At 35.5% G+C, this 72,089-nt stretch overlaps 5 protein-coding genes and 2 pseudogenes across 11 annotated transcripts; 1 reads left to right on the forward strand and 6 right to left on the reverse strand.

Annotated features, from left to right (window-relative positions):
- Positions 1–3,801: 3,801 nt before the first annotated feature.
- Positions 3,802–9,123, reverse strand: LOC104715289 (E3 ubiquitin-protein ligase RSL1-like). 7 transcript variants are annotated; one of them, XM_087467467.1, is made up of 14 exons: positions 8,811–9,123; positions 8,034–8,719; positions 7,800–7,898; positions 7,230–7,389; positions 6,947–7,039; positions 6,509–6,860; positions 6,307–6,385; positions 6,044–6,154; positions 5,791–5,923; positions 5,493–5,653; positions 5,190–5,340; positions 4,914–5,038; positions 4,752–4,819; positions 3,802–4,078 (listed from the first exon to the last, which is right to left on the reverse strand). In XM_087467467.1, exons 1-3 carry the CDS (start codon positions 8,898–8,900, stop codon positions 7,820–7,822), a joined length of 855 nt encoding a protein of 284 aa, XP_087323593.1. In that variant the 5' UTR covers positions 8,901–9,123; the 3' UTR covers positions 3,802–4,078; positions 4,752–4,819; positions 4,914–5,038; positions 5,190–5,340; positions 5,493–5,653; positions 5,791–5,923; positions 6,044–6,154; positions 6,307–6,385; positions 6,509–6,860; positions 6,947–7,039; positions 7,230–7,389; positions 7,800–7,819. The 7 variants fall into 7 exon arrangements, with proteins under 7 accessions (XP_087323593.1, XP_087323596.1, XP_087323598.1 ...); XM_087467470.1 differs by having other exon boundaries at positions 6,473–6,703; positions 8,811–9,100; XM_087467472.1 differs by having other exon boundaries at positions 4,914–5,014; positions 6,473–6,860; positions 8,811–9,100.
- Positions 9,124–18,351: 9,228 nt separating this feature from the next.
- LOC104711006 (E3 ubiquitin-protein ligase RSL1-like) lies at positions 18,352–19,903 on the reverse strand. Its single transcript, XM_010427674.2, has 3 exons — positions 19,476–19,903; positions 18,734–19,386; positions 18,352–18,615 (listed from the first exon to the last, which is right to left on the reverse strand). Exons 1-3 carry the CDS (start codon positions 19,833–19,835, stop codon positions 18,489–18,491), a joined length of 1,140 nt encoding a protein of 379 aa, XP_010425976.2. The 5' UTR covers positions 19,836–19,903; the 3' UTR covers positions 18,352–18,488.
- Positions 19,904–52,478: 32,575 nt separating this feature from the next.
- Positions 52,479–54,743, reverse strand: LOC104715291 (E3 ubiquitin-protein ligase RSL1 pseudogene; annotated as a pseudogene).
- Positions 54,744–55,555: 812 nt separating this feature from the next.
- LOC109126426 (E3 ubiquitin-protein ligase RSL1 pseudogene) lies at positions 55,556–57,043 on the reverse strand (annotated as a pseudogene).
- A 2,141-nt stretch (positions 57,044–59,184) lies between these two features.
- LOC104715292 (E3 ubiquitin-protein ligase RSL1-like) lies at positions 59,185–60,750 on the reverse strand. Its single transcript, XM_087467474.1, has 3 exons — positions 60,400–60,750; positions 59,516–60,285; positions 59,185–59,432 (listed from the first exon to the last, which is right to left on the reverse strand). The coding sequence occupies exons 1-3, from the start codon at positions 60,718–60,720 to the stop codon at positions 59,225–59,227; spliced, it is 1,299 nt and encodes a 432-aa protein (XP_087323600.1). The 5' UTR covers positions 60,721–60,750; the 3' UTR covers positions 59,185–59,224.
- Positions 60,751–64,742: 3,992 nt separating this feature from the next.
- Positions 64,743–65,682, reverse strand: LOC104711007 (E3 ubiquitin-protein ligase RSL1-like). Its single transcript, XM_010427675.2, has 2 exons — positions 65,056–65,682; positions 64,743–64,980 (listed from the first exon to the last, which is right to left on the reverse strand). Exons 1-2 carry the CDS (start codon positions 65,646–65,648, stop codon positions 64,827–64,829), a joined length of 747 nt encoding a protein of 248 aa, XP_010425977.2. The 5' UTR covers positions 65,649–65,682; the 3' UTR covers positions 64,743–64,826.
- Positions 65,683–71,312: 5,630 nt separating this feature from the next.
- LOC147938332 (uncharacterized) lies at positions 71,313–71,795 on the forward strand. Its single transcript, XM_087465592.1, has one exon. The coding sequence runs from the start codon at positions 71,313–71,315 to the stop codon at positions 71,793–71,795; it is 483 nt and encodes a 160-aa protein (XP_087321718.1).
- Positions 71,796–72,089: the final 294 nt, after the last annotated feature.

A 72,089-nucleotide genomic window follows, 5' to 3' on the forward strand; every position in this document is an offset into this window, starting at 1 on the left:
TCATGAGCTTAAACAATTGTGGTATGAAGGTGTTCAGACATTTGATTCCTCAAGAAAACAAAATTTCAATATGCGGGCAGTGCTAATGTGGACGATTAGTGACTTCCCCGCATACGGAATGTTATCTGGGTGGACCACACATGGAAGATTATCATGTCCTTATTGTATGGATGGTACAGAGGCATTTCAGTTAAAGTATGGGCGAAAACCTTGTTGGTTTGATTGTCATCGTCGATTTCTTCCCTTGCATCATCTGTATCGGAGGAACAAGAAGTTGTTTAGAAAGAATAAAGTTGCGTGTGTTCCCCCACCAACTTACGTCTCTGGCAATGATTTGTTTGAACATATCGATTACTATGGTGCTCAAGAAACATGTAAACGTGGGGGTAACTATCACACACCAGCAAACATGCCGGATGGATATGGGCGAGCTCAAACCACGCCGCATCCAAAACCCTAAAGTCTCTCTTCTTCTTCCTTCTTCTCCGTTTAACCTCTCGCCATTTTCCGGTTAAATCTTCTTCTTTCCTTAAGTTCTTCCTCCAATCTTCTTCTTCTTTGATTCGACTCTGCTTCTCCAAAGGTAAATCAGATAGTCATCTTTCATTAGTTTCATTCTCAATCGATTTACGGTTTTTCATTCGATTTAAGTGTTGTTTTATTCGATTCACGGTTTTTTCAATCGATCTGTCGTCCTATTTTCCTATTTAGAACCCTAATTTATTCGAATTTGATCTCATACTTTTTTTTTCTTGTAGATGTTTTCTGGGAACGACTACACACGATTCCTCTCGCTGACTAATGCTCCAAGTCCATGCAGTGGTGGTTCTCGAGGGTCGTCATCGGGGGTTCATGGTTCTCGACATGCAACCTCACAGCATAGGCCTCCGGCACCTGCTTCATCTCCACCCATTCAAACGCCTCCAACCGCTGCTGCATCTCAATCGATTGGTCACGTTGCAGCCACACCTACATCTCCAGCCACTCCTACATCTTTGCCGCAACTTTTAAACGGTATGATGTTGGAGGAGTTACTCGAGAGTCCTGGCCGTCAACATCTAACACGATTAGATCCAAACCGTCCCCCTGGAGCTCTCTGGTAAGAGAATGATTTAACTGATTTCAATTTTAAATTTGCATTTTTAATTTTAGGATCAATTTTACACTTATTACATCAAAACAATTATGTTATCCCTAGGTTTTGTGATGATGGGACGGTTGCAGCCACTGTCCGCAACATCTTTGAAAGAGATTTCAAAGAGCCTCATGCTAATTGGTCACAGACGCCATAGCAGGTCGTAGATCGTTGGTATGAAACTTTTGCGGTAAGTAATAGTTTAGTTTAGTTTTGAGGAATCGTGCATATGTAGTTTAGTTTAATCGATGGTATCAAACTTATGTAGCTTGGATCAATACTAATATATTTTGTTTTCTTTTTTACAAGCAAACATATAACTGGGACTGTTCTATAAACGGTAGAGTTAGACATGAGTTTGAGAAGAAGTTGAAGGAGCGGATGTGTGATCAAGTGAGCCGGTGGAAGGGAAAGTGGAGGGAGAATGGTGATTATACAAGGCCGCGATGGATTGATCCTCAAGTATGGGATGGACTAGTTAAGTATTGGCGTGATCCCAAATCAGAAGTAAAGAGTATCAACGGTCGTAATGCTCGATATCATGATCCTGATGGCACTTGCATATATAAACACCGCTCAGGACAAACCTCTTTTAAAGCTCGTGCCAGAAAACTTGTAAGTTTCTAAATTCTTACAAGTTACAAATTACTTCTTGTCTGTTAATTCTTACAAGTTACAAGTTACAAGTTTCTAAATTCTCTATTACTTCTTGTCTTTTTCTTACTAATAACCTTTGTCTTTTGTTTTACCTTGTGTTAGTCTGAGGTGACTGGTGAAAGCACTCCGGATTATCTACGTGTCCTAGAAGACACTCACAAAAAACTCGATGGGAGTTTTGTCGATGGAAAGTCAGAGTCCATCTTCAATGAAGTGTCATCAAAGATACAAGAGGTTCAATCTCAGCTCTGTTCAGGGGATAACACGGAGAGTTCTGCTTCTGGTGGGTTGTTTGTTCATACCAAGAACAAAATTTATGCCGAGGTAAACTTCTATTTTATGTTGTTGCCTTATTGTTTGGACTTGTTGGTTCTTTCAAATGAATATGAAAGTAAATGTTTGATTGTATTGATCGTAGGTTGCTCCGAGGAAGGAAAATAGACTTTATGGAGTTGGTTCTTTGCAACATGAAGCATCTTCAGCCCATTTTGGACCATCGCTTCCGCCTACTGAGGATCCGATTGTTCTTGCTCAGAAGCTTGCTGTCGCTGAAGCTACTCTCGCAACCCAAGCCACTACTCTCGCAACCCAAGCCACTCAACTTCAAGACAGTGCACAAAAGATGCATAGCTATGATGCATATTTTGACTACTTTGCCGGGAAGGATCCTGAGTTTGCTGCTAAGTTTGGAAGCAGACTTGTTGAACATGGCTCCAATCCTCCAGCAACACTAGAGATAGGGGACGACACTGGCACAGGCACAGGCACAACCACTGGCACAGATACAGGAAACCGGAATCGGGGTTCCCTCTCTATCACCATCTTTTTAAGACAATTTGATATTAAGTTCTAATGTTGAATTTGTTTTTTGGACATGGTTGTTGTTAAGACAATTTTTTGTTTCTTAATTTTTTGTTTAGAAACAAAAAATTGTCTCAGGTTAATATATATGTTTGAATTTTATTTTATATTTTGATTATAATTTCTATTTCTTATAAAATATTGTGAAAATATAAATATATAAATTTGAAAATCAAAAATATAAATATCAAAATGAAAAAAATTCTAAATTCCGTAGCAAATTTATGCTACGGATTTGAGATGATTACAAAATTACTACGGATTTTGCGACGAAACACATATCTGGGTTTATAATATTATTAATATTTTGCGACGGAAACAACGTCGCAAAAATCTAGCAAATCTGCGAGGGATTTACGTCGACATATTTTGCAAAAGAAATGCAAGGAATGTTGTTCATCGCAATTTGCGAATGTTTTGCGACGGACATATATTCGTTGCAAAATTTGCGAGGGAAGTGCTACGTGTATTAATTTGCGAGACACGATTAGCAAGGAATTGACGATCCTCGCAAATCCATCACTAATACCATTTTGCGAGGGATGAACGACAAATCTTGCCATCGCAAATCGCGTGTTTTCTTGTAGTGTATTATTAATTTCTTTTTTAATTGATTTATTTTTAAATTTTTTTTAGTATTTTCCTACAAATTGTGTAGTCTCTAATTGGTAGCACTTTGAAACACTTAGTGACAATGGAAAAATTTGCTACAACCAAATAGTTATTAACTTTTTTGGTCGCAAATTTGTAACTAATCTTTTCTTGCTACAAAAATCATGAGATAATTACAGAATTATTAGTAACTATATGACAAGTTTTTACTAGTGTTCCAAATTTTTGAATTTTACATAAAGATAAAAGGAAATAATATCTTTAAAAATTAGAACACAAAATTAATTGACCTTTTGATAAATTTTATATATATGATATTATTAAGTAAAAGGTTACTTATGTCTAACTCATGAGTGTTAATTAGTGGATTATAATGGGAAAAAATACATACTTTTTCAGGCTTTCAAAATATGCATATTTTAGTAGAGATAGTTAAATAATTGATCGTGGACTTATCAAATATCACTCATAACGTAGCATAAGGTTAAAAAATAAAGTCTTAAATTAAACAAAAAAAAAGTGATGGAAGCCACGGGGAAAATAAAAACTATTAATTTAGGTGTGAATCCAGACATAGACTAAAAAAAGCATACCAATCTCATGTAAATAGTCTATGTAGAAGCCACGGGGAAAATAAAAGAAACCAAAACCACAATCGTAGCACCTAGCTAGCTAGGTCCCAGGATCTTACTTAGCCATGAGCGTTAATACTAACCCAAATATAAAAATATAAAAAAGGACTATAGCAACCAGCACATCCGTCAGCAATTGGCTACGATGAGAGTGTTGGAGATTGAATCTTCTGATTAAATCCTACAACAAAAAAAGCTTCAAGTAAGGAGAAGAAGAAGAACAGAGTAAAGCAAAGAAAGAGAAGAACAAGAAGAAGTTGTCGTGCGAAGACCAAAGGAGGAAGAAGAGTCAACGACACAAAGAGAAAAAGAAACAAGTCAACAAGAGAGAAGTTGGGCTTGTGTTTTGTAATAAAGCTATTGGGCTGTAAGTGTATTAGGCCTACAAATGTTAGTGGGTTTGGTTGGTTAGCTATAGTAATTAGGTTAAGAATGAAACCTAAGTATAAAGGTGATGTAATGTTGTAAGATAACCTTATCCAAGATATTATCAATGTAGAAGGTTAAGCATAAACGCTTCTTGGATCCCTTTATTATTGATTCATTTGGGTGGTTATGGCCCAACTCTTCTTCTCTTTTCTCCTCCCACAAACCCCATTACTGTGAGACCCAAAACCAAATAAGCTAGTTGGTAACTAAAATTACAAAATTGACTCGGTCCCGGTTTAAACAAACCGAGATTTAAATTTACACGGAAGAGAAGGTCAACGTCGACAGCGCAGGATCCTTCCCTCGCAATGACGTGGGAAGAGATCTTGGATATACGTCCCATTCTACTAATTAACATACCTTTTCTCTCTACACCAACGAAAGTGAAACAAAGAGAGTGAAAGAGAGAAAGTGAGAGATCAAACCTTTGTGAGTAAAACAGAGGTCAAAGTAAGAATTCCAACATGGTATCAGAGCTGAAGATCCCTGGAGCCTGCAAGAAGAAGAAGGGGTTGAGGCTGAGAGGGAGAAAAGGCAGTCTAAGAAGAGACTGAAGAAGAAGGGAAAGTGAGGGGATGTGTTCGGACCTGAAGCTTGGTTAGAGAAGCCCAACGGATCCGAGAGTAAGGAGGAAGTGAGATGCGGCTAGAGAAGCTGCTCAATGGAATACTTGCAGCCAAGTGAGAGGCTGTGAGGGAGAAGAAGAAAATTGCTGTAAGAGGAAACGGCAAAAGAAAGAAGAGAAATATGGAGTCAGCCATCATGAAAGAAGACGGCAAAAATCAGGCCGTGAAAAAAAAAAAAAAAAAAAAAGGGAGAGACGCAGCTCAAAGGCTGTGAAGAGGAAAGAGAAAGAAAACAACCTGCTGTGAGACATCCATGGACCATCTTGGCTGCATCTTGCTGTGAGACAGGGGAAGTCTTGATGGAACAACCAAGCCATGTTCTGGTTGTTGGTGATGCGGGTTCAAAAAAAAAAAAAAAGCCACATGAAGTGGTGAAGAAGGAAGAGGCCTGCACAACAAGATGAGTGTAAGGCTGAGGAAGAAAAGAAAAAAAAAAGGAAGAGAGAAGAGCAAAGCTAAAACTATGTCGGAGAAGGAGAGAAGGAAAAGGATGTGGTGACAAGAGCACCATCAGCTACCACAAACACTTTCACACCGTACCTTCAAGAGCATCCAAGAAGGCGAGGAGGTCTCTGGAAGAAGCTGTGGAGATAGTGCGGATGTGAACACAGAGTTGTGGGGTGATTTCTTTTCTTGTTATGACATGGCGAAGTGAAGCTTGAAGATGCTTTGTGAAGTTGAGGATCCATGTGGTTCTCCAACTGAAACAAGAAGAGAAAAGAAGCCAAGGTTAGAGAAAAACCAAAGTGGAGGTGTAAGGAATCAAACAAAAAAAAAAAAGGTCGGACAAAGCCGAGATTGATGATTCAAGAATTCAAAGCTAAGGTTAGAGAAAAACCTAGGTGAAGAGAGGGAGCCTGCACAGAAAAGAGTGTAAGGCTGGAATAGAAGAGGTGTAATCCTCTTGGAGGATGTGTCAAAGAAGAGTGGGGCTGAAGCAGAGAAGAAGCTCAGTCACCAATGAAAGGAAGCTGCAGCCATGATAAGAAATTCTCATGAGGTTAGTGTGCATAAAACCATGGTTCAAAGATCAACAATACTCAAATTCAAAAGAGATGGATTGGGAAAGAAGGTTGAGGCTGAGAACAAACTCATGAAGCATCAAACCAAGAGGGAGAATCTGTGGCTGAGGTTGAAGATCAGAGAGGTATGCTCTAGTTTTGGACATATCGTATTTGATTAGTAAGGTTGTGTTGGAGATTCTGAAAAAACCAAATAGACCGAGGTTAGAGAATAGCTTTAGGTGATGGTGAAAAGAACCAAACAGACTAAAGTCAACCAAAGTGATGGTTTAGAGAATGGAAATGCACAACTTGGTGATCAAAGAAGACTCAAAGTAAAGAAAGGGAGATACCTAAGGTTAAGAGAAGGGCACAAGCTGTTGGAGAAGCAGAGATCAAAGCTAAAACAAAAACCAGAAACAAGATGCTCACCTAAGAGTGAAAGGGAGCAATAAACTGGTTAGGAAGGCAAAGAAAGATCAAGCTGAATCCAAACAGTGAATGAAGAAAGAAGCTCACCACAGAGGGAACTGAATAAGGATAAGAGAAGCTCACCGCAGAGGGAGCTTGAGCCGGTTGCACAAAGCGCCGCGCCGAAGAAGACGTGAACAAGAGTCACGCACATGTTGGTGATCGAAGAGGACACCAAACTGAACAAGAAAGCAGCTAACCGAAGAGGGAGCTGAAACTAGTAAAGAGCTTGAAGGAGCCTTGCAGGGACAGAGATTAAGCACAAGGCTGAAGTGTTACCTGCAAGGAAACAAATTGGTCAAGAAATTGATCAAAGAGAAACATGGAGAGAAAGCGAAGGAAAACTGTCAAAAGGTGACAAAGAAATTCGCAAAAGAAAAGCTGGATCAATGGAGATTCAGGTCAAGAGGGAGAAGAACTAGCTTGGTAATGAGCTCTGTCGACAATGTGAAAGAGAAACTATTAAAGATGGTGATGTCAGACAATAAACTGCAGCTAGAGAAGGAAGAGGTACAAAAGTACCTTGAGTCGTGGATTGAGTTGGTTGCAAAAGGCCTTAAGACTCGAACCAGAAGAGACACGGCAAGACTGGGGAGAGATTCCACTCCCAAGCACCTGCAAGCGAAAGCAGAAGAAGCTTGATTAAAGAAGAATCAAAGCAAGAGGGAGATGATGAAGAACTTCACAAAATCATATATATATATATATATATATATAAAAAAAAAAAAAAAAAAAAAAAAAGGAAAAAAGGGGGAGTGATGTGTGAAGGTTCAGAGCAAGAGGGAGAAAGAGAAAGCAAGCTTACAGTGAGCTATGCTTATGACGTGAATGAGATTCTGATAGAGGAGAGTCGAATTCAGCGAAGAAGAATAAGGAGCATGGGATTCAAAATCCCTAATTTGATTTTGGGATTTAATTGAAAGATTCAAGAGGGAGTGTTGGAGATTGAATCTTCTGATTAAATCCTACAACAAAGAAAGCTTCAAGTGAGGAGAAGAAGAAGAACAGAGTAAAGCAAAGAAAGAGAAGAACAAGAAGAAGTTGTCGTGCGAAGACCAAAGGAGGAAGAAGAGTCAACGACACAAAGAGAAAAAAAAACAAGTCAACAAGAGAGAAGTTGGGCTTGTGTTTTGTAATAAAGCTATTGGGCTGTAAGTGTATTACGCCTACAAATGTTAGTGGGTTTGGTTGGTTAGCTATAGTAATTAGGTTAAGAATGAAACCTAAGTATAAAAGTGATGTAATGTTGTAAGATAACCTTATCCAAGATATTATCGATGTAGAAGGTTAAGCATAAACGCTTCTTGGATCCTTTCTCTCTACACCAACGAAAGTGAAACAAAGAGAGTGAAAGAGAGAAAGTGAGAGATCAAACCTTTGTGAGTAAAACAGAGGTCAAAGTAAGAATTCCAACAGAGAGCAACCTCCAGACTTCCATTCAGATCCACATTTGTAGCAAAACCTATAGCCACACCTAAACACATCAACCATGAACATAAGTACATAACATTACATGACAGAAGCCGAAAACATAATCAAATGGTCGGAAGAGGATTTGACACATAATAATAAGTAATAATTAAAAATAGAATGTGATTAGAGATGATACCTGCAAGTTACAACGGTGCGTTCTTGCGATAGTTTGATCATATGTTGGCAACTTCTACATTGACGCGACACTGTTGTACTAGGCTTTCGACCCAACGACCTTTTTTTGTACTCATCGCACGACAACTTACTATGCCACAGAACTTTGCAGTTAATGCAAAAGGGTTCACGGCATTCATAGCAGCATCTCCTAACTCCATCTTCACTAGATTCAGTGAGCTCGGTCTTGGACATCACAGCCCAGCAGCTTGTATTTGGGCAATGGAATCTGTCACATACAGGAATTGATTCTTCTTTAAACCTTTGTTCCCACAGCACTCTTAGTTTAGGTGTCAAAAGATGAGCACAACTTTTGGGATCCAGGCTTGATGTGCAGCCAACATGAGGACATCTTGGTACACCTCCCTGGTTTAGCCTCAGTTCTATATGTTGTTTCATGTACTCCACACAGAACTTATGAAGGCACGAATCAACGCAAAACATCTTCTCAGCTCCAGGAGCAAGGGGCGTAGTAGGTACTACGCTCACGTCAGAAACTATTGCTTCCTTTGCGAGATCAAAGACAAATTTAGTTTGACTATCAGTCACAAGAAGAGGGATGCTCGTTAGAAATCCTTGTCTGATACGTTGCACATCCTCCATCAACGAGGCGATTTTCTCATTCTTAGGCGCGGATCTCCCCATAACCTAATCATATTAAAAGGGCAATCATCAATTAGGATATTGAAACAAACAAATACACATCATGATGAGAATCTTAACAGCCAAGAAAACTTACAAATTCGAAAATCTCAGGATCATCAAAGCAGATTGAGATATGATTGATCCCCAAATTTAGGGCTTTGGTTAGTCCTAGCTTCAATGCCATAATGTCAGCCTCCCAAATTGAAAGGACGGTCTCATCAAGTGGCCCTTCATCTGAAACAAGAGATTATCACGATCGTCTTCTCTGCAAATTGCAACCCCAAATCCGGCCCGAAACCCCGTTGATCTCTGCCCCTTTCTCAAACCCTTGAAGTAAAGGGTGTACGAGTCACAACTTAAATCCCCCGGTGAGGGTTTTGGGCCATCTTCTCGTTCTTTCTTCATGTATTTCTTCTGCATATTCTTTCAGTTTTTTTTTTTTTCCTTGAGGCCTTCCTAAACGCGGCACAATAGAATAAAGCCCAATTCTATTTGTTTGAGTTATTTAGATTTGTACAATTCTATTTTTGTTAAGTTCGCGTATTTAAAAAAAAAAACATTTTTATGTAAGTTAGCTGCTATAGATTCTATTCTGATAAGAGTTGGTTGGGTACTAAAAATTGGTCTTCTAAGAAATGGTTAAGTCGATTGTCTAAACCCCGTTTAAGTTGTTAGTCGCTTTAGACAAACCCCGTTTAATAATAACTAGGAAAACATCCAGGCTACGCTCTGTGCCTCTGTTTATGTGATTACTAAGTGTTAAAAAAAATTAACTTTTATTATTAGGTCATCATGGTAGTGGATGTGATTGTAAGTATAACATATTAAAATACTATTTCAGATATTTTGAGGTATTTATTTATATTTAAATTTTGTATAAATCATATATTAATATGCAGTAATCTTCTACCATATTTAAACTTTTAATATGTTTTTCTTAAAATTTAAACTTGTAGCACTATATTTTATATAGAGAAATACCTTAAAATAGCACTAAAACTAGTTTTATGGACAATTATAGCACACACTCAATAAATTTCCAAAAATAGCACTATTTAACACATTACAATATTTAAAACTAATTTTTAGATTTTTTTTTAGGTTTGGATTCTTAATTTGACATTTAGGGTAGTTTTGGAGAAGGGGGGGGGGGGGAGGGTGTAGGATTTAGTATTTTGAGTTTAGAATTTAATTTTGAAAGATTAATTTTGAAATATAGTGCTATTTTTGAAATTTTAGAGATTTTGTGCTAAATTTAGAAAAAAAATTACTTATTTTAGTGCTATTTTTGAGAATCTCCCATTTATATATTACACCCTTAATTTTACTTTCAAAATCTTATTAAAAATATATTAAATAAATTTTATTAACAATTATTTCTCCAATCCGCATTTAAGAATTATTTTAAAAAGAAGAAGAAGCACTTAAATAGTTATAAGTTTATCTGTAACGGTAAAAGAAGAAGAAACTGAAGATGCATTTTAAGTCAAACCGTAAAACTTGTATTTCAAAAAAAAATGAAATCTGTGTATTATATACGTTACTACTTACTAAATCACTCACCAATAAGTTACCAAACATCATGAGTGCTAAGGAGTGATTTATAACGAAAAAATAAAATTAAAACATACTTTATTTATGTTTTTGGCTTCCAAAATCACTACAAGAAAATTACTAGAAGACGTCGGTTTCTTAACATCGGTTCTCAAACCGACGTAAAAACCAAATAAAGGAAGGAATTTAACGTCGTTTAATAAACTGACGTAAGTTTTAAGTTTAACTAATCAATAATAATATTAATAAAATTACGATAGAGTGTTTATCTTCTTCTTCCTTACAAAATCAAAATCGGAGATCTCTTTTCATAATCTGAAAATCGGAGAACGTTTAATTTTTTCTTAGCTTGCTCTTCGATTGCGATGAAATTGATCATCATCCCTATCACGAGGTTTAAGATCCAACATCGAAGGAACAAATCTCACTCGAATTCGAGGTTTTCGTTCTCTATCTCCGACGGCTTTTTTTTATAGCTTGTGATCGATGATTTGTATTCTTTTGGTACATTTTTTTTTGAATTTTGTTTTGTTTCTGAATAAGTAGTTCAATTCTAACAGTGCTTTTAGGTTTCGTTTCAGGATTTGATGGATTCGTGAAACATTTGGGGCTAGGGTTCTTCAGCGGTGAATCCCAAATTTTTGAATTCATAACATGAGTAAGTCTTTTGATTTGAAACAGAGCATTCGATTCAACATTTACTGATTTATATTTCCAATTTCAATGTAGAAAGATGAATAATGCATAGTTGTTTTCGATTTGATTCCTATATGTTGTCGTGTTTTACTCAAACTGTTGACATAGCTATGAATAATGGATATTATGGCTTTTTGCAAGTACAAGTTACTAAATACTTGGTATTGATTGTCAAAGTTCTTTGCAATTTTTTAATATGTGTTTCTAAGTGAGTGTGGAAAATCATATATAACAACACAACTCTGTTAGAATGAGGAGAGTCAGAGACATAGAACAAGTTTGTTGATCTGTCTATTGCATTACGAGGGAGATCTAATGGAAGCTAGTCTCCAATAAAGCAAGAATTTGTAAGGTTAGTCGTCTGTTCCTTTTATATGTTGTATTATGAGTTTGAGGTTTAGTTTTAAAGTTTCGGATGTGTTCATTGTTTTGCAAACCTTAGTAAAGGTTTTCCACTTACATTATGTGTTTCTTTAACACTCTATACTTTATTCCTTTTATTTTTTTCCAGATTTCTCTCAGTCCAAAGAAAAGTTTGAAACTTGAAAGTGTTGTTCCAAGTAAGGCTCATTTTCTTATCGAGTATGATGTAAGAACGGGAGCTGAATTACCGGCTGTAGCAGTAGCTGAAGTACTACATGACAGACTTCTTGATGTACAACCTGAAGAACTTCCCGATAAACTGCCTGAAGTACTTTTTGGAGAGAACCAGCTTGTACCAGTTGAGGAGAACTATGATATCCTTCCGATATGTGCAAGAATCAGAAACAAACATACTTTGGAGCTGACCACTGGAACTAGAAGTGATGCGGACCTTCAACGGGCTGAAAGATCATATCTTTGGAATGGGACCGTTGCACTCTTTTTCCCTTATCTAGGGTTTGTCCCAATGGGTTTACCTAGAAAGGTTTTTAATGAGGCAACATCCTTCCACATACCTTCCTACATATATTCTATGGAAGATGATCAAAGAAAGCCACCCTTGTTTCGAGCTAGTTCAAGACATGGTTCAGAGAGCCTTTCTGCAAGTCAATCATCACTCAAAATGGATCTTTCCATAAATGGCTCAAACCAACGCATCCCTTGGCGTCCTGAAGAGCTTCTATATCATTTGGAGACTTCACCACACATCTTAGGATGCACCCCACCTCACTTGACAAAGCCAAAGTGCAACTTTCCTTATTTGGATCTGTTTGTCTTTATGACACAGCGGCCTTTTCCTTATTCAGTGTTGCGCCTTTGTGAGACTTTCAAGACCATCCAGAAGCTTCCTAGAATGTATCTAGACTTCCCAAGAAGCCACAACTTCGGCCCCAATTTATCAAGACTCAAGGTGCATCACAACTTTCCAGATTTGGCCGATATTCTCATTCAATTTTCAACGACCATAATTATCATTAATTGTGGAGATTTCTTTCTTTATTTCAGCATATAGATGTTGTAATTGAGCCTCTATATAAGCTCTATCACGTTTTACCTTTGAAGACACGTTTTTGCATAATAAGAAATTTCAGTTTGCTTCAACACTTTGTGTCTTGAATCAAATCCTTGTTCCTGCGAGTTCTAGGTAGTTTGTGGAATCAAACAACTTAGGTTTCTTGTAGAGTCTCTGATCCTCGCGAGGAATAGCCCTTGGATCATATTCTCTAGCCCTTGGTGTTGTGGAATCAGCATCAACCCGGTTACTCTCCATCATATCGCTTCCGCCCAAGCTTCTAAGTCTTTGAGTCCGTGAGTCTTGTCTTGGTGGATTCCGAGACTGGTATCATTGGTATCAGAGCTTAAACGCTCCTATCTTACCAGGTTATTTTGTTCCTTGTTTTGTTTTTTGTTTTTATTCAGTTTTAAAATTTCATACAAAAAACCATAAAAAGTCTATATTCGTTTGTTATTTTGCTTGAATTTTATAAAATTTTTAAAATAAAAAAAAAAGAAACTCGTAAAAATTATTTTCTTTCTGTTTTAGCTTATTTAAAGTCTTAAAAACCCATAAAAATTTTTGTTGTTAATTTTAAAATTCGTTTGCTATTTCTGATTTGAATTCTGTTCCGATCTGTCTCAGTTTTTTGTTGTTTGGCTTAGTTCAGATATCTATTGATCTCTCTTGTTTATCTTTGAATTTTGCAAGGAACTATGGGTGACGAAAATCCTATCACACTAGAGACCATCATGACTACACTCACTACCATGAACGTCAACATGACAACCATGTCAACACGGCTCACCCAACTGGAGCAAATGAATCAGAATGCACCACCACTCGTCCAAGGAAGGAACCTGCAGCTTGAAGCTCAAGGAGGCAACTATGATCCTCATCAAGAAGAGGAACCACCAGACTTACAACCTCAACAGCAGCACGTGGCCTTTGATCAACCCAATCGAAGAGCTCAAGGAGACCGAAACCGTGTTCGTGAAGATGAGAGAAACCTACCACCTGAAGTGAAGCTCACTGCACCTACCTTTGCGGGAAAAATTGATCCTTCAGCTTACTTGGAATGGGAAAAGAGGATGGAGCACCTCTTTGAGTATTATCACTACACAGAGCCAAAGAAGATAGCCCTAGCTGTTGCAAGTCTCACGGATCATGCACTAGCTTGGTGGGACAGAGAAGTAGCTGAGAAGAGGAGGCTTAGATACCAACAAATCACACGCTGGCGTGACATGAAGTTTGAGCTTCGCAAAAGGTATGTACCACCTCATTATTACCGTGATTTACTAAAACAATTTCGTGCTTTGTTTCAGGGATCTAGGAGTGTAGAAGAGTATTATGAGGAATTTGAACTCATAAGAAGCCGTCTCGAGCTTGAGGAGACCGAGGAGTCTCTCATGTCCCAGTTTGTAGATGGCCTCCAAGATCGTATACAACGCAAAGTGGAGACGCAGCCCTACCACTCCCTACAAGAAGTTCTACACCTCGCCATGCAACGTGAGCAACAAATAAAAAAAAAGACAAATCCCCGGACTAAAGCCAAAGACACCTCGTGGAGCCAGCCACAACCCACAACGGTTCAAGCACCACCACCGCAAACTATAGACAAAGGAAAATCCATTGTTGTTGATTCTCGTTTCAAATCAAATGTTCACCGTGCCGAGCAAGGTAAGTCCTCTAACCCTCAAAGATCACATGAAATAACTTGTTATAAATGCCAAGGCAGGGGACATGTGGCGAAAGAGTGCCCCAACAAGCGAGTCATGGTGATCACCACCGACGGTTATGACTCACAAGATGAAGTCGATCCAGTGCAAGCCGATGCAACCACCATCTATGCCGATGAAGGCGAGCTGCTAGTCATACAAAGAGTACTCTCAGCCCAACAAACAACGAATGAGCCTGAACAAAGAGAAAACTTGTTTCATTCTCGTTGCACCATCAAGGATAAGGTATGTCACTTAATTGTGGATAGTGGTTCCTGCACTAATATTGCTAGTGTTACTCTTATTGAGAAGCTAGGACTCAACACCACTAATCACCCGAGGCCGTATAAGCTCAAATGGCTTAATGACAAAGAGGAGATAAAGGTGTCAAAACAAGTGGAAGTGCCATTCTCTATCGGAAAATACCAAGATCAAGTCTTGTGTGATGTTGCACCCATGCAAGCTGGGCATGTTCTACTTGGTAGACCTTGGCAATATGATCGTGATGTCCAACATAACGGGCGTACCAATCACTATTCGTTTAGCCTCAACAACAGCAAGTTTACTCTTGCTCCATTAGACCAAAAAGAAGTTCGTGCAATGCAAGCAAAATCAAAGGTATGTGCTAATACACGGTTTAGTTGCTATGTTGATAAGTCCTATTTTCCTCCAATCACGGATATGACGCACTTGTCTTTGCCAAAAGACCCACTTTCAGATTTTGGAGCTAAAAAGGAGCAACTTATAACACCCCATGGTGTATCTATCACGGTGAACCACACGCCTACACTAGAGTTGAATGCCGCAAAAGGAGTCTACCACTCAATGCTGCTCCAAGATGAACCACCTGATGCACCAATCCGCCATCAAGCAAAGCAATACCAAGGTAAGACTTTAGAGTCCCAAAACCGCATGAAAGCTAACTTGCTTTCTCTTGATGCAGATAAAATAGTTTCGAGGTCGAAACTCATTCAAGGGGGAGGGGATGATGTAAGAACGGGAGCTGAATTACCGGCTGTAGCAGTAGCTGAAGTACTACATGACAGACTTCTTGATGTACAACCTGAAGAACTTCCCGATAAACTGCCTGAAGTACTTTTTGGAGAGAACCAGCTTGTACCAGTTGAGGAGAACTATGATATCCTTCCGATATGTGCAAGAATCAGAAACAAACATACTTTGGAGCTGACCACTGGAACTAGAAGTGATGCGGACCTTCAACGGGCTGAAAGAGCATATCTTTGGAATGGGACCGTTGCACTCTTTTTCCCTTATCTAGGGTTTGTCCCAATGGGTTTACCTAGAAAGGTTTTTAATGAGGCAACATCCTTCCACATACCTTCCTACATATATTCTATGGAAGATGATCAAAGAAAGCCACCCTTGTTTCGAGCTAGTTCAAGACATGGTTCAGAGAGCCTTTCTGCAAGTCAATCATCACTCAAAATGGATCTTTCCATAAATGGCTCAAACCAACGCATCCCTTGGCGTCCTGAAGAGCTTCTATATCATTTGGAGACTTCACCACACATCTTAGGATGCACCCCACCTCACTTGACAAAGCCAAAGTGCAACTTTCCTTATTTGGATCTGTTTGTCTTTATGACACAGCGGCCTTTTCCTTATTCAGTGTTGCGCCTTTGTGAGACTTTCAAGACCATCCAGAAGCTTCCTAGAATGTATCTAGACGTCCCAAGAAGCCACAACTTCGGCCCCAAGTTATCAAGACTCAAGGTGCATCACAACTTTCCAGATTTGGCCGATATTCTCATTCAATTTTCAACGACCATAATTATCATTAATTGTGGAGATTTCTTTCTTTATTTCAGCATATAGATGTTGTAATTGAGCCTCTATATAAGCTCTATCACGTTTTACCTTTGAAGACACGTTTTTGCATAATAAGAAATTTCAGTTTGCTTCAACACTTTGTGTCTTGAATCAAATCCTTGTTCCTGCGAGTTCTAGGTAGTTTGTGGAATCAAACAACTTAGGTTTCGTGTAGAGTCTCTGATCCTCGCGAGGAATAGCCCTTGGATCATATTCTCTAGCCCTTGGTGTTGTGGAATCAGCATCAACCCGGTTACTCTCCATCATATCGCTTCCGCCCAAGCTTCTAAGTCTTTGAGTCCGTGAGTCTTGTCTTGGTGGATTCCGAGACTGGTATCAGAGTATCTCCAGTGCTTATTCTAGAAATATGTAAACAACTCTCTCCATTCTCAAACTTTAAAAATGATTCTTCTGATGGTCTATTTTTCAGCCTCCTTGTGACAATCCTAATGGATACGAGCTTGCCTCAGAACGTTCGACCCCTATCCATAGTTCCATAAGGTAAAGTGTTTCATTCATTCATTCATTAATTTCTCCCATTTAGCTCGAGTACACTGGTAATTTGTTAGCACTGTTAAGTAATCTTTGTGTTTGTCTTTCTTGGGATTGCTATAGAACTTAGACCCTGCATTCTGTCGCCAGTTTTGCAAGTATTCTTGCATTTATGATTTCGTTGTCTAGAGCCTTTTCATCCATCGTGTTTGAACTTTCTTTTATTAAATCATGAGAGAGAAAACTGAGAAAGAAAGAGGTTGATGATGTTGGATATACAGGATGCAGGTAGAAAGCATTATGTTGAATTTCTAATGTGATCAGCTGATGTGGAGTTTCTAATCCGATTACAGTCGTATCATATCAATGTCCTCGGGTCCCAATGACAAGTGAAGGCACCAGAGAATGTGGAAAGCTGCAAAGAAATGGGGAGAAACAATAGAGAAAACATTGATAACATATTAATATGCATATTTTAGTAGAGATAGTTAAATAATTGATGATGGGCTTATTCAGATACAGGAGATTCTCAAAAATAGCAGTAAAATAAGTTTTTCTTCAAAACTTAGCATAATATCTCTAAAATTCCAAAAATAGCACAATGTTTCAAAATTAATCTTTCAAAATAAAATTCTAAATCCAAAATACTAATCCCTACGCTCCAAACTATACCCTAAATGTGAAATTGAAAACCTAAACCTAATAAAAAAAATTTTAAAAATTAATTTTAGATATTTTAATGTGTTAATAAATGCTATTTTTTAAAATTTATGGAGTATATGCTATTGTTATCTATAAAACTTTTTTAGTGCTATTTTAAGATATTTCTGTATCAAATATCACTGATAATGTAACATACTATCAAACCCAGAATTTTAGCTAAACTGTAAGAAAAAGAACGGCGATGTGAATGTCGCTTCTTCTTCCAATCATCGATGTCGTTTCTTCTTCGAATAACAATTAATTCGTTGGGTTGGTTTCTTCTTCACAAGTGATGCTACATGTTCTTCTTCCTAGAAACTATGCTTCTTCTTACTTATTTACTTGGCTTTACCAGTTCTAACTATTTTTGTTTGAGTTTGGAATTAGTTTGAGAACTTTACCAGTACCAGAATCAATGCTACAACAAACCCAGATACTGTCCCTAGTTTTTGATTGATTCGTTTCCCATTTATACTAAATTTATTTATCGATTTTCATCTTTCTTTTGTTTTCTTGTTTTTTTTTTTTGTGGAAAAACTAGGAGAAAACCTCCCAGCTGTTTATTAATTAAAGAATAAAAATTACAAAACAACATTATGAGGACACGCAGGTCCCGTTAACCTCCCACTAGGTATCTTTCTTTTGTTTTACAGAGAGATATTTAGATATCTAACCAATGGAGCCTAAAAATTAAGTGAGTTTCTCAAATTAATTTGAAACTATACATAGTATTATTTTATCATCAGATACCTAGTGGATATGAGACTATTGGAGGTGCTTTTAGAGGAGCTACATCAGATAAAGACTTATTGAGTTTCTAAAATATTATATTTTATTAAAATTTTAAATTAAAAAATTATAGAAGGGAAAAATATAATATGCTAAAAGTGAGAAGAGAAACGCATCTTAATCTCTCTCATGCATTTTTATTATATTTGATTTTTTTTGTTTTTTTTTGTGAGAACTTGAGATGCTCTTAGGGCACATCCATCAGACATCTTTTAGAATTTCTTTAGATTTAAAGCAGAATTTAGAAAAAAAATAAACATAAAAGTTCATTGTGTTAACAGGAAAGAACTCGTGTCTCAAATATCTCTGCCGACTGTCACAATTTTGTTTTTTGATTTTTTGATTGTTTCCTTCCTTCTCTTTGCAAACGCTCATAGAAGACACTCATGCGAAGGATGACTAATGGAGAGAAAACTAATAAAAAGCCAATGAAAATGTTTACATTAAGCTAATATTAATTTTAATATTAATTAAAGTTTAAAACATTTATTACAGTATTACCGATAAGAATGGTCTTAGGCCCTAGCTACGTGCCAAGATTATGATCACCTACTTGGCGTGTGCTTAAAAATTGCTAAACATAAAAAAGAATAAAAAAGAAGACTAAAGCAAACACCACCATCATCAGAAATTGGCGATGATGAAAGCAACCTCCAAACTTCCATTGAGATCCACATTTGTAACAAAACCTATAGCCACACCTACACATATCAACCATGAAACATTACATTAGTTGAAAACATAATCAAATCTCCAAAGAGAATTTGAATCACAATAATAACTAAATAATGTGATTATAAATGATATATATATATATACCTGCAAGTTACAGTGATGCGTCCGTCAAATAATTTGTTCATGTGTTGGCAACTTCTACATTGACGCCACAATGTTGTACTAGGCTTTCCACCAGACCTCTTGTACTCCGCGCACGACAAGTTACTATGCCACATAACTTTGCAGTTAATGCAAAAGGGTTTGCGGCATTTATAGCAGCTTCTCCTAACTCCATCTTCACTAGATTCAAGGAGCTCGGTCTTGGACATCAAACCCCAGCAACTTGGATTAGGGCAATGGAATCTGTCACATACAGGGATTGAGTCCTCATTGACCCTTTGTTCCCACATCTCTTTTAGTTTAGGTGTCAAAAGATGGGCACAACTTCGAAGAGTCAGGTTTGATTTGCAGCCAGGATGAGGACACCTAGGTAGATCTCCCTGGTTTAGCGCCAGTTCTATTTGTTCTTTCATGTACTCCACACTGAACCGATGAGAGCAAGCAACGGAAAACATATTACCAGCTCTACCAAAAAGAGGCTTTGGTAGTGTTTCCATTGCGAGATCAAAGACAAACTTAGTCCGAGTTCTAGTCACAAGAACAGGGATGCTCGTTGTAAATTTTTGTCTGATGCTTTGCACATCATCCATTAATAAGGCGATTTTCTCACTCGTAGGAGCCAATCTCCCCATGACCTAATTCATTAAAGGGAAAAAAAACATCAATTAAGATATTGAGAAACAAAATACACATTACGTGAACCCTAAAAGCAAACAAAACTTACCGATTCGAAAATATCATGGTGATCGCAGTAAAATGAGATATGATTGATCCCCAAACTTAGGGCTTTGTTTAGTCCTAGCTTCAATGCCATAAACTCAACCTCCCAAATTGAAACGTCTGAGTCATCAAGTAGGCCGCTCATCTGAAACAAGATATTATCATCGTCTTCTCTGCTAATTGCAACCCCAAATCCAGCCAATGTTAAACCCGTTGGTATCTGCCACTGCCAGTTTCTCAAACCCTTGAAGTAAAGGATGTACGAGTCAGAACTTAGATCTCCCGGTGAGGGTTTTCCAATGGTGGGTTTTGGGGCATCTTCTCGTACAAGATCGCCTTCTTTCTTCATGTTTTTCTTGTGCATACTTTCAGATTTTATTTCTTTTTTTTTTTTACGTTTGAGGGTTAAGGTTTCAGATTTATATATAGAGCAGAGCCGGCTTCAACTAAACGCAGAAGAAAATTAGCTTTTAAGAATAGGTCATATATAAAACCTAATCTTATTTTTTTCTTTAAACGAGGAAAAAAAAACTAATCATTCACGAAATTCAAAGGAAGGAAAAATTCTTCACCAATATTTTTTAAAATTAATATAAGCTAATTTAGGGATATTGTTGAAAACAGAAAAGCAAACATGTCGGGCAACTGGGCAAGTAATGCTTCACATTTCTCAAGCTGCATCCAAGATTTTCCTGTTTAAGTTAATTTGTTTGGGTTAGTTCGATGAACCTTTGTTAAGTTGGCGAATGTTTTGTTAAATTTTTTATAAATTTTGTTTTGGTGAATTCTTCTAATTTCCAACTCTATATATATTTAAATTTTATTAGTTTTACCTTAGTATACATGATTGTAAACATTACATTATCTCTTCGCGCAATTTTTAACCTGAATATTCATCGGAATAATGGTGGTAATGAATCCAACATTGATTCTTTGCATGGTAGTCGAAGATGAAGAAGTTTGGTTAACTTTTGGTCTTGTTTTTAAGGCATCTACAAGCCATTCCAATGTGTTTCCACCATCTCATATAAGGAATTCACTACTAGAAACATATTGTATTCTGATCAGAGTACTAATTGGAGGTGGCATATTGGTCTCTTCGACACAGTGCCGTGCTTACAGGCAAGAGGAAAGGGCAATTGCCCTAAGCCACCAAAAATTAAAAATTTGTTAGGCCACATTTTTTTTCTATCTAGGCTTATGTATTTAAATTGATAAGATAAATGTGTATGTAAAGTGGGTTTTTTGGTTTGAGCAGCCCTTGACAATTTTAATAAATCTAATATATAAGGAAATTTCTACATATGTTTTATACTCTAAATCTAATAACAATAATACTAATGGAAGATAATCTAATTATATAAAGCTTAGTTTTTTAAGTTAGTAATTCATATAATCACGACATGTGTCAAGTATATCAAGAATATTCTGACACATGTGAATATTTTAAATTTATAGAAAAATTAAAAAATCCTAAAAATAAAAAGATTATAATTAATATTTTTGTAAAGTATATAAAACCAAAAGTAATCTAATATATGATTAAATCTAATAGGAAATTTCTCTATTAAATTACTAATTTTAATAGAAAAATATGCAATTAATAAGAAAAATATGTGCAATTAATAAGAAAAATATATGTAGTTTAATTGCAATTATTATTTGTTATAAACATATCGTAAAAAGAAATTTATACAGAAAAGTGATTAAAATATACAAATTTGATGTGTTAAAATTAGTAATTAACATAATATAAGAAAATTATGAGAATCAAAATAAAAAATTAATGTAATTTTCTTAATTTTTTTAATCGATGAATAATTTGATAGCATATTTAATATAATTTTGTATAATTACATGGATGATTTAACTTAATTTTTAAATTTTAATATTGAGAATTTGTCGTATACGTGGGATTTAATCTTGTTAAGAATAAAGGAAACTACTTGTGGGTTTAAGAATAGTGATTAGTGAACAATTGATAACCTATTTTTCTCACGATTATTCATCGTGTCTGTGTCGTTTACTCGACTCATAAACTTTTTTTGCTTCACCTTTCTTTGGCTATCATATCTATAGAAAGAGAATTAGTTTTAGAGCTTGATTATGTGTGTTTGGTGAATGATTTTTTAGAAGAAAATGATAGAAAAATTGTGGTTTAGAATATTTTTTTCTTTCACTGTTATTATCTTTAAAATAATTTTTTTTTTTGATATTTCTAATAATAAAAGCCACATTTTACTTACCAGCCCTAAGCCACAATTTGCCTTAGCACGGCACTGCTTCGACATGGTGGAGCCAAATTTGGGTGAAGTTTGGCCACTATAGTACATTAGTACTCCAATTTCGTACTTTCGGTCCAACACATTGTTTTTTTGAAATACATAGCGAGTTGAAATTCTAGCAACGTTTATCGCATACCTTGACAGTAGTTTTGTTAAAAATAACCACTACACTGATTGACTCAGATCCACTAACACTTACAAAAAATCAAGGTTAGGGAGTCCATCAGGCCAAAGAGATCAAGATAGACGGTAAACGATGTCTCAGGAAGATAAAGGGGCAAATGGCATGAGGAGATGATAAGACAGCCCGATATGAATTACAAATAATATTCCATTTGTCCCTCATAGTTTTGATGTTTAAGAGTTTTTACACATTTTAAGAAAATAATGATAACTGATTTTATTTATATTCTTTTTTCTTACTAAAAATATATTATTTAATTTTAGACCAATAATAAATCAAAATTTTAAATGTTTTCAATGATTACTTCTCAAGAACATTCTCCTCTTCATTGCTTTGATTCCACGATTAAAATTTTCCTTTACTTGCACTACAAACAACAATTGAGATGCATGAGTATTATCACAAATACTCAGTGAGACAATACTCCCATCTACTGGGCTATACACACAAACAATTGAGATCTCCAAACAACACACAACATATAACATAATCAAACCAGGCAACAAACAAAGATCAGCCACTAATGAAGGTTGGTGTCGATCAACACTGGCAACCTGGTGTCGACCGACACCTTTTTGAGGTTTGTGGTTTTCGAGGTTAATGATACTATATTATTATATGATCGTCATTACGTGTTTTAACTTTTAAGTCACTACTTGTTCATTATAGCTTTTTATTATAGATAAAAAGAAAAATATTAGGAGGATAAACTTGTTTTGTTATGTTAGGGAGTATAATATGGCTACTAGATTAAGATCCGTGCTAGACCACAGGTTGAAATTTATTTTATTTATATTGTAATTTTTATATAAAATATAATTTATGTGATTGTTTTTAAAAGTTTATTTGGGATAAAACATTATGTAATAAAATCATATGCTAAAGTATGATAGCTTGAAAAAGATACATATTTTGTAAGTTTTCTATTGTTAATGATTCTAGATAAGTACATCTGCTATAACAATGGTTAAATTTTATTTTATACAAAATTTTGTATATTTATATTTTAAAATAAAATTTTAATCTGTTGTATTAGTTTATTTATGTGAAGTTATTTCAACAATGTATATTCTACATCATGACTTGAATGTCATTATAAGACATAATTTTGTAAATTTGATTTTTAAAAAGCGAGTTATTATATTATGAGTAATTTAATGTATTGTTATACTTTTTGTTTAATATACTTGGTTTCTTGAAATTCTTTCATATTATAGTGACATATTATTGACATTGCTATAACAAATCAATTTAGAGAGTTTATAGTTTCTAACTTTTATATCAAGTTTCAATATTTTAAAAATATTTCAAAATAAATTATTTAAAGTTTTTTATATTATACAAAATTATAAAATTCAACAAAAAATATGAAGTTGAATTTAATCATTCAAATTTTGACCCGTTACTCAGTAAAAAATTCTAATTTAATATATATTATTTTTAAAGAATAATATTACCAAAGCTTGAATATTTTATAGATTAAAAAATTTATATTTGTTTTTAAAAAATTCAACTTATGGTATATCCGTAAATAAAACTATTTTTAATTATAATAAATAATATGATAATTTATTTGTTTCACAAAATAGACTCATATATAAAAATGAGAGGTGAAGTATAATGATAATTAACAAATTAATATGTTAAGTTAGATATCAAAAGATTTTATTCGATGAATAATTTAGTATAGGAAATGTATATTAGAAGATAGAGAAAAACACATAGATTTTTTTACCTACATACTTCATCCCAAATACTAAACTATTAGAGCAAAAAAAACCAAAAAAACTCAAACATTTATACTATTAAAAGGGAAGCATTTTTAATAAGTAGACATAGATTAAGAGATTATTACATGAAATGCCATTTAAAACAGAATAAGGATATATATAACTCAGAGCCAAACATATACAATTAATAGAAGAACTGTATAAGGTAAACATGTATCCAAACAGACCTATAATTAGTAGCACAAAAAAGGAAACAAGTAAACAACATTTACGACATACAAAAATAATTAGCATTCAAACAAGTAAACAACAATAATTAGCATTCAAACAAGTAAACAACAATAATTAGCATTCATAATTTCCATAATCCGAATCTTAACAGTTACGAATTTAAATATCAACCATATTTGAATTGTTTAGGATATGAGTCATTAGGATCAAATTCAAAATCTTTAGAAATATATATCTACTTACCAAATGTGCACACAATATTAATTAGTATCACCTAAATTATAGACATTTTCAATTTAAAAAATCGTAAATACAGGAACAAAAAAACAATTTTGTTATGAAAATATATGGTATCAATTGCATTTATCCTATTAATAGAATCGCTGACCTCCACTATAAATATAACAATCGTTAGATAAAGAGCTTTGTACCCGATCCTACTTGAAATATCTAATTTTGTATATCAAAATGGCTACCAACGATGGCAGATCCAAATCATGATGTCAAGCTTTTTCAAACCAGTGGGGATATGTCGTTTTATCAGATAAAATAATAAAAAAATTATCAATTATAAACAATGGTTTGAAGGTTGACAAAAAAAAAAAACAATGGTTTGAATTTATAAAGTATTTAGTATGCATACTTCTTTTCAAAGTCTTTTTTTAATATGAAACTAATTTATGTTGAATTCTATTTTTTTACAGAGTTCAAAATTCATGTTTAACTCAAAAAAATATGTGCGGCGTTTTTGTTCTATTTTAAACTACTCTTTTAAGGTTTTTATGCTTTTAGTATTCTAATATTTTTCATCCTTGAAAAGGGTTATCATTTACATCATTGTTGACAAAATCCTAACCATTTAACAACAAAATGTGTTGTTTATCTTTATGAAATTATATCTTATGACTATCATAACTATGAAAAATAGTAATATCTTTAATTAAGATTTGAAAATTTAAATTGATATTTTCATTTTATATATTATTTATGATACATGAAGATACCAATATAGATACTTGGAGGTACTTCCTACAAAAAAAAAATACGTGAAAATGCCAATATATAAATGATTTTAATATTTTTTTGTCACGCATGGTTTTAATATTTTTTTTGTCAGACATGATTTTAATATTTATATGTATATATATGTTTGCATGCGGTAAAAAGAACAAATGTTGTTACTACATATGGTGTCAAGGAGAAAAAAACATGTAAGGTGAAACGTGAAGGAGTATTGACAAAGGACTTTAATTATCAATAATATAATTCTGAAGTGATTGATTCTATTTAATATAATTGTATAGTAGATTTGTGCAACCATCCACACATATAGCATAGGTATATATGTGTATATATGTGTGGTATAAAAAATCAAAATGTTTATTAATATATTTTACAAAATTATATTTAAATTGTAAATTCATTTTTGTTTATTTTTCATTTAATTTGTGTTATTTAAATTGTGGCAATCAAACAAAACATATTTTAGAGTATTGGTTAGAATTGCATATCCAAACTTATACGAAACCAATAACCTACAATAAAATTTTGGAAATATAATTATCAATTTTAAATAACATATAGAAATCAATTTTAATTCGATTGCATAAATATAGAACTAAACATACCAAGTTTTTTTTGGGGAAAAAAGAAGCTATCTTACCAACTAAAACGAAAGAACCTATCATACCAACATAATTACCGTAACTGTGTTAGTGCATAAGGATAAGTTTTGTTAATAAATACTAATGAATAAATATCAAATTTAAAGAGGAATAGTTTCACTTCTTTTCAAACATGAATATATAAAATTTTGGGTAACAGGCTAAATTTTTTTTTTTAATAGCTATATTTTATTCTCAAAATCTAACTTGAGTACGAGCAATTTGGAATGGAATAAATTTGAGTATTTTTGAATATCTTACTGAGTTTTAGTCTATCAAAACATAAAATAATCTCTTATCCAATCTCTTAAGACATATTTTATAGATAATTTTTCTTTATTGAAATACATGTTACCCACGGGTTTTGCAAATTCAACACGGCGAATACAAACATTGCTCATGTGGTTTTTGGGTGGCAAGAAAAAAATAGCAAAACTATTACAAAGTAAGTCTATCAATGTGGGTTTGTCACGCTATACAATTTAGGTCATCAAGTTTAGGAATTTTAATCATTATGGCAGATTTTATCCAATTTGATAGATAATGAGAAATATAAAGAAAAATTGTATGATGTCCACTAATTTGTAAAAATTAAATATCCAAACAAAAAGTACATGAAGTATGAATATCCCATCCAAATCTTCTACCTATTTCTTTATATGTTAGACTAAAATATACAATCTCAAATGGATAAAGTATTTTTAAAATCACAGTTATGAAATAGAATAAACATGACATATATGGGACGTGACGGTTTTTCTGTCAAGATATAAACATTCTATATTCGTCTTACTTTTTTTAATTGTAGTTGTTTATACTTTTTGTCTAAAAAACAAAACATATATGATCATTCTTTTCGTCTAAAAAAACAATAACATATCAAATGCTATACTGATAAGAGTTTAGATTATAAATGTTACTAATATTCGTTAAAAATATGTTTATAAACATTATCCCGCACATACGTAAATATTGCAAACCTTATAATAATCTTAATTTTTGAAATCAACCCCGCACGTACGTGCGGGTCCGAATCTAGTAATGTATAAAATTGTGTTTTAAATCTTAAAAATAGTAAATTTACAATATTTATTTATCACCACTCAATATATTTTTCTGTATTTTGTTTTTTTCCCAAAGAAATACATAAACTTTAGTAGACCGTAAAGCTGGAAAACTGAAGTACATAAACTTTTAGCCAAAAAAACCTAACAAAAAATATACAAAGTCACGAACTCTAGATGTACACAAACCCTATATGTACTGTCTTAATATATTGTCCATCCAAAATTTTTAGATTATAGGGTGACATGGATCAATTGAGAGGTTGACACTTGTCGAACGACTTAAATTAGGTAAAAGCATAACTATACACCAAATTTCATTAGATTTAAGTATATCATTATATTAAAATTTATTTTAAAATTTATCTAATTTTAATCATTCTAACTATACAATTAATACACCATAAATTGGTTTCCTACATCTATTGGGCCTTTTAATATTTCTACTATTTTTCTTACATTTAAACACAACTATAAGAATTCAAAACACAATTAAGTTAAACTATTTTGGTAATGTTTTCTCCACCATGTTAATGGTTGACCAATCAATTAATACACTTAAATGTGAATTACCTACATAAATAACATATATGCAATTTGTTGTGAACAATTTGTTTTAGTTTTGTAACTCATATTCAATTGTGCATGACCTGCACATTTGTTATCAACAACTAGGTCTACCCGTTGCTATAACACGAGCATAATATTTTTCTTTTTTCTTTAGTCTCTGGTACACAATCAACCGACACCGCCGATAAAGTGATACTCATAAAAATCGTGAATTGAATGATCACTCATCTAGATGAGCATGAGCCCGACGAAGTTTTACCGTTGATGGATCTGTCGCTAGACAGACTTCGTCTGCGACAATTGCGCAACCTCCCCAGCTTGTATCTGTGGACGACCTCCGCCATGTGTTTGGAACAATCTCCCAGGGTCTCTTCCAAGCGATATCCGACACCAATCGATGGATGGATGCGATAGAGCGCAGCGCGCCCCCTCCACTCCAACAAAGCACAGTACCGCCACCAGCGACACAGAGGAACGGACCCCTAAGCCGACAGCTGTTTAGCGATCTGCCGACATCGGCCTTCCGATCTCAAAACCAGTATGCACCGTCGGTGCTGGTTTCGGAAGGGTAACTCCACGTCGGACAGCCCTCTTAGAGGGACCCGACCTCCGCTCCTTATCCCGAGCTTGAGGAAATCCACCTCAAGATCCAGGATATGGGATCCCTCCTCCACCGGGCTGTGAGCACAGCTTCGGAGATCGACCGGATGTTCGAGGCCACGCAGTGAACCCCGTTCACCAGACGACTTCTGGAGACATATGTCCCAGCCGTCAAATTAAGGCTGCCGACCTACGAAGGAACGAAAGATCTGATGCAGCACATGACCTCGTTCATGGCTATCGTATCCAAAGCCAGATTTACTAACGAACAGAAGGACGCTGGTTGATGTCATCTATTCGTTGAGAGCCTAATTGGGAACGCGTTGACCTGGTTCTCTCGACTTCCGGTGAGCTCGATTGACAACTTCACCGAGCTGTCAACAGCTTTCTTGCGGAATTACCGGGTCTTCATAGAACACGGTAACTCTAGCGCAGAGTTGTGGGAGATAGTCCAGGAGCCTGGCGAACCTCTACGACGATATCTCACCAGATTCAAGGTAATATATGCCAGCATCTCGGTCACCGAAGACATTGCGATCGCCGCGTTTAAGAAAGGACTCATCCCCGGGTCGCCCTTACAAGTAGACCTCAATATCCGGGTAGCCAAGGGCTTCGATGATGCGCTTCATCGTGGATCTTGCTTTGCATACGTCGAAGAGGACGAGGCAAAGCGAATCGCGAAGGCCCCTTCAGTACGGACGGTCTCGGTGAAAGAGAAAGGCCAAGACAGTTACAAGAGCCCCTGAAGCATCACGACCCTAGGGATCCCAAGCGTGGGGTGGTCAGCGCGATCTCCGAAGATGGAGGGCAGGACAACACGCTCCCAGATACGCAAGAAGAGCTGTACTGCGATTTCAACCAGTTCGGAGGCCATTCCACAGCCGAGTGCAAACACCTGTCCAATTACTTATTTGAAAAGTATTTGTCCAGCGAGATCAAAGCTGTCTATCAACATAAACCTTCTCGCGGCGGTCGCCGAGGTCGAGGTCGCAGAGGTAGATTCGGCCGGTCTAATCCTGGGCGAGGTTAGAAGGGTGGCAACAACCCAAACAACGCGCAAAACGACACACAACAGCCACCTCCTATCGAGCAGCAGAACCCGGTGCCACTAGAGGGACTCCCGGCACCACCCAAGTGACAGAAAGGGCAGCAGCCTGAACAGACCCAATCTCGTGGTCGTATTTATATGATTATCGGTCAGACTGATGAATATAAGGATTCCGTCCGGGCTTTAAAGAAGCGAGCACGCCAGATTTACAGCGTTCAGGCGACCTCCACGGAGGAAACGCTTAGTACAGAGCGAGGGTCACCTGATCGACCCTCATACAGAGCAATTAACCTTTCTGAAGTTTGGATGAGAGATGCTCAGCAAACCTCCTTTTCATTTATTTATAGGGGAAAAGGGGGAGATAAATGTGCGTCCCACAAATCTCGCACCAATCAGATCGTGGGAAGATACGCGCTGCGTCCCGAGATCCTTCCACCAATTAAATTGCATCGTGAAACCGCGTCCGTATTGAATGACGCGGTTATAACTCGAGAATGAGCAAAAAAAAAGGCTATTACGTCTACCTAGTTCGGAACTGAACTGCTCGACATCTCGGCCAGATGATCGACCTACTCTCTAGCGCGAGATAAATCGAACCCAGAGAATTCTTTTTGAATTGTTTCGATAGCAAGTCTCCAATACGAGACACATCGAGCCCAGATAATTCTTATAGAATTGTCTCGATAACTCCTTGACGAGAGATAAACCAAACTCAGAGAATTCTTTTTGAATTGTTTTGTAAGTTCCAGTTCGGACCGATGTAAGCCGAACCCAGAGTTGTAAATTTTGCTTTTCGCTTTCCGAACTGGGGCAAAGGGGGTAAGCCGAAGTTCCGTACTTCGCCCTTCGCTAAAAGCGCATTAACACTTGGGCTAATCCCGCTGCGATCTTCCGAGTATCTGCTTTTAGGCGCTTCAGCATGGGCCATAGGAGCTGAAGTCCTGCTTTCTCCCAATCAGCAGGATGCGACGGCCAATGGTTCTCCTTCTCTTCACCCTTAAGGTGGTGATCTCGGTGTCCAATACCGCTAGAAAATCGTCGATTTCATTCTTCTTCATGCGGTGATAGTAAAGCTTGTGGCATTGTTCCCGGTGCACGGATTCAATCTGCACACAAGGTCGTCGATTAAAAAAAAAATAAAAAAAAACATAGCAAACTCGCACAGACGAAGTTAGAAGAGGTTACCCGGCGAACAAAGGCATGAGCGGCAGCAGCTTCTTCGTTGTTGGCACGCCTGTTCATATAGAACGGCTTCACTTCGGAAGACATGAATTCGCCGCTTAGGGAAAAACTTGGCTCGCTTGGAATCAAATTCGCTGAATGATAGCATTCGTTACAATAGTCGATCAAACACTGCGGCATATCCGCCACTCTATCCAGACCGTTTTCAATTCAAAACCTTGGATGGGATTCGAGCAGTTTAAGTTTGAACAGCAGTTCACTTTGCTACTGCTCTATTGCTGCTAATCGGTTACGATACTCGGAATGACGTTCTTCGATGCGAGAGAGGAAGGTCTCTAATTCCAACCTTTTTCCGGATTAACGCGGAACATCAACATCCAGGGAGCTCGAGTATTCGGATAATAGGGCATCCCTCGTTCAATGGCTTCTGAGTTTGAGAACGTCGATACCTCATTCCCAATTTTGGGTGCGGGATCAACGCTGCCTACGGAGCTCGGCATCTCAGATTTACTTTGTTTGGTGAAAGTTGCAATCAATTCAAGTGTAGGGCTAGCATATTTATACTAGGCCCTAGACGACGATGAGCGTATCGGGTAAGCAGACTAGGAAGAGGAAACCCCAATCGGCATTTGGAAAAAAAACCCTCGTATAGACAGATATACCCAAGTGGCGGGTTCCATGGACGCTGGTGCTCTCCGAGAATAATGATGTGGACACCGCAATCCCATAAACCGCACGAGTTCAGCATTGTGCGCACCGTATCGGCATCACTAGTCGTCTTCTCGCCCCCAATCTTACCTCGGTGATCTCGCCGAGGAAGGATGTCTTCGATCATGACCCCGTCTGGTGCGAGTCGAGCTGTTCCTTCGTTCGGATTGTCTGACGGGAAATCCGAGGTCGAAGGAGCGTTGCCATGAGTCCCACGGATCTCTTCGTCGACTAGAGAAGGAACTGTCAAGGTCGGGACTTCATTTGACCTGTGTCTCGAAGAGCATTCGGCTCTTTCTTCGGATCTGTTCGGCACATCGCCCAGGTCCGATCTGATAATCTGGGAAAGCTTCTTGCTGGAATTTTTATGGATCAGTGGATCGCTTTCTGTGGAGGACGAGGAATTCATGGCCGAGGTGAAAGATAACGCAGATCGCCGAAGAGTGTGGAAGAAGGCTTGCAGAAGTAACAACAAATCAAAAAGGAAAGAAGAGAGACATAGCAGAGCAAATACCTTTGATGAATCGGCGTAAAGTGAAAATAAAGAGTGGGGGTCGAATATTTATAGCAAAGAATGAGCGACAGCCCTACGCGGAGTAATAATTACCTACACAACCTACGCGACGTTTCAGCTTCCGAGCTGACAGAAGCGACGCGTCGGACACGTGTCATTCAACCAATGGGTGGCGAAGCAGTGCGACGATCCAGGTAATTAGATTCGGATTTCTTTACGGATTAAATCGGATATTCTCTCTTAGAGTCCAGATATTCGAATTAACTTCTGAATGTACCGAACTGAGGGGGGACTAATTGTTGGTGCGGGAATTAGCACCCCAACATACCGATCTAAACCCGACTAAAGGAACCAGTTATCTAAACTAAGAGCTCGACCGCAACTTGGACTTCATCTCTGAAGGCCCAATAAGGCCGAACTGCCCAGTACGGAGGTGACAGACCGACATCTCAATTCGCCTTGCGGCCGACCCAGCAATAAAGGAAGGACTTTCCTAATCAGTTCGACCACAATTAGGAAAGTGAACATATTCTTTAGATCTTAGAAACCTATAAATAGAGGGCAATCCTTTCGTTGTAAGATCATCCAGCAATTAGTACAAAAACCCTAATTCCTCTTTGTTCTTGAGAAAAACCCTAATTTGTTTTCCAAGAGATTTCAACTCTTCTTTGCTTGTTTACTTTGATCCGATTTCTTAGAGAGATAAAGCTATTGAATTTGTTTTCCCCCTCAAACAAATTCATTGTGTGAATTCTAGATTCAACACCCACTAATATAATGAACGGATGATGACTAATGAAGATTCCTATTTGACTAATGAACGGATGATGACTAAAGAGAGACAGCTCGATATTTGTTGACCCACTAACACCAACGAGACCCTCTCAATTATTACATAAAACTAGGTTAGATCCGCGCGATGCTGCAAGATATTTTTAAATACATTTAATGTTAAATATATGATTTTTAATTTTCTGAAATTATATTAATCATAAAATTGTGATTTACACAATGATAAAATATAGAAATGTACTAAAAAAGAAAAAAACACCTATAATAGTTTATAACTTCGTAGTATATGTTATGCGTTTATATTTTAAGTCAGGATAAATTTTAATTGTATAATTGGCTTAACAAAAATTCAAACACTACAATCTTCACCGGAAAAGAAATCACATCTATATTCGTAGTAAATGCATGCAATAAGATAGACATATGATAATTTTTGTTTGATAATACGTAAAGTTTATTATGTTGCTCCAAGAATCCAATAACTGATGTTTATCTTCCACACAGGCTTGAGAGATTAACGTAGCTCACTCTTAGAATGAAGTGTAGATTAAGCAATTGTATGGGTTTTTTTTCTTTTTGGTCGAGAAGCAATTGTATGGTTTGTTCTCAAATTTAGAATACCAAAGCGTTGCCAAAAATAAACAAAAGAATTGAATAACATAACTAATCATAACTTGCTAATATCACAAATCAATACTATTGAGTCAATAGTATTGACTAATGATAAAAGTGATGTGGAAGATAGAAGGATTTTTACTGGACATGAAATGCTTAACTGTATTATTTAATTTAATTGGTTATCTATTTTAAGATTTTACATGTTATAAATGAAATGATAAATGTTAACTGGTATTTTAAGAATACTCCAATCGAAACAGAGGTTTTGATGTCAATTAAAACGGTTAGTGGACCAAAGGATAAGAGAGTCCAATTGAAGAATATTGAAAATGATACATAGCCCATTATGAACACCAATCTTGTGTTACTATTAAGCCTGCAACAAAAAGACAAACTTAATTAAAGCTGTGCACAAAACAAGAATGAATGTTATTCATGTAGGCAAACAAAAAACTGATGTGTATTAATGTTATAATTTTGTTGGTTACATATTTTAACTGATGTGTCAACTCCTCCTTCAACTAAAAAGCTGAGGTGTCAACAATGGAGAGAAACACATCCTATATTTATTGTATTGATTTTAACAGAGGAACAAAGAAAAAAAAAACTAATTTAATCTAAGAGATTTTACTAATAAAACAAGATCGTTTGAAATAAAAGCAAATCATTGACCAAGAACTATAACCCAGAAGAAGAAGAAGAGGCTTTCTTACCAGTGGAGACATAGAAGTATAACCCAGAAGAAGAAGCTTTCTTACGGTGGCTGAGAGAGACTTACGGTGGCTGAGAGAGAGAAACGATTTTGGGATTTTAGTTTTAGGGTTAACTTTTGATTGAAAGAAGAGAAACATCATTTTGGTCTATGTGATTTTTTTTAAAAAGTCTTGTGGGTACCCATAACCCAATAAGATAAACCCGAGCGAGACTCTCCAATTCGGGTACCCGAACCACTTTAAGCCCGTGAAACTTTTACATAAAAACTAGATCTTTGGATTTCTTATTTTTTATGGGTCAAGGATACCCATCGGGTTAAAGCCCACTATTAAGCATTCCTACAAACGAGGCTTGTATACCCGTTTCCTAGCATCAACATGTAAGTCAACATGTAAATATATTATATTGGAGACAATTTTAATCACCAACTGAATCTAGATTTAAAAGAAGTTGACTTAATTTATTTAAAAAATGGAGCTAAAAATTTAGTTTGCAAAGGATCTATTTGTGTGCAGAAATTGAATACAATTATTTTATATAGAAAAAAGTTATTAAGCATTGCAACATTATAAATTTTAATTATATTATCAAATCAATTTTGATGGTATATCATTTCTTAGATAAGATTTAGTGATAACTGATAACAACAATGTTTTCTTGTCATAAGGTGTATCGTCCCATTCAAAACAAATAAGGATCTGATCCATCACGATTAATACGATACATTGGCTTTCTATCGGGTTTTCCCACCTTCCAAATGTATTCTTTACAGCTAGGATTTTTTCCAGATGCATTATCGTTTTTCGATACTTTGAAGATATATATAATATTGTGAGAACTGGATGATTCTGTTAGAGGAGATTACAATGGTCTTTATACAAAGAGCGTATGGCTATACAAGGTAAGAAAATATGTCTATATTAACAACATGATTTGATAGGGATACTTATACTCAATCGTATCTGTTTCCTTTATGTGTGATGATCTGTAATACACCCCTTCAACATGGAGGGACTAAGGTGACTCCAATCTTACTACGCAGGTGTTGAAACGGTACTCGGGATAAGGGCTTTGTAAGAGCGTCAGCAAGTTGATCTTTTGTTGAAACATGTGACACCCGAAGCTTGCCTGTTTGAACTTTTCACGTATAAAATGATAGTCAATGGCTATATGCTTCATTCTTGAGTGAAAAACTGGGTTAGCACAAAGATATGTTGCTCCTACATTGTCGTAATAGATTGTTGGAGCAGAGGTTTGCTTGAGACCAAGTTCAGATAAGAGTGAGTTTACCCAAAGAAGTTCAGACGATGTATTTGCTACTGCACGATATTCCGCTTCGGTGGAAGATCTGGCGACTCCCTTCTGTTTCTTGGATGTCCACGAGATTGGCTGGCCACCAAGGTAGATGATATAACCATTTGTAGAGACACAAGTAGTGACATACCCTGCCCAATCAGCATTAGAGAAGCCATGGAGAGTAAGAGGGTTCCCTTTGCGAAAGTATAAGCCGTATGAACTTGTTCCAGCAAGATACCGCAACACTCGTTTAGCGGCCTGCCAATGATCATTAGTGGGAGAGTGCATAAACTGTGATAAACGATTAACAACATAGGCAATATACGGACGTGTGAAAGCTAAGTACTGAAGACTCCCGATCAATGTTCTGTACTTCTTAGGATCAGAATACAAGTCACCAACCAATGTGAGCTTCGGAGTTGTGACCATGGGCGTAGGGACTAGCTTGGCATCCTGCATATTCATTTTGGTGAGAAGATCCAAGACATACTTACGCTGGTTCAAGTGAAGACCAGCCTTTGTTCTGATGGCTTCAATGCCTAAAAAATATGAGAGTTCACCCATATCTTTTACTGAGAACCGAGTGCCCAGATTCTTAAGAATAGCCTCAACAACCACAACATTATTCCCAGTGATAAGGATGTTGTCAACGTAGATGAGCGCATAGACCAACAGATTGGGACGTTTAAGGACAAACAGCAATGTATCAGATAAAGAATTGGAAAAACCAACACTTACGAGATAGTTCTTTAGTTCCAAATACCAGGCTATTGGTGCCTGTTTGAGACCGTAAAGAGCTTTCTTCAAGTGACATACATGTGTTGGTCGATCAGGATCAACAAATACTTGTGGTTGAGTGACATAGACATCCTCCGTAAGTGTACCTTGCAAAAACGCATTATTGACATCGATTTGTCGTATTGGCCAGGAGAGTGAGACCGCAACATCAAGAACCGCACGAATGGTGGACACTACCATCGGGAAGGAACTTGGTCCGGAAAATCCATTTGGTGTCGATGACATTGTATGACGGATCTGGGGGAACAAGATCCCACGTGTTGTGTCGAACTTGGGAGTTGACTTCAGCGGACATGGAATTACGCCAGCACGGATCCTTTAAGGCTTGGGCTACGGTTTGGGGCTCAGTGGTCGAAGCAAGGAGGGAGGTGAGACCAAATTTGGGATTTAGTTTCGTGATATTATTTTTGGAGCGGGTTTGCATCGGATGATTACGGAGGGGTTGCTGTAAAAACGAAGATGCAGCCAATATTGAAAAGAACTTCTTTTCTTATTAAGAATCACTTAAACAATCTTACAAGATATGTTTAATCAGATTTACACACAGTCAACACGACTTGTCACTGACCAATTCTTAATCTAACCAAAATGCCTAAGAACCCTAAAAGCTTATTCGCTTAGTTCTCTAAAAAACTTCTTGAACGGCCAAACAACATGTTTGGCCTAATAACACAATATATAGGAACCCTCCTATGACCTACTTTCCTAAACAAGGATAAGTCCAAATCTTCAAGTTAATATGATAATATCTTGTCCTCTAATTAACAAGCCTTCAAAAGTATTGCCACGTCATCCAATATCCGTGACTCCTCCAAGACGCGTAAACATCTTTCAGAGTTCTACAACACAGCCTTGTAGCACCAGAACGTCTTCATGCTTTCATTCTCCCCTTTTTTATCTGAATGTGACAACTCAAGCTCCAGATGTGAATAGTACTAGAATATTTTCAAAACCATAAGCCTCAGCTACATCCAGCTACGACATCACCATCATCACCAATATCACCATCTCATCATACTCCCCCAGCGTGAGTGCACATTCATATAAAAACAAGGATGAAGACATATATGCAGAGAGACACAACAAGCTTCCTATCATGCCTTGTACCAAAAATAATCTTCAAGAGCTTTTATAATGTTCTTAGGTTCAACCTGTGAAACAAAACAATGTTGCAGCACTCTTTGAGAATTCAGCTGAACATGACGAACAGTTTGCTCAACAAATGGAACTGCCGCAGACTGATTCTTATGACCTTGAAACTGTTTAGATGTAGCTAAGACTCCTGATGATTCATCATTCCAATCAGCACTATTGGATCTGGTTAATTCAGTTGTGACTTTTTCTTGTACAGGTGGTTCTACAACATGCTTCTGTAGAACCTGAGATTCAACTCCAACATCTTCTTCAGCGATTATATTCGAGAGATTGCAACATAGCTTGATTTCTTCAGACTCTCTGCAAACTTGATCATACTTTTTCTCATCATTCTTGAAATTTTTATTGTACAGATCCTTTTTAGCCACCCAGACTCTACCAAAATGATAAGGATCAATAAAACACTTTCTTGCCATCCAAAGCTCCTTGATCTTGTTCTTAAACTTGTAACAGAATCTACGAACATGACCTACATTACCGCAGTGAAAGCACACAAAATTACCTCTTCTTTGTTTGGAATCTGTCCAGTTTTGTCGAGGATTTTCGGACCTGGCTCGAGGTTCTCTGGTTTTTGCAGGTGCTACAAGCCTCTCCTGTTGAACAGTCTTGTTCAAAATGTTTGACTCCACTTCGTGAGTTACGTTGCTTTTCACAAAACTTACAGACTTATCCTGAGACAGCAACTCAACAGCCTGCTCCTTGTGATAACCCAAACCTCTATGCTGAGATCCTACAATTCCCATTGACAAGATCTCATCTAACTTCTTCCCACCATTGTTTCAACATCCTGATTTTTTTATGATTCTCGTTCAGCTCCCTTTCAAGGCTTGTTGATCTTTCCTTCTCCAAACCATAGAGTTCTTGAAGATTTCTCAGTTTTCTCTCAAGCAACTCCTTTTCAGCAGGGAGTAGTTCCTTGCAAGTTGAGACTTCAGACTTGCATTCTTCTTCTAGCATACTGACCTTGGCTTCTAACTGCAATTTTTCTTTGACAAGTAGCAATTTTTCATTACACAGCTGAACCCAATTGTCATAGAGTACACAGTAGCTCTCTTTTGAAATTGACTCTTCATCATCATCATCTGAGCTTTCATCAGCTATATCATCACCTTTAGCACTGTATGCAAAAAGATTCAACATTCTTCCTTCTTCTTCATCCCCATCACTCTCTGATTCTGAATCACTAAAGCTAACATATGCCTTATTATTTCCTTTCACCATGTTTGGGCATTCAGATTTTAAGTGTCCAATCCCTTTACATTCAAAGCACTTCATCTCCTTGCGCTTAACCATTGGACACTCAGGCTTGTAATGACCAAAACCACCACATTCAAAACACTGAATCTCTTTTCTCGGATTAGCTTTTTCTTTTTCAGATATATTTGGCCTAGAACAAGACCTCTCTGTAGCACTTCGATTCCAACAATCTAATTCTCGTCCCTGTCCTTTTTCAACACGTTTGAGAGCTTTTCCAAAGTTTCTTGCCATCAAGGACATGTTATCTTTTATCTCTTGCAACTGATCACTCCTGTCATCTGCCTTGAATGCAATTCCTTTACCATGAATTCTCAGTTCTTCAGCAACTTCCATCTCCTCTGATTTTAGCATACCAATGAGATCCTCAAACTTCAAGGTGTTTGTGTTGCCAGATACTCTCATGACTGCTTTATGAGCTGCATACTTAGAAGGTAGACATCTAAGCAACTTCTTAACCAGCTTGGTATCCTTATAGATCTTACCAAGATTCTTTGCCTCATTAGCAATAGCACTCAATTTTGCACTGAACTGAGAAATTGTCTCTTCTGGATCCATCCTTAAGACTTCAAATTGTGATGCAAGTTGGTCTAATCTCGTTCTTTTGACACTTGAGTTTCCTTCATGGGTCTTCTGCAGAATGTCCCAAGCATCTTTAGCTGATTCACAACCTTGAACAAGCTTAAAGTCATCATCATCAATAGCACCAAATATTGCATTAAGTGCCCTAGCATTATATTTTGACAAATTCTTTTCTTCTACCGTCCAGCGTGCCTTAGGTTTAGTGATCTTGTCACCAGCTTCGGTTTTCTCATAGGGAGGTTCCCATCCTTCTTCCACTGCTGTCCAAGCATCCTCACCAAGATTTCGGCTCAGCTGAACCATGCGCACCTTCCAGCGACCATAGCCTTGTTCATCCAAGATCACACCCCTTTGAAGCATCCACAACTCATTATCTGACTGCATCATTATCTCAAGATCTCAACCTGTGGCGAGTATAGAGCTCTCGTCGGTTGACCGCTCTGATACCAATTGTAAAAACGAAGATGCAGCCAATATTGAAAAGAACTTCTTTTCTTATTAAGAATCACTTAAACAATCTTACAAGATATGTTTAATCAGATTTACACACAGCCAACACGACTTGTCACTGACCAATTCTTAATCTAACCAAAATGCCTAAGAACCCTAAAAGCTTATTCGCTTAGTTCTCTAAAAAACTTCTTGAACGGCCAAACAACATGTTTGGCCTAATAACACAATATATAGGAACCCTCCTATGACCTACTTTCCTAAACAAGGATAAGTCCAAATCTTCAAGTTAATATGATAATATCTTGTCCTCTAATTAACAAGCCTTCAAAAGTATTGCCACGTCATCCAATATCCGTGACTCCTCCAAGACGCGTAAACATCTTTCAGAGTTCTACAACACAGCCTTGTAGCACCAGAACGTCTTCATGCTTTCAGTTGCGGCTGAGCCTGAGCCGGTGCAGTAGACACCGATGGCAGAGACGGTGAGTCGTTGTTGTGTTGAGACGAAGTGACATCAGTGGAGGACGAGTGTGGAGAATTCGTTGCCGATGAATTATGGGCCTCTGAAGTTAAGATAGGTGGGCTTTCTTGTTGGGCCGAACTTGAAGAGGAGCGTAATTGGGCCTGTTGAGATGGAGATGGTGATGGTGTTCGATGTTGTTGCGAGTTGTGGGATGTCGGGGCCGTGACTGAGTTTGCCGGTGTGTTGGATGGTGAAACCGAGGCCGATGGTGTTGAATCCGGTGATGTCGCCGGCTGTTCTGACGGTGGTGAAGAAGGTGATCGCAGAGGGACCGTGAGGGACTCCAATGACGTTGATGAAGGATCTATGAGTGACGAGGAGTTTGACGGGACCACCGTGAATAGTGGGAAAGACGATGTAGGCGATTGGGAAACAGAAACCGGACTAGAGGAAGGTAAGGATAATGATTTGAGAGGGAATTGCTGTTCATCAAAAACAACATGTCTTGAGACATAGATACGATGCGTTTGTGGTTCAAGAAAAAGATAGGCACTTTGTGTTAAGGAGTAAATGCATGGGAGAGATTTTGGTTGTAGTTTATGAGAGTTGTAGGGTTTGAGCCAGGGAAAACAAAGAGAACCAAAGACTTTCAGTTTGTTGTTGTTTGGAATTTGATTGAAGAGCTTTTGAAAAGGAGATGAGAAGGATAGAGTAGGGGTTGGCATGCGATTTATGAGGAAGACAGCAGTGGAGAAGCATAAGACCAGTATGTTGTTGGAAGAGCGGAGTGAGTGAGCAGAGCCAAGCCAGTTTCGACAATATGCCAGATGCTTTCTTTCGGCCAGACCATTATGCTCAGGAGTGTGGGGAGGTGAGGTGAGATGACTAATGCCATGAGTAGAGAGAAAGGGACGAAGAGCGATAAATTCGCCTCCGTTATCAGAGAAAAGAGTGCCAATGCGAGAAGAGAAGCGATTTTCAACAAAAGAGGTAAATTTGATAAATGTTTCACGTACTTGTGATTTTTGGTGGAGTGGATACATCCAAGTATATCTAGTGTAGTGATCTACAATCACTAGATAGTACTTGAATTTGTCAATGGAAATAACGGGAGAGGTCCATACATCGGTGAATAAATATTCAAGGGGTCGAGTCGAGTGTATGGAAGATTGAGAAAAAGATAATTTGTGACTTTTATTGATTAAGCAATCACTGCAAGACAATGTCTTTTGAGATGAAGCAGAAACAGGTAAATGAAAACGAGAAAGCATTTGTTGTAAAATAGGAATTGAGGGGTGACCAAGACGAGAATGCCAGGTCGAGAAATCAGTTTTAAGATTGATAGTAGAGGTAGAAAAAGCAGCAGTTTGAGAAAAGGAAAGAGGCCACTCATAGAGCTCATCTTTAGTTCGTCCTTGGAGTAACAGGGTCCCCGTGCTCAGATCCTTCACCTGAAAGAAAGCCAGGAAAAATGCAACAGAAATACGGTTAGCATTGCACAGACGGTAGAAAGATATGAGATTCTTTTTAATATCTGGAACACAAAGAACATCTTTGATAGATAAAGGACCAAACGGAGAGGGCAGATGAGTTGAACCAGTGTGAGTGATGGGGAGACCTTTGCCATCACCAACGTTCACTTCCTCGCCACCAATGTATGGCTGGTGGAGACTTAGATTTGCAAGGTCTGAGGAAATGTGATGTGTAGCAGCGGAATCCAACAGCCAAGGATTGTTTGTGGCATAATTTGCGGCAGTGAAGTGAGCCTGTGGCTGCCAAGGAGCCAGAGCGGAGGATGCTTGAGCATTGGGAGAATATTGCAGCATTAACAGCTGAGAGCAACGTTTGGCACTGTGTCCCATAACACCACAGATATGACAGCGGCCAAGATACGGTCGAGGAGATCTGGAGTCATTGAATGGACGAGGAGAAGACTGCCAGTTGGTGTTGTGGCGCTGGTTGGACCGGTGCTGCGAGCGATAGTTGGTGTTGGGACGCTGAGGCAGAGCAACGTTGGCACTCATGGGAGTAGGCAGGAGAGGTTGTGTGGATAGCAGCTTGGACTCATGGTTGATGAGCTTCTCATGTAGTTCAGTAAGAGTGGGTGGTGTGTCACGGCTTTCCACTTGGTCAATGATGGACTTGTACTCCTCAGGAAGACCTTCAAGGATGAGCTCCACTTTCATGGTCGAGAGATTTGCCAAGAAGAGCGAGTTCATCAAAGCGGGGGATGAGGTCTTAAACATATGCATCGATTGTTTTTGTGTCGTTCTTCCAGATTTTGAGTTGAATCTTGAGTTGACGGATGTGACCACGACTTGGCTTGGCATAAGTAGAGGAAAGTGTAGTCCAGATCTCAGCAGTGGTGTGAGCACGCGAAAGGATTGGCTGAATGGAGACAGAGATAGCGCCAAGGAGTGCACTATAGAGAAGTTTGCCTTGACGTGCACAGGTGACGTAAGCTGGATTTGGGGAGCTTACACCATCGACAGTGACTGTGTCAGCAGGGAAGATCTTGGATCCATCAAGGTAAGAAGCAAGACCATACCCATCAATAAGAGCATGAACTTGTCTGCTCCACATGATATAGTTGGTGGGCGTAAGCCTTGTAACATTTGTCATATTGACATTGAGGAGGGATTCAGAGTTTGGTGTGACTGTTTCAGAGGTAGCAGTCACAGTAGTGGGATTAGGAGGAGAGGTTGATTGAGACATGAGGAGGGAGATCAAGAGAACGAAAAAGAAAGAGCAGGAAAGAGAGAGGCAACAGCCAAAAGAAAAAGAACAGAGAAGATATTTAGGTCTAGGTATCTCAAAGCTCTGATACCATATAATATTGTGAGAACTGGATGATTCTATTACAGGAGATTACAGTGGTCTTTATACAAAGAGCGTATGGCTATACAAGGTAAGAAAATATGTCTATATTAACAACATGATTTGATAGGGATACGTATACTCAATCGTATCTGTTTCCTTTATGTGTGATGATCTGTAATAATATATATATCAAAATAGTAAGATCCACCTCCATCACGAAAAATGGCAACGAAATTTTGTAGATTTTCAAATATTTACATGAAATCTGACATCCCAAGTACGATCCCAAGGAATACAGATCATCTCAATATCATATGTATTAGATTTTTTTTTTTTTTTTTTGTTAAAGTCATATGTATGTATTAGATTTGCAGGTCTACATTCAATATTTCTCCATTTTCTACAGTATTGTGGATTACAACATAATTTCCTGGCATTCCTGCTAAAGGTAAGAAACCATCGTCTTCCGAAGTAGGTACCTTCGCTGCAGAATCTGATAAATCTAATGCTGATGCAAAAAGAATAAAAGTAGAAAAAATTGTAAAAACCAAAATAAAATGAGGTTTATGAATATAAGCCATTGCTATTTAAATTATGTGTGCTTAAGATGGAACATATAAGCTCGCTATTTATAGATGTATCGAAGTGTAAATATCTTTGAGAGAATGCATGTATTATGTAACGTTGAATGCATATATTAAGTCTATATCTATCTTAACATTTTTGGAGTATATTTTTATGTCATCCTCTCTTATCTTTATATCCAAACAAGTTCCAACTAAATTCTCTACAATCCTTACAACCAAACATAATCATTTTCTTATTTGATAATATTAATTTCCTAAAATCAATCTCTAATTTAAATCAATATGTTACATTAAAATATAATTCTCCTTTCACTTTTATTTAATCTTATATTTAATTATTTTAATTACTATTTAATACATAAAGTTAATAAAATTTTAGATTCTTTCAGCATATGATGTGATTTGAATTATTATAAACGGATATATATTTTAAAAATTGTCTTAGGATATTTGTAACCAAACAAGTATATCCACATATAGAGCTCGGAATACATTTTTGGAGTACAATAAAGTGCCATCACTTTTTGCCAACTTCGGGTCGGGTTTTTAATTAAAATTATAACCAATTCAATTATCCGGATCCTCTTTAAGATTGCCGAATATTTGGGCCGGTTTTTAATCTACAGTGCACTTATTTACATCCAATTAATGCCAATTAATGTCCATAGTCCTGATTGGTAATGGCTGTAAAGACTTTGACTTTAAAATTTTAGCTGCAGAGAATTTGGCTGTAGATGCTTTGACTGTAGAAACTTTAACTGTTAAAATCTGATTGTTTACTAACAACTTTTAAAGCTGTAACTGTTATTTTTATTATTATTATAAGTATTAATAATAAATATATATTATGTCAAAAATTAATTTATATAACATTTTAATGACAAAATAAATTTTATTGATTGATAATATTCTGACAAAATAAATATATATTATGTCAGAAATTTTTTTTATATAATATTCTGATTTTTCTTTTGTTTTTGGTGATTGATTCTTCTAGCAAATATTAATAGTGTCTTTTAATTGTTTTGAATGTTTTTTTTTCTATTGAGTAGTTATATAAGGAGTCAAAAATCCATTAATCACTAATCAATGCATTGTTTGAATGTTATTCTCTTATTAATGATGAATTTCATAAACTCTTTTATAGTATTACTAAGCGGTGTCCCGTGCGTTGCACGGGTTTGTTTTCTTGCGTTTGAAATTGAGGTTTTTTATGTAATATGTGAGTTTTTGATGTATCTTTTGTTTGTTTATTTTTTTTATTACTTTGAGAATGAATCCATTTTAGTTTTTTGTTCTTTCTATATATTAGTACTATATTTTGTATTGTGTTTTGTGAAATTTATAAAGTGTTTAATTTTTCTTAACTTGTATTTAAAATATCAGTGAAGTTTTTTACAAATTGTTGAAGAATTAAAAACATGTCCAATAAGTTAATGAAACAAATTTTATTTATCATATTTTATTGAATTTATAAACAGTGCCGTGCCAACAATTCGAGAGGCCTAGGGCTAAACTATTTTAAATTATTTTTAAAAAACTTAATTAATGATATATTATCTAAAATATGGGTGAAAATAAAACTTAATAGAGTTTATGAATCAAGTATTAAGAATTATAAAAGATGACAACAAAAAGATAAATGAAAATGATGATAAAAATCAAATTTTTACTTTAAAACATTTAAATATTAACATAAACTGAATAAATTTAGAAAATTTTACTTTAAAACATTTAAATATTAACATAAACTGAATGAATTTAGAAATTTTTTACATTAAAACATTTAAATATTAACTTAAACTGAATAAATTTAGAAATATAGTTATCAAATGTGGCCTAAAAATATATGATTAAGAATGTGGCCTAGGGCTATTGCCCCTTTTTGTATCAAGTAAGCACGGCAATGTTTATAAATGTAGTAAAGCTTATAGTACTAATTTTGTTTTACAATTATGTTATGTGATGTAACCATTATAGTAAGGTCTCAAAATATCTAGGTCCGGCTACAGCAGTCAACATCGTTGAAGCTTCGGTAGTAAGCGCTGAATGGAGTGGTGGTCCAATCGGTCTTGACTCGTCGGCCTTGTGTGGCCCAGTCATCAGTATATCTTCATCGGCTGACTCTTTGGGTAAGCCACACCATTAGCCTCGTTGTTCTTGAACACTCAAATTGGAATTCCATCCACAAGAAAACTTTTGAGATCCCAAGGAAAACAATTAAAAAAAAAACAAATTCAAGAACAGTGATTTTGGCAACTGAAAACAGTTTAAAAAATAGAACTAATCAAGAAAATTAAGATACAGTAAAACCTCTATAAATTAATAATGTTGGGACTGCTGAAATTTATTAATTTATAGAGGTTTTATTTTATTGATAAATTAATAATTATTAATTTATAGAGAAATTGTCCATATTTGGTAATTTTTTTTAAAAAAGTCATTAAAACTAAGATTTAATTGTTATAATTAATATATTTATATAATTAATTACAAGAAAAATAATAATTTTTATGTTTTGAATAGAAAAAAAATGTTTTTGATATAGTAGAAATATTAGAAATAAGGTCTAACAAAAATAAATGTTCATATATATACATATATTTTGATACTTTTATATAATTATTAATTTATACTATTATTGGGACCATATATTTACAAAGGATTTTTCAAAAAAATATTATTTTATTATATTATCGAATTATGTTCAAAATTACACTGGTCCCAACTTGGGACCGGAGAAATTTATTAATTTACAGAGAGTATTAATTTATAGAGGTTTGACTGTATGTTGATTAGTCTAAATATAATTCTAAAAACTTATGTTAACAATCAAACAGCATCGTGACAGTTCTGAACGTCTCTGAATGTCTCGTTAACGCTTAATAAGATTTAGAACATTGAGTTGAAGCTGTTGATATTGCTTACATGATGTTCAAAGGGTTCCAAAGGACAGTGTAGGTGTGGAGATCCGCAGTGGGATCGAACCACAGATAGAACTGCATTTCGCAGTTACCTTTGCCTCCTGTGAACACATTCGTATGAAGAACTTAAGGCTGTCTGATAACATTACTACCCAAGAACTTGAAATCGATCTCATCCCATGTCTCGCCTTTTGAAGAAAGCTATAAAAGACATTCTAAATGTTAGATCAAAAATTAAACAAACGATACCACAAAGTTTAAAAGGAACGAAGACATATGAAGTTTTACATATGTAGTAAGCAGTGACGGTTCCGGCTGAGCATCCTGCGATAAGTTTCATCTTCATGTCGATCTTTCCGAACAAGTACTCCTTCTTTGATTGAAAACCTGAATCGGAGGTCTTGTCTAGAGTACAGTAAGGAGTTTTCATTTTTACAAAAGTGACAAGAAAAGTAAAAGAAATTGAGACCTTACAAATGAAAGATGATAGTTAGTGGAAAGTGTACGTACCTTACTAATTTACAGGAAATCAGAAATTAATTTTGTTCTTACTATGTAATGAAAGTAGATTTATAATATTCACAGTTAATTATGTCTTAATGTCATTTAAAAATAAATTTAATTGTATTAATATCATACGAATGACAGTTATATTTTTAAGAATTCATTGTTATTAGTCTTATTACTCTAAAGATATGTAGTTTAGTGTGGGATTTTAGTAGCCTTACGTTACAAAATTGTGATTTTTTCGGGCTCATTTTTGCTTTTAATACACTTTACTTTCATATACAGTTTTCTTTCTAATTTACATTGCTCTAGATTGAGGCTAAGTTACAACACATTAAAAGATAAGAGCTGAGTACAATTGGTTTTTGTAACGTTTAGATTAAAGCCAAAATTAGTTGCATGCATTTATTTAACCATACGTGTAGTTTAAATAGTCGAATATACAAATAAAATCGTGTAGTCAAATTTGCTCTATATACAAATAGAACCGTGTAATCTAAATAGTCGACTATGACGCTGTACGGTATGTCTAACATATATGTACTGTATTTTAGAACATTGCTTAGGATACCTAAAATACATAATGTATATGTCGTCAACTCATTACGTTTATAGATACAGCCCCAATAGTTGTGATCACAATTCACATATGTACACTTAACTACGAAATGAATTCCAAAAGTGGAAATTAACGTTACAAACTTAACCATTAGTTGGAACTTAAATACCATTTAGTTAGTAAAAATCAACAGACTCATGTAATACACCAATTAAGTTAAAATAACGAAAACTCATCAGTTTATTATACTCAAAATTATTGAAATACATTAAAATAAATAATTAAAATATACGAAAACTAAACAAAAAACCCCGCCCAACGTGTTACGCTGTAACTTTTTTTTTCTGGTTAAATCCATGACGTCAAAATTCTTTGGTCCATTAACCATTTACGGTTCATTCTCCATTTTCAGCCTATTTTCCAATATGATGTTTGTTTAGTCGACGATGTAGTTTTGTCGGCAACTTCAAATTGGCGGTGAGCAACTTTCGGTGTTCCGGCAGTTTTCTCATCTGCAACATGAACCTAGGACTGTCATCTTAAAACGTGTCTGTTAACGTGTCTTTTTATATATAATTGGGTTCATATTTGTTCTTCAATAAGGCTTTGTATTACATTTTTATAATTTACCATTTTGGGTTTTCTTATATAAAAAACAAATTAGCCTTTTATTATTAAAAAAATATAGGCTTCAATAAGGCTTTGTGTCACATCTTTGTAATATATTTTTTTAGTTTTGTTATAGAAAAAATGAATGGGCCTTTAGAAAAAATACCTAAAAAAATAATTAGAGGATTCAGAAATGACACGTGGCAGATAGATAGAGCTTCTAAGAGGGTGTAACCTTACTTCTAAGAGGGTGTAACCTTACTTTATTATATTAGATTAGTGAAGATGATGAAAAAATAAAATTTATTATTGAAATGGGTCTTAAAAGAAAGAAAAAAGAAAGAGAATAATTAATTTATAAAAATAGAATATGTAAAAAATTTATATATACTTTTGAAGAATTTTTAAATATAAAAGGGTGAAAAAAAAGAATGTTTTAAAAATTGTTTTGTTTTAAAGCATGAATTTGACGCTTTAAAAAAAAGGAAAACAAGGAAGAAAAAAAAAAGTGACTTTCAAAACTTTAAAAAAATTAAAAGCCAAAAAAGCATGATTGGCAAAAAAATGGCTGTCATTGCTTTAAAAATTTTAAAAGTCTTAAAAGTAGGCTACCAATCATGGCCTATATCGTAGAGATTACATATGTTTATATAGTAAGATAATTTCCTAAAGTAAGATATAATTAAATCTTTACATATCTGTATAATAAATATTAAAATATCGTCATATTAATTACATGATCTTCTATATCCTTCTATATACCCCCTCAAGCTTAAGGGGTGATGAAGAGAAGCGGAAATACGACTTGAGATTGACAAGTGGAAGTGTTGAAATAAAGGAAGAGAAAAAAAAAGACAAAAATATGGTTTTTTTTTGTAAGAAAATTAAATAGAAAGAAACTCTATGGCTTGAGAAAGTGATTATATTTGTAATGCATCGACTTAAAAACTGAAAAATAAATAAATAGGATACGAAAAACATCAAAGAAATACTGAAAAGAAGTGTTTAGCTTGATAGATAAAATCATGAACATGTTCTTTTTTTAAGAATAGTAAAAAGAAGTACTATGGCTTGATTGAGAGGTCTACGAAGATAGACTTGAATAAAAAGATTCAGATGTCTTGATGATAGACTTGAATAAAAAGAAGTTCGATGGCCTAGATTCAGAGGTTCATGATGAACTTGATTGTGGAAGCACTTTGCTTAATAACATAAAATAAAATAAAAAACGAGTTTGATCGTTAGATCTAAACTTGGAAGCAAACCTGCTCTGATACCATGATTTTCTATATCCTTCTATACTTTTGTGGTGAGAATCCAGAATTAATTAGGGGAAATATCTTTGCATAGATTTCTTATTATCAATCTTATTATTAAAATCTTATTATATAAAGCTTGATGTCAAAATTACTCATTAACAAGATCGTGACACGTGTCAATTATATCATTCAGATGTTGACATGTGTCAATTCTAAATTTATTAAAAATTTAAAAAATAAAAATGTAAAAATTCAAAACCTACCATAAAAAGATTTTATATAAAAGTAAAATAGAGAAAAGAAAACCTAAATTTATTTAAAATCTTTTAAAGAAAAAAAACCTTTGTAAGAAAATTATAAAATTTAAACAGCTTTAAAATTTAGACAAAATCATATAAGGAAATTATATATATATATATCATAAAATTCAAAATTATAGTATTGTTTACTTATTTTAATTTTAAGTTACTAATTTTACAAGAAAAATGATTACTTTTTTTATAAGATAAGATAAATAAATGATTGTGAAAATTATACAAATAATTACTGTTTTTTTTAAATGTAAATACTCACCTTTACAAAACGAAAAAGATTGTTGAAGTAGAAAAAATAATAACAAATTGTCTCATATTTTTTTCACCAATCAAATAATTTATTCAAAAAGACTGTTATTGCAATTTATATAAGATATGAGTATGTAAGATTAACATATGTGTTTTTGTAACTATAAAAATATTAAAGTGAAGAGATATATAATATGTTATTTAATGTGTTCATAAATAAAATTTGTTAGTTGTAGTAAAGACTAAAGAGTATATTTTACAAGTAAAATATTTTTGTGTGTACAAATACATTTTTAGTGGTAATGTAGATAATATATTTGTAAATGGATATACATTAGTGTATTATAGCAAAAAAAAACAATTATTTTCTATAACTAAAAGTTTATCTCTTTACTTTTGTACATTGTTTTTAATTACGAAAAAAATAAATATATATTTTTGTTAAATTTCATTTTATTTTAATAACTTTGAACTCATCTACAACTATTTTCTTTAACTAAAAGTATATCTATTTACTTTTTTTTTTCAACCAAACAATTAATTAAAAGGAAATTCTTCGGTTAGTTGCCCAAACCGGAGGGAATGGGTTTTAAAAAGAAACTTCAGAGATAAGACAACGTGAAACACATGCAAGATACTCCGCCTTCGTATTTGCCACACGCGGGATCCAGGAGATGGAGAATAGTGGGAAGGATTCCAACGAGTTAAACTCATCGAGCAGGTTGGAGAAAGACGGGCAATCTTGGACTGCACAATAGTGAGTAACTCAACACAATCAGTCTTAAAATATTGACAAGTGATTCCTGCAGCACGTATCCGGTCTATGGCCCACAACAACTCTTCTAACTCCAAATGCAGGGGGAGAGGCTCCGTCTTAGACAAGAGGTGAAAAACATGGACATGCGAAGACGGAGATGGAGCTGGCATGACCGCCATTAAAGAGAGCATTTTTTCCCAGGATAACTTATCGCCCAAAGTCTTAGCAATTATATCATTTTCCTCAATCTCTAAACCTTGAAAACCTTTTTTGTTTATGGCTTTCCAGATTGCCCATAAAATTCATGGTAATTGAAGAAGTTGATCAGGATCACCCTTTTGAGAGACACCCTTCGAGAAAACAAAATCCAAATTTGATTACACCGAGTCATATGTAAAACCTTATGACGAGACCAGAGTCGGAGATAAATCCTCAATCACAGAGTGACACATTTTACACCAAATATCACATTGGATATTTCGGTGTATCTATTTATTTTATAGATAGATTAGTAAAATATGTACTTTATATTTTTTTAAATTTAATTTAATTTTTAAAAATCTAAACCCGCATATCGGGCGGATCCTAATCTAGTTAATAATAAAAGTAAACTAGTTTATATTATCCCGATAATGAACGGATATTTATCACACTCAATTTTTTTTTCTTTTTTCACAATTTTCTCATTGAAAATTGCGTGACATTTCATAATTCTGAATAACTTTTGTGGATTTTTTTTTTTTTTTTGATTTTTTGTTTTGGTCAATTAGGGGGGTGTATTGAACTGAGAATTTTAGGAGATTTGAGTGTAATTTTAGGAGATTTGGTTATTAATTTTGGATTTTAAGGATTTGGTGAGATTTGATTATTGAATTTTAGGTGATTTTGATATTTAAAAAGGAAAAAAAAGAGAGCAAAATGTCGTTAATTAAAAAAAAGAGCAAAATGTCTTCCTCCTCCTACTTCTTCTCCACTCTAATGTCTCTCTTTATCTCCGTTGTTATATAGATGGTGGGTCCGATTGTGGAAGACCAAATGGCGAACAGAAAGAACAAAATGAAAATGAAGAGACAAGTAGAAGAAGAAGAAGAAGGAGAGGTGGAGGAGACAAAGAACAGACATGCCCTTCAAATCTTAAAAAAATGAGTCTTCATATTGCAGCGACAGAAAAAATCAAATGAAACAGAGCTCTGAAATTTCAACGTCTTAAAAAAAAATCAATGGTAAGAATAAAGACAATCTAATATAAAGCACACTGGTACTGCATCATGATCCCATATTCATAGCATCTGTCCACATGTTTTCCGCTATAGTTGCTCTCCAGTTATTAGCAAGGACTCTTTGTTGGTCTTGAGTACCATGAAGCTGTTCTTCTTCATGGTTCTCATCATCAACTCTTTCATCAACGGCAGTTCCCTCCGCATTAGCCACATCTTCAAACAAGTCTGAACGACATTCTCTACTAAGATAATTATGTAAAACAACAGAAGCAAGTACTAACTCTACTTGCGTCTTATATGGAAAGGGTGGTGCATATTTGAAGATGAGAAACCTTGACTTGAAGATGCCAAAAATCCTCTCTATTACGTTTCGTAAGCTAGAGTGTCGATGGTTAAACAACTCATTTGCATTTGCAGGATCTTTTCCTTGTCCCCTAAAGTCTTGCATAGATAATGTCACACGATGAAACATGCACAAATACAATACAAATACAAATTATGTATGCTCATGAAGAACAAATGAAATAAAACATAGTAAAATCTACTAATCTATTGGCAAGTTCATGAGCCTCAAAATTGTTGCTAATCACTCTTGTTAAACATAATGATGACTACAAGCTTTAAAACCCCAAAGAGGTATTATAATCCACATGAACCAAAAAAAAAAACAAGAACAACGACAAACGTTTTACACTTACAAGAGCCATGACTTGTGCTGCGTCTTCTCTCTTCCAGTATTCCTCTCTATTACCTACATAAACACAATAAGCAATGACTAATCAGAGCTTTTCAAGAAAGCATAGAGCTTTTCAATTCAGACAAAAGGAACAAAGCAGAGAGCTCTCACCAATCTCCAAGAACATTGTTGGCTTGTTAGTTATTGGTCCATAATGAGTTGCTTCCAATGTAATCTACATCCACACAAAAGCAATTTGCATTCTAATCACCTCAAAACAAACTTCAATTTAAATCATTAGCAAATTCATAAGGTTGTAGTAGAGTCTTCAATACCGCGGCAAAGCATCGAGACGGGACGAGAACATCATCGGTGGCTCCTTTTAATCCCCAAATGTTTCGAAAGCTCTGTTCTTCTTTCTCTCGCTCCATCATCTTCCCCAACAAACCCATCTTCTTCATCTCCTCCCGCTCTTTTCCCAAACCTCTCCGTCATCACTCTTACTCCTCCTTGAAAATGACCGATACCCATCTCTCCGATAACCCCAATTCGTCTTCTTCCCCGATTCAACCCCCCACCAAACCCGAATCGCTTCGTTCCCTCGAGTTTCAATTAGGTTCTTCATTCACCGTCGATCCAATCATCCCACCGCCGAATCAGATCATCATCATCGTCAGTGGTCCTAGCGGAGTAGGCAAAGACGCAGTGATCACACCTTTGATGAGCGGAGTATCCAAGAAAGAGTTTTTTCTTTTTTTGTGTTTTCCAGCAAATCAGTTTAGGATCAAAGAGAGAAGAGAGAAGAGTGAAGAAGAGAGAAGAGTGAGAAAGAGAGTTGCTCTTGCAGTATGTCGAACTCTTTTTAAAAAAAAAAAAATTCCAAAGTTTCACCTTCAAAGGTGTGATTTTGGAAGTCATATGTTTTAACTAAAAATGATAGAAAAATCTCCTAGAATCACATTCAGTAGCTTTTTTAAAAATAATTGTGATTTTTTGAATAACACTAGATTTGGAGTGAGAATTATAAATTATTGATTGAATAACAAGAGATTATAGATGATTTTTATAAATTTCGTATCCAATAACATGGGATTTCAAGTGATTTTTAAAAATCACCAATTAAATAACAGGAGATTTAAGAATACTCCAAAATCTCCTAAAATTTCATATTCAATACACCCCCCCCTTAACCTTTTGAGGATCCCGCAAGAGTGTTCGATTTCACAAGTGCCTTGACAACTTGGGCAAATAATGATGCTACGAACTATGAGGCGCCCAGAATTTTTGGACAAACGTGTGTTAAGTACCCACATGTTAGTGAAAATATCTATGATGAAAAGTAAGAATAAAGAGAGACTTTCTTAATCTTAGTTTTCTCTAATCTCCACATTGTTAAACAGAACAAGAGCAAGGTCCATGTTCTATCGCTTTCATTTCTACCAATCATATACTCTGAAGTCTGGAATCTAAATTATCTCTATAAGCTTCGGATCATGCATCAGTTTTAAGTGGGATTCACACACACGGTTCGAGCATATCAGAAACTAAAACCATCCAGAGATATGTTGAACAACGAAATCTCTAGCCCCTAAATTACACCATCTATTAATGATTTATCTCCAAAACAACCTCTATTTCCATATTTGTTTAACGAATTCAATCAAAGTTGAATAAAAAATATTTATATGTGAGTATATCTGTATATACATTCAAGGGTCTTTGCATAAAGATGAAAGCACTTGAATAATAAGTCATTCTACTTCCGGAACATCTGACTTTCTAGGCAAGCCAAATTTTAAATTAGACTTTCATTTAGTAGATCATTTTAATAGTTAGAAAACCAAAGACCTTACAGAAAAAGAAAAAAATCAAAGCATCCGAATTGTAACTAGTAACCCACAAAAGCGGTTAGCGATCATACTATTCCATGAAGGCAAACTATATATTACAAAAAATAGTATATAATAGGTACCAAGACGCAAAAAACAAGATGGTAAAATACACTGATGGAGGCGGCAGCAACGGCTGTAATGGCGGCTGTGGTGACCTCCGGTGTAACGGCGACCATGGTTGCACTGAGAGATATGTATGTAAACGACCATGACCGCAATCTCCAGCCTTAGCTCCACATTTGTAGCAAAACTTATGTCCACATCTACAATGAAAATGCAATGATATATTAAGACATATGTATATAACGAAATATGAACGTTATTAATAGATATGATGATACCTGCAGGTTACTTTGATGCATCCTTTTGCAAGTTCAATCATGTGTTTGCAATTCCCACATTGACGCCACATATTCTTTTTTACTAAAGCTTCGAACTTTATATCATCAGCTGTAGGATTTGGGCTCAATCTCATGCACTCGTCGCACGACAAGTCACTATGCCACGGAACTTTACAGTTGATGCAAAAGAGTTGACCGCATTCGAAGCAGCGTCTTCTGACTCTAGCTTCTTCCGTGGATTTAAAGAAGTATTTCCAAAATCCAGCTTCTTTAGTAGATTTAGAGAGATCTTTTAACGACATTAAAGCCGAGCACCTCGGGTTTGGACAATAAATTCTCTGTTTTACAGGAATCGAGTCCTCTTTGATATTTTGTCGCCACATTTTTTTTAGTTCAGGTGTCAAAAGATCAATACAGCTTCCAAAAGTCAGCTTAGACTTGCAGCGATAGTGAGGACATCTAATCACACTTCCCTCAAGTAATAGCCTCACCTCTATATGTTTCTTCATACACACGTAACAGAATCGATGACGACATTTATTAACGCAAAACATCTGATTAGCATTAATATCATCGTCTAAACAGATACCGCAAGTCGTTTTGCGAGGAGAATTCGGAAAGAAGGATGCAAATCGTTTTCTTATAGATTGCATATTTATTTGCAAAGATCAGAATTAGCAAGCAAAAGTAGTAACGAATTCAAGGAAACGTTTGAGAAGAAAGTTCTCTTAATTTTATAAACGTGAACTTAAAAAAACAGAGCATGCGGTCGAGAGTCTTTCTGAAATAGAGATCGAAACAACTAAAAGAATAAGAAAGTTAGGAGCTAAAGTATAAAGTAAAAAGTATAAACCCTAAACAAAAACAGAAGGAAATTAGATTTTCTAGTTATCTTATTAGTAAAGTAATAATAAAAAATAAACTTGTAGATTATATTATCCGGAAAGGCGAAAATAAAGGGTGAGAGTCTATCACACACTCAATTTTTTTCTCTATTTTTTTCATTGAGAATTACGTGACATTCATAATTTTGAATAAATTTTTGTTGATTTTTTATTTTGTTTTGTAAACTAACCTTTAGTGGATTCCGCAAAAGTCTTCGATTAATCAAGTGAATAAAATAGAATCATAAAATAAGTTTAAAGAATTTGCGAAAAATAAGTTTCAAGGCCGAAGTAACAGTTGAATTAAAAAAAAATGGTAGATTCGACTATACATTATCTACATGTCCATCAATTTCTTCTAGTGATGCTCATGTGTTGGTTGTCTGAATACTCTCTACGTTTGCTTCCAATGAGTTTTGAGATATTCATATTCTAGAATTATTGGAGACTATAAAAAAAAACCATGTTTTCTTGAAAAATGCTAACATAATCTTCTCTATCTCGCTCCACAAAAACCTTATATAGTATCTCCTCCCCGTCCTCACTGTGCTGCGGCACAATCCTCTTTTCTTGGCAGCAGGTCATCTGGGGGTCTCACTGTTCTCGCTGTCCGCCCTAAGATATTTTCCCGTGAAATAGTTTTTGTCAAATTTCTTCTTCCGTTCGATTCTAGCCTTAGCTTTGCTCAAAGAGCTCCTCCACGACCTTAGATACTTAACGGTATATGCGAACCTCAGAATCCACCTATTATTCACGCTTTTCAGTTTCAAGGTGATTGAATGATACGTGAAAGAGATTGAGATCTTTTCTTGTTGTGGAATTCACAACAACACATGGACGAGAGTGTTGGACTCTCACAAACAATCTAAGATCGCAATTAAACAAGAGTATGAAGTCACACCAATAGACTTGTAAATTGACAAGATTTCAAGAGACTACACACTTTTGAAAGGAAAACACACACCCGCCCGATGTGCGGATCCTTATCTAGTTTACTTTCTAGTTCCTCCAGTCGAACTAAATATCTCTAAGCTTCGGATCATGCATCAGCTTTAAAAGTGGGATCATTGCAATACTTTTTAATGGCGACTGTGGTGTGGCATCCGCTGTAACGGCGACTGTGGTTGCATTAATTGGGAAGATACATATGGAAAATACCATGACGGCAAGCTCCAGCCTTAGTTCCACATTTGTAGCAAAACATATGTCCACATCTACGATGAAAATGCAATGATAAAAACATATGAATATGACCAAATACTTTTTTTTTTTTTTTGAAGTAAAAAATAAAAATAAAATTTGGACAAAATATGAATGTTATTAATAGAGATGATGATACCTGCAGGTTACTTTGATGCACCCTTCTGAAAGTTCAATCATGTGTTTGCACTTTTCACATTGACGCCACAATTTCTTATCCGCTAAAGCTTTGAGCATATCATCAGCTGTAGGATTTGGACCCAATTTCTGGTAATCGTCGCACGACAAGTCACTATGCCACGGAACTTTACATTTAATGCAAAAGAGTTGACCGCATTCGAAGCATTGTCTTCTAACTCTAGCTTTTTTCGTAAATTTAGAAAAGTTTCTCCAAACTCCAGCTTCTTTAATCGACATTAAAGCCGAGCACCTCGGGTTTGGGCAATAAATTCACTGTATTATAGGAATCCTGTCCTCTTTGATCCTTTGTTGCCACATCTTTCTTAGCTTAGGTGTCAAAAGATCGACACAGCTTCCAAAAGTCAGCTTAGACTTGCAGCGATAGTGAGGACATCTAATCACACTTCCCTCATGTCGTAGCATCACCTCTATATGTATCTTTATACACACGTAACAGAATCGATGACGACACTTATTAATACAAAACATCTGATTAGCATTAATATCATCATCTAAACAGATAGTGCAAGTCGTTTTGCGAGTAGCCTTGGCTTGGAAGGAGGATTCTTCACAAGCCTGCTGAGTTCAGAAACTATAGCTTCCTTTGCTTGTTTATAAGCATGTGTGATACTATTTCCGGGCACAGAAATCGGAAAGAAGGACGCAAATCGTTTTCTTATAGGTTGCATCGCAAAGATCAGAATCAGCGAGGAAAAGTAATTAAACGTGAACTAATTAAGAAAACCCGAGCATGCGAGTTTCTTTGAAATAGAGATCGAAACAACTAAAGAAATAAGAGAGGGTCGTCTATTTGTGTTAAAACGGAGCCTAAAGGAAAATACCATAAACAAAAACGCAGTCTATTGTAGAAAGAGAGGGATAACAATTTTGGAACAATCGTTTTTGTAAATTTAAAATTTTTCCAAATTTTCTTTTGGAACAATCTTTCTGAAAATTACAATTTTCCAAATTTTCTTTTTGTTTATACCACTTTTTGGAATAATCGTTTGTAAATTACAATTTTCCAAAAAAATTTATAGCACTTTTTGACGGTAAGTCGAATATAATGGACAAAATTACCTCTTTTTAAAAATAAACTAGGTAATAACCCGCACATATTGCGGATAAATCAATTCAAATAAATTTATTATTGGGAAGTTGATATTTGTTTGTGTAAAATAAAATATGTAAATAATTCTTTTTTTGTTTTATTCAAATTTACGTTTATTTTATATATAAATATGTTTCACCCATGAAATATTGAAAAGTAAATAATAATTTTAACGCGGTGAAAATATTTGTATGAAATTTATTTTAATAAAACATGAATAATTATTTAATTTTTCAAAAATAAATTAATTTGTTGTTTTTTAAAGAAGTATAATATAGTTTCAAATTAAATGACTACAAATAATTTAATTTATTTAATGAATTTTTATTTAAGTCTATAATGGTATAGATGTAACTAGGATTAATTAATAAGTTTTATTTGCTAAAATGTGCTTCAAGCTCTCTGGCGACGACACATCAGCATTTTTTCAAGAGTGCTTCTCTATTAATATATAGGGGATGAGATTAGTGGTGAAAAGGCAAATTTATATTGGCAACAATTATTGAGGTGGACAAAATGTAGAGTTATTATTTTGGACAAAAATTATTTCATCTTCCAAAAACTGGAGTAGTTAATATAGACCCATTTAATTTTCAAAGCTCATGAATTAAATTGATGTAATATCAATTGATCTTTGTTAGTGTCTGGCGATACACTAACAAAGATCGTCAACAAAACATGTCTTGATATTTCCATTGAACCTATTTGCCAAGATATTATGTAATGGTCAATTTTATTTCACAATGTTTCTTTTCTGTACGCATATAGGTTTGAATAAGAATATAGTTTTTTTTTGGTCAACATTTGAACCACAACAGCCGGCTCATTAGCTAAATTCCTACTCCCTCTGTCCCACAAAGATTGATGTTTTGAAATATTTTTTTGTCCCACAAAGATTGATGTTTTGTAAACTTCAAGAAGTAATCATTGATAATAAATAAATTTTGAATTGTTATTGGTTTAAAATTAAATAATATCTTTTTAGTCAAAAAAATATATATTTAAACTCAGTAATCATTATTTTCTTAAAATGTGTAATATCTCAAAACATCAATTTTGTGGGACAGAGGGAGTATATTTGTAGGGAACGGAACTCGATCCATGGTGTGATGGTTATATAACTACATTCATAAAAAGATAGTTATATAACTCAAAATATATGTGTTATCACAAAGGCTTAACCTTTATGTTGATTCTTTTCTCAACAAACACATTAAGGCAGCTATATGATGTCTCTTTACTTTCATTTTGGCATTGTACATACCACTAAAAATTATCTCAAAAATATATATAGAATGATAAATATATCACATAGTTATAAATGATGATGAATATATGTTGTAGTAGTAGAAGGTATTTTTCATGTTAGTATTATATAAAACAAAATACACAAGTTAAAAAAAAAAATAGTAGAAATAATTTGTTTTTTTTTTTAAATATAAAGTTCAAAAGACATGAACGTTTAAACATATACAACTTTCAAAAAGACATAACTTTTGTAATGAAAAGTTGTGATGAAAAAGCAAACAAAATACGGTGAAAAGATAGAATTCTAAACGAGGACATCAAATTTGTAAAAGTATAATAAATTATTTTGATGTCAAAATATAATCAATTAATTAACACAAAAGAATAATTATTTTTAAGTCCTAATTTGTAGAATAAGATTTAGAAGAAAAAATATTATAAAATTGTGAAAATTTTATGTTCCCGGTTAATTAACAAAACGTTCATACATGTTTATTTGTTGTCACGTCGATCATAATAAAGCGAGGTAAACAATGAAAGCTATCATAAGTATAAAACAGATGAGGCAAAAACATATTGCTGGCGCTGGTGGCATTTCTGGCGCAGGTGGCGGCGGTGATGGCTGCTGTGGAGGCCGTGGAGGCCTTGGAGGAAGACCATGACCATGTTGGCAACCTCCAGCTTGGATTCCACATCGGTAGCAAAAGCTATGCCCACATCTATCAAGAAAATACAATGCTAAATCAGCTTAAAACATTAGAACCAACTTCAAAAGAAAAATGTTATTAAATAGAGATGATACCTGCATTTTACTCGTACGCATCCTTCTTTAAGTTCAATCATTTGTTGACACTTTGGGCATTGACGCCACAGTTTCTGATCTGCCAGAGTTTTAATCTTTCTATCGTTTTCTGTAGGATATGGATGCAACCTCTTGTAAACGTCGCAGGACATGTTACTATGCCATGAAACTTTGCAGCTGATGCAAAAAATTTCACCGCATTTGAAGCACAATCTCCTAACTTCAGCTCCTCCGGTCGATTTCGAGAGCTCAGTTTCCGACATTAAAGCCGAGCACCTCGGGTTTGGGCAGTAAATTCTCTCTGATACAGGGATAGCGTCCTCTTTGATCCTTTGTTGCCACATCTTTCTAAGTTTAGGTGTCAAAATATTTTCACAGCCTTCAAAAGTCAACTTAGTCTTGCACCGGAAATAAGGACATCTAACCACACTTCCCTCGAGCAGCCGAACCTCTATATGTCGTTTCATACACTCGCAACACAATCGATGACGACATTTATCGACACAAACCATCTCATCAGCGTTAATAGCATCATCTAAACAGATATTGCAAGTTTTTTTTAGTGTAACCTTGGCTTGGTGAGGAGGATCCATAGGCATAGGTATGCTGAATTCAGAAGCTATTGTTTCTCTTGCTAGTTTATAAGCATAACTGATACTAGTTCCCTCCACGAAAATCGGAAAGCTCGAAATAAATGCTAATCTGATACGTTGTACATCCATCATTAGCAAGGCAGTTTTGTTATTCTCTGGTATGTATCTTCCCATGACCTACACTCAAAAGGCAAAAAAAATTAACCCAATCAATGATATTCATATTTTTACTATTTGGTAGACTAGTAAAACAACCAATACCTAATTCGTTTTTGTAAAAAGAAAACTTACAAATTCGTAAACTGGATAATAATCACAGTAGATTGAGATATGAGTGATCCCCATACTGGCAGCCTCGGTTAGTCCTCTCACCAATGCGATAACCTCAGCCTCCAACACTGTTATTGTGGAGTCATGATGGATTGGTCCTTTCATCTGAAACAAGATATCATCTTTGTTCCCAAATATTGCAACTCCAAATCCGGCCAACGAGTTCTCCTCACTTACCAAACCTTTAAAGTAAAGGGTGCATAACTGATCAGGAACGTCGACGGGGTAATTTTCCGGTGAAGGTCTTGCGGTGTCATCAATACTAGGGTGCTCCGTATGCATCTTTCTTTGCTACACGGTGTTGAAGGGATCGGATTCTATAGTCTTATAAACGCTTTATGCGAATAAACAATGATCCAAAACGAAAAGGGACTATATCTTTGGATATATTTGTGCAACGATTCTAGTTAATAATATCCCGAAAATACAGGGTGTTTTAATTTTTTATTTTATATAATTATCCGTAAATTGTAAGAGTCATACGTTTTATTAGGAAAATATGTTTGGGATTAAAAAGTTGAATTTGTTATTCATTGTTCAGTTTTCTTGTCGCTCAAGTTTTGATCTACCTTACCAAATTTCTTCTGAGTTAAACAGTGTATGTAATGAGAATGCCTCAGTAGTTGTTGTTTTGTGCAATATGTTTGTTTTGTACTCTTTTTATTTTCATGGACACAATTCCGTACTCTCTCTGTGTTATTTTTAAAAATATCTATGAAACAAAAAAAATTCTTAAAAATATCACGTACTTTAAAAAAGTAGGGAGTACTATGTTAGAGATTTCAAGCAAAACCAAAGATAAGAAGATGAGCTATCTAAGTTAATTCGTCTAACTAAACCTCCAACGTTGTTTGTCTTAGCGCTGGGCATTCGGGTTACCCGTTTGGGTTCGGGTATTATCCGTTCGGGTTCGGGTTAATGGGTAATGGAAAATAGAACCCATTCGGGTATTTTACTATTTTGGGTTCGGTTCGGTTCGGGTAGTACCGGGTTCGGGTCGGTTTGGGTTACAATTTTCAGAACCCAATTAGTACCCGAACTACCGGGTACCCGAAAAAATATAATTAAAATTAATAAAATTTAAATAAATTTAGTTAAAGTTTGACTTATGTGACAATATATTTTAGATATTTTGATTATTTTTGATATTTAGGTATAAAACTAAAAAAAATATTCAAAATTATAATCATAACTTTAGGGTAATTGCATTATATTAATGATAAATATTATAAATATGTTTATCTGTTCGGGTTTATTGGGTACCCAAACGGGTACCGGGTATTACCCGACCCTAACCCGAACCCACGGGTATTAGAAAATAGAACCCAATAGGGTTTTATAGGCAAACCCGAACCCAACCCGAACCCGGTTTTTTGGGTCGGGTTCCGGGTTGGGTATTCGGGTACGGTTTTTATGCCCAGGCCTAGTTTGTCTTATGGTTATATAAGTACTAGAAATAAGCTCGCGCGCGATGCGCGAGATATATTTAATTTTATTTTTATTAGTTATGATATATTTCAAATTTAGAAATGTATTTTTTATATGAATTTTTTTAAAAAATTTTAATATTTATTCATTTTTATATATGGTTCGTAATATTTGATGCAAAATAAAATAAACAAAACATATCGGAAATTTTTTTAGTGAAGTAATTAAATCTCTCAAAGTTTTGTTGTTTTGGATTTTACTACTTTGTGATAAATTGTTAGGTTCTTAGAGCATCTCCAACCCCACTCTATTTTAAAGTCAAAACTCTGTTATAGAGTAACATTTGCTCTAACCCTACTCTATATCTTACTCTAAAATAGAGTAAATGGTACGATTACCCTATATGCAACTTTAATTTTTTACACTAACTCTATTTTTTAGTATAAAATAGATTGAAATATTGAAAATACTATGCTCTACTTTAGAGTAAAAAAAATAGAATATATATTGGAGATAGTCTTAGCACACATGAGATTTGTACAGAGACCATATATCAGACATTCGAAACAAAAATTGAGTATTGAAAATTGTTTACAAATATTACCAAATAAATCTCATCTTTCCCTACATCTTTTCGAAAGCTGTAATATATGGATGCAATCAAGACTTATATGATCGTAAAGAAAAATAATTGATAAATAATTATCTTTTTTCGAGTGGTTTTACAACTTTATATATTCTTTAACTCAATCTTGATATTTGATTTTCTTTTTGACTCCACAATATGTTGCTACGGTTTGATTTTTTTCAGTTAGCCTCCTAACAAATATCTTGTGAATTATAAACTCTATATGAATGCTTAGAATGTGTTATACTTCTATGATGATGGGTTATTTCTCGGTCTTTGTCTCTATTCTTATTCATTATGTTCTTTTAATTGTCAAAAAAATGAACTCTCCAATATTTCAATTGGTGTAGATGGAAGGGAAGACAAAATTAGAAAAATTGATATCAACAATAGATACATTCCAATTATTTTTCTGATATAACTACATTTCTAATTTATTTTAACTTACATCTAAATGCTTTTTTTAATTAACTATATAAAAACATATAATATCTATATGTTGACTTTTTCATCAGATTTTGATGATTTTAAAATAAGATATGTGAGGAAAAAAAATCTGACCGACTCAAATTCATCCAATCAATAAACTAAATTTCTAAAACCTGAATTTTGTACTATACTAATGAGATTATGATTCTAGACAATATGTTTCACAAGGTAAAAGAAAAATCACCAATGATTATTTTGAATATTTAATAAATGTACTAATGATTTATCATATGCTCCAGTGTTTACTCTCTAATCTTGTAATCACTCTTAATATAAAAATTTGGAATAATGCATATTAAAATATGGCTCATGTCACAAAAATTTATGAAATATTTTATACTACATCTCACATTAAATTTTGAATAAAATTCATGAAAGGAAAAATGTGTCAAATTTAATATTTTTAGATTCGATATATTATATCTATTTTCTAATCATTTTAAAATATATACTATAATTACTATTAAATTATTTTGTGAAACTATTGTTTCCTACTATATCATAGGATGATTAAGCAATTATGTTATTTTTCTTTTATTTTAGTACATACGTTTTAAAGACAGTCAAACTATAACTTATAGAATATTAAATATAATTTAATTTAATCTGAGTTTTGTCTTTAATACAATACATATGATTATTGAATACAATGTGATTTTTTAAATATATTAGAACATATTTTATATTTTTAAAATTAGTCTGTCATAAATTAATTTGGCTTCAATTTTTATTTTAAAAATATGAAAACTTTTTTTGTTTTAATTGGTTCGATCAGTAGTTTCATTTTTATCTGAGTTTTGTCTTTAATACAATATATATGATTATTGAATACAATGTGATTTTTTAAAATATATTAGTACATATTCTATATTTTAAAATTAGTCTATCATAAATGAACTTGGTTTCAATTTTTTCTTTAAAAGTATGAAAACTTTTTTTTTGTTTTAATTGGTTTGGTCAGTAGTTTTATTTTTAAGTTATATGGTATAAGCTTTTATTAGGAAATATATTATATGTTAAAATTAAAAAGTTGGAAGAAATATATTTTTGTAACAATGTGATTTTTTAAAAAAAAATCAACTATACACCATATAAGATATAAATAAAATAAAGTATGTAAAAAATGCTTAATTTATGATTAGTAAGAAAAATATGTGTCACAAATATAGAGCGCCAAGTGTTGCATTGGCAGACAAAGTTAGAAAAAACATTCTCATATTATATAAGATATATTAGAACATATTTTATATTTTTAAATTAGTCTGTCATAGATTAATTTGGCTTCAATTTTTATTTTAAAAATATGAAAACTTTTTTTGTTTTAATTGGTTCGATCAGTAGTTTCATTTTTATCTGAGTTTTCTCTTTAATACAATATATATGATTATTGAATACAATGTGATTTTTAAAAATATATTAGTACATATTCTATATTTTAAAATTAGTCTATCATAAATGAACTTGGTTTCAATTTTTACTTTACAAGTATGAAAACTTTTTTTGTTTTAATTGGTTTGATCAGTAGTTTTATTTTTAAGTTATATGGTATAAGCTTTTATTAGGAAATATATTATATGTTAAAATTAAAAAGTTGGAAGAAATATATTTTTGTAACAATGTGATTTTTTTTTTAAAAATCAACTATACACCATATAAGATATAAATAAAATAAAGTATGTAAAAAATGTTTAATTTATGGTTAGTAAGAAAAACATATGTCACAAATATAGAGCGCCAAGTGTCGCATTGGCAGGCAAAATTAGAAAAAAAATTTCTCATATTATATAAGATATTTTTTTAATTATCGTCATGAACAATCTCCGAATCAAATTATTTTATTCTTTTATGAAAAATGAACACAAAGAAATATTATAAAGACAATAATAACAACTAAGGAAAGAGTACAAATACCACAATCCACAAGTATCCTTTCTCGATGGGGGCAACCTCCTTGCTTCCATTCGGCTCCACATGTGTAGCAAAATGAATATCCACATCTACCACCAACTAACCATGAATATCTAATAAAGCTTAAATGGAAATAGAAAATATAATTAGACAGTTATATATACCTGCAAGTTACATGGATGCATCCTTCTGAAAGTTCGATCATATGTTGGCACTTTTCACATTGACGCCACAATTCTTCATATGCTAGAACTGTTAGCTTCATATCATCTGACATACGATTGATAGATAATCTCTTGTAATCGTTACACGACAAGTTACTATGCCACGAAACTTTGCAGTTAATGCAAAAGCGCTCCCCGCATCTGAAGCATCTCATAGATTTATCTTCAGTAGATTTAGAGATTTCGGTTTTTGACATTAAAGCCGAGCACCTCGGGTTTGGGCAATAAAGTCTGTCCGTTAACGGAATCGATTCCTCTAAAATCCTTTGTTTCCACATCACTTTTAGTTTAGATGTCAAAATATGGACACAGCTTCTAAGAGTCAGCTTAGACTCACATTGATAATAAGGACAAGTAGGTATAGTTCCCTTGAGTAGGCTTACATCAATATATCGTTTCATGCATTCCACACAGAAATGATGATTGCATAAAGCAACATAATACATCTGATCAGCTTTAAAATCATCATCTAAACATATACTGCAACTCTCAGGAACCACAAGTAAACTGATTTCAGAATCTATTGTTTCCATTGCAAATTAATAACAATTAGAAGATGATCCGAGAAAAAAAAACATCTAATTAGATGATTAAATAGGTTAAATAACAAATATATATATATATATATACAGTATATGTAAATTCTGGTTATGCGTGAGTGCAATTAGTTTGAAAGTAATTAAATAACTTTTTATCAAATTGAAAATCTTTTTCTTTTTGGTTGGTGCAAGTATTTAAATAGACATTTGTAAATGTAAATAAATATGTATAAACTCTAAAGTAATTGTAATAAAGTATCTTATATATTGTTAATAAAATAGACCTAGATATTATGGTAATAGATATAAATTATAAATTTTCTTTATTATATCAAATAATAAACCATTTCAAATATTCAATTTAAAAACTTATTCTAGATTATCTAAATAAAATAGCAAAAAAATATTATTTAAATAATATGCAAATAAAATAAATAGAGATGTTAAACTAAAAGAAATTGTAATATAAATTAGTTCAAATTCATATCAAAAAATAGATACAATAAAAAAATCAACATAAATCATGCAAAATAAAAATGGAAAAAAAATGATAAAAAAAAATGTAGAACAAACAAAGAAAAGCTCTACAAATTGTTATTTTTGCCGTATGAGTGAACACAATTGATAAGATTATTCAAAAGTGGGCTTTCCAATGATTTGTCACGGTAAGTTTACAAAAGCCACGGACCGTATTAGTTATGTCATGAACTTAACACATCATCTGTTGAGATTTATATGCAAGAACCATGTAACGTAAATGGTCATCTGGCATGTGCTAAGTTTTGTTCTTTTAGAAACAATTGTTTTGTTTTGGCTCTTTTCTCTCTCTTTGAAAAGGACGACAACAAAGGCGAAACCTAGTTTTCTCTTTCCTTGCCGTCGGTTGGCCTCACGCCTCCGGCGAGAAATCTTCTTTCTCCCCCCTCTTCCTTTCTACTCCCTTCCAGAATTTCGATGACGAATCAAGACCCCCCAGACCCGGATCTGGGATCTACCACAGAGGCAATTCCAAAACCAATTCCATCTCAGACTCAAATCTCCGGAATCGCTCCAGAGCAAGCTAAGGGTAATGGAAACTCTTCAGGTTCGGTTGCTGCTCCACCTCAAACAACTCGAATCGACTCTAATACAACTCAAACAGAAGAATCACCAGCTGCTAAGGAAATCCCAGATCCGCTCCTTATTCACTCAGCAGAGATGAAATCTCCATCGATAATAGATGATACGCAACTCCAATGGGCCGAGAGGTTTGATCCCTCACTCCGAAACTTAAGCAAAGCCACTCAACCTACCTTCACGGAAGATGGTACTCCACGCGTTCGTGCTCCAGCCTCAGTCATTCTCAAAGCAACAGACACATGGAAGGAACATATAGTCGCCCATTTCCACGGAAACCCTCCACCAGTTGGTAAAATCTTTGTCGATCTGAATCCAATTTGGGGGAGAGAAGGTCGCATAAGTATTCGTTGCTTAGCAAACGGGATAGTGCTAATCTATATTCCATCTGAAGCCACTCGAAAATGGGTTCTTGAAGTTGGGTGTTGGCAGGCTGGAAATTGTCTGTTCACGGTGACACCCTGGTCTCCAACCGCTTCTCTCCAGCCAGTCAAGCTAATCTCATTACCAATATGGGTAGTATTAAAGGATGCCCCCCCCCAACTGTACTCCTTGTCCGGACTAAGTACGATAGCATCAGGCATAGGAGAGCCACTTCATACGGAGAAGCACCAATTACCGCCTCTAGCCGCTGATACAAGGATTAAGGTCGAAATTCTTCTCAAGAAGGTTCTGCCGCAATCAGTGTTAGTAGAGGATGATGATGGGAATGAGGTCAGAATTTGGGTCGAATATCCTCGTCTTCCACCAAAGTGTGACTACTGTTGTGAGTTTGGCCACCTTTACCATCGTTGTCCTGTAGCTCCGTCCATCTCCCAAAATAAGACGAACCAAATCCCAGCTGATACATCAACCAAACCAAATCATGGGTCAGTCGCTTCCAGTCTTCCTGCAACAGATTCAATTGAACCATCTGCTCCAGTTAAGGAGCCCACATCCACAATTGCCCCTCCCAAGTCCAACCATCGCTATCTGGTTTCTCCTCCCACTGATCAGAGAAGTGAATGGACGGTCGTTACCCATCGTTCTCGCTCTCCAAAGAAGCTCGATTCTAAGGTAAATGAAGTAAAGGACAATGCTTCTACATTAGCCCCTAGAATTGCTACTGTTGAGACTGGTTTGGAGACAAATTCTGGTCAGGCTGAAACTAGTAAGAAACCGGGTCCAAGGGCTCAGGATGAAGTCAGTCTGACTTCTACTTCACTAGGTAAAGGAGCGAGAAAGCCCTCAACTAAGCAAGTTCAAGTGCAGTTTGGGAAGATTGGAAAGATAATAGGGAACTCCACAAGTGGACGGCATCCTTCCAAGGGTCGTCCCCATCATCAAGCTTGAAAGCTTTGCTTTCAGCTCCTTTTGCCCACCATAATGATGATGAAGATTTTTTGTTATAATATAAGAGGATTTAATACAATCTCTAGACAGCAACAACTTAAGAGTTGGGTTATGTCTCACAGACCTCGTATAGGAGGCATTTTGGAAACAAGGGTCCAGGAAGATAATGCGGATCCTATTTTGGCATTCAGTTTTCCAGGTTGGCGGTACGTAAATAACTACTCTCACACTGCTTCTAATGGGAGAATTTGGGTAGTCTGACCCCCGGAAGTGAAGGTTTTCATCTACAGGAAGACGGATCAGGTTATTACTTGTGGGGTATTTGACCCTAATTTGAACCAGTCTTATACGGTTTCCTTTGTGTATGCGAGGAACTGTATGGTAGCTCGGCGTGAACTTTGGGCTGAATTGGAACAGACTCATCTCTATGGTAGTCAGCAGAACCATCCTTGGCTAATTCTTGGTGATTTCAATCAAATACTTAGAGCTCAGGACCACTATTCTCTCCACCCTTATCCTTTGCCTTTGACTGGTATGGCTGAATTCCAAGAGTGCATTGATAGCTGTGAACTATTGGAGATGGCCGGAAGTGGATCAAGTCATACTTGGTATAACAATCAGGAGGACAACCCAATAACGAGGAAGCTTGATAGATGTCTCATAAATGAAGCATGGCTGTCTGAATTTCCCCAATCCAATGCCTTATTCGATGCTCCATGTGGATCAGATCACACCCCTATATTGGTCTCTATGACAGATGAGAGAGAGAGAAGGAAAGTTCCATTCAAGTTCTACAACCTATTTTTCCACTCATCCCGATTATCCAACTCTTCTCCAGGATGCGTGGAATATCCAAGATCACTCATGCTCACCTATGTCTCGACTCTGTCAGAAGCTCAAGGCGGTTAAATTGGGTTGCAAGGAGCTAAATCGGAAGCACTTCAGCAACATCCAAGCTCGAACTACAGAAGCTCAAGAATCTTTATCGAGACTACAATCTCAAATACTCACCAACCCTTCACCGTTACTGTTTCAGGAGGAAAAGCAAGCAAAAAAAAAGTGGTTATTATTATCCTCTGCAGAGGAATCATTTTTAAAGCAGAAGTCGAGGATAAGATGGTACACGGATGGAGATGCCAACACCAAATTCTTCCACAACTCTGTCAAAGCTCATCAGATCAGGAACAAGATCGGGTCGCTAATCAATGATCAGGGGGAAAGAATATCAGGAAATACTCAGCTCAAGGACCTAATAATTGACTACTATCAGAAACTCCTTGGCACTAAGAACTCCACTGTCCAACCTTTTTCAGTAGAGGACATTCGGAATCTAACCCACTTTAGATGCAGTCCTGAGTTAGCATCCTCTCTCCAATCAATCCCTACTCCGGAAGAGGTCACATCTGCTATGTTCTCGCTACCAAAAAACAAAGCTCCCGGCCCAGACGGATTCACTGCAGACTTCTTCATACACGATTGGGGAACAGTAGGACCAATTGTGATTGAAGCGGTCACGGATTTCTTCAATACTAGGAGACTCATCAAGCAGGTGAATGCTACGATAATTGCCCTCATACCAAAGACAATCACTGCTGAGTCGTTGGGAGAGTTCAGGCCAGTCTCATGCTGCAACACCATTTATAAGGTAATATCTTGGATTCTGGCAAGGAGACTAAAGTTGTTTACGGATTTGGCGGTTCAGAGGAATCAGGTGGCCTTCATAAAAGGGCGTTTGATATGCGAGAATATTCTGTTGGCAGCAGAGTTGGTATCAGACTTCCACAAGCCAGGTCCAATATCTAGAGGCTGCCTTCAAATAGATATTTCAAAGGCCTTCGACAATGTGGACTGGGTTTTTCTAACCAACATTCTAACCGCAATTGATCTTCCCTCGACCTTTGTCAATTGGTTGGTCACTTGCTTCACTACTCCCTCTTTCTCTATAGCCCTAAATGGAGAATTAATTGGTTAGTTCCCTGGGAAGAAAGGGCTAATACAAGGAGATTCTATTTCTGTTCCACTGTTCGCATTGGTGATGGACATATTATCAAAGCAGCTGGATCTTGCGGTTACTCAAGACAGGATAAAACCTCACCCTCTCTGCACTCAACCTTTGATCACTCATCTAAGCTTCGTTGACGATCTTCTGGTATTTTTTGATATCTCTGAATCATCTCTGGTTGGTATCTTGGAAACTTTGGATCTGTTCAAAAGAGCTTCAGGACTGGGTATCAATCTGAACAAGTCGTGTCTTTTCCTAGATGGAGACAACAGGAATGTCATTCGTTCTTTATCCTCAAGATTCAATTTAACGCATGGCTCCTTGCGTGTTAAATACCTTGGGGTCCCGCTTATCACTCAAAAGCTTTCTGCTTCCGATTACCAGCCATTAATAGATAAGGTGAAGTCCAGAATCTCTGGTTGGACTCATAGACATCTATCGTTCGCCGGAAGACTTCAGCTCCTGCAGTCAGTGATAAATAGCACAATCAACTTTTGGGCCTCGATTTTCTTGCTTCCAACTAAGTGCCTAGAAGAACTGGAGAGAATCTGCTCTGCTTTTTTGTGGAAGGGAGTGGCAGACAGTGCAAGAGGTGCTAAGGTCTCTTGGGAGGTTGTGTGTTCTCCTAAATCTTCAGGGGGACTAGGTCTAAAGAGGCTAGTGGACTGGAATAGGATTTTCGGGTTGAAACTGATCTGGCTTCTTTTCTCTCAAGCTGGATCGCTTTGGGTCTCGTGGGTGAAAGCCCATCTTATAAGGGGTAGATCATTCTGGACTGCTGACTTCAGGACCACAGGAAGCTGGATATGGAGGAGATTGGTGAAGCTGAGAGCCCTTGCTCGACCATTTATCCACTCCAACATTGGCTCGGGAACGGATACTCTCTTTTGGCAAGATAACTGGACAGGGCTAGGCCCATTGATTGACATTGTTGGAGATGCAGGGCCTCGTGTTTCAGGTATAGGGATCCTCAACACAGTCGGCTCCTACCCCGCGGAAGAAATCCACTGGTACAGCTCCTGCGAAGTTGTCATCAGGACAAACCAGCCCCTATCTCATCCCTCGGATCCGACGTGTTCAGTTGGAAGCTAACTTTGGATCAATCGAATGGTTCATTCTCCTCCATGCGCACGTGGAAGCACTTACATCCTGTTGGTTCTCAAGTCCACTGGCATGCTCAGGTATGGTTCAAGGATAGAATCCCAAAAATGGCTTTTTTGACTTGGTTAGCAGCCTTGAATAGACTCACAACAAGGGACAGAATGAGAAGCTGGAATATTCAAGTCCCTGATTCTTGTCTTCTCTGTCTAACCGGGATAGAAACAAGGGATCATATTTACTTTCAATGTCTGTACTCCAAGGTTCTTTGGTATGATTTCTTTGCTCACCTTCTTCCTCAGCTCCCAACATCTTTTAGTGGATTCCTACATTGGATCAAGCGACCTACCACAAATAGGAAGCTAAATGTGATCTGCAAACTCCTTTTTCATGCCCTCATTTACTTCATCTGGTCTGAGAGGAATGCAAGAATCCACACAATAGATTTTCGATCCACTGATAGGCTAAAGAAAGAAATCCAGCTTCTACTCCGACGGAAACTCATTGCTCTCGACAACAAGAATGGCTCTACAACCAACTCACCTCAAGATGATTTTCTCTATATTTGGTTTGAAAATTTCCAGCCTACCTAATCTCTCTCTTTTTTCTCAGCCTTCTGATGTTTTTCGTGATGATGTTTTTCTGGTTCTCACTTCCACCTTGAGACTTTGTATTGTATCCTTCGCTTTTTGCTTATGAATATACCGATATCCTTTTAAAAAAAAAAATGTTTTGTTCTTTTTTCTTTTCTTTTTTCTGTTTTGCTAAGTTTCTTTTATTTCGTAAACTAGTTAAGGTTGTGGTAGCCCTAGAGATGTCAAACGGGCCTAAAGCCTACGGGCCATGTCCGATATGTCACTTAGCGGGGCGGGTTTGGGCTTTAAAAT

The sequence above is a fragment of the Camelina sativa genome, chromosome 9, assembly GCF_030686135.1.
Source record: "Camelina sativa cultivar CO46 ecotype springtype chromosome 9, ASM3068613v1".
Classification (NCBI taxonomy): Eukaryota; Viridiplantae; Streptophyta; class Magnoliopsida; order Brassicales; family Brassicaceae; genus Camelina; species Camelina sativa.

Excerpts from the sequence above, each read along its gene's own strand:
- LOC104715289 (XM_087467467.1), bottom strand. The coding sequence starts at position 8,900 with ATGGCATTGAAGCTAGGACTAACCAAAGCCCTAAATTTGGGGATCAAT. Across the intron at positions 8,720-8,810 it reads ATCCTGAGATTTTCGAATTT|GTTATGGGGAGATCCGCGCC; the intron begins GTAAGTTTTCTT and ends TAATATGATTAG. Across the intron at positions 7,899-8,033 it reads CGCACCGTTGTAACTTGCAG|GTGTGGCTATAGGTTTTGCT; the intron begins GTATCATCTCTA and ends TGATGTGTTTAG.
- LOC104711006 (XM_010427674.2), bottom strand. The coding sequence starts at position 19,835 with ATGCACAAGAAAAACATGAAGAAAGAAGGCGATCTTGTACGAGAAGAT. Across the intron at positions 19,387-19,475 it reads ACCATGATATTTTCGAATCG|GTCATGGGGAGATTGGCTCC; the intron begins GTAAGTTTTGTT and ends TTAATGAATTAG. Across the intron at positions 18,616-18,733 it reads CGCATCACTGTAACTTGCAG|GTGTGGCTATAGGTTTTGTT; the intron begins GTATATATATAT and ends TGATATGTGTAG.
- LOC104715292 (XM_087467474.1), bottom strand. The coding sequence starts at position 60,720 with ATGCATACGGAGCACCCTAGTATTGATGACACCGCAAGACCTTCACCG. Across the intron at positions 60,286-60,399 it reads ATTATCCAGTTTACGAATTT|GTCATGGGAAGATACATACC; the intron begins GTAAGTTTTCTT and ends TTTTGAGTGTAG. Across the intron at positions 59,433-59,515 it reads TGCGTACGAGTAAAATGCAG|ATGTGGGCATAGCTTTTGCT; the intron begins GTATCATCTCTA and ends TTTTCTTGATAG.
- LOC104711007 (XM_010427675.2), bottom strand. The coding sequence starts at position 65,648 with ATGGAAACAATAGATTCTGAAATCAGTTTACTTGTGGTTCCTGAGAGT. Across the intron at positions 64,981-65,055 it reads TGCATCCATGTAACTTGCAG|ATGTGGATATTCATTTTGCT; the intron begins GTATATATAACT and ends AGTTGGTGGTAG.
- LOC147938332 (XM_087465592.1), top strand. The coding sequence starts at position 71,313 with ATGGCTTTTTTGACTTGGTTAGCAGCCTTGAATAGACTCACAACAAGG.